This window comes from Dendrobium catenatum, unplaced genomic scaffold (assembly GCF_001605985.2).
Source record: "Dendrobium catenatum unplaced genomic scaffold, ASM160598v2 fragScaff_scaffold_1676, whole genome shotgun sequence".
Lineage (NCBI taxonomy): Eukaryota > Viridiplantae > Streptophyta > Magnoliopsida > Asparagales > Orchidaceae > Dendrobium > Dendrobium catenatum.
This window is the reverse complement of record NW_021320138.1, coordinates 1254824-1326912: the sequence shown is the minus strand read 5'-3', so window position 1 is coordinate 1326912 and position 72089 is coordinate 1254824. Positions and strand designations below refer to the sequence as shown.

Below are 72089 nucleotides of genomic sequence, written 5' to 3'. Positions count from 1 at the left end.
AAAATGGATATAGTAAAACACAGATTGATTATTTTCATACAAGAAAATTAGATCATTTAGATTGCAAAAATTGTAAAGTTATTCTGAATAAAAATTTAAATGCCCAACATCGATTATTAGTTTTAGACTTTAAGATAAATGGGCATATAATAAAAAATAAAGTAAAATAATTTTCTAGAATTAGATGGAGGCATTAAAATAATATTAACAAAAATATTTTTTAGAGTAGGATTTTAGATCTTAAGATTTTATCTGTGCATGAGAATGCTAATGTTATGTGAGAAAAGTGACTAGTGATATTAAGAACATTGTAAAAGATGTGCTTGGAGTTTTGAAGGAAAAAAAACTTATTATAGAAAAAATAGTTTGTGGTGGAATCCAAATGTGCAAGAAAAGATAAAAAATAAGAAAATTTGTTATTAAAATTAGTTTAGATGTAAAAATTCTGATAATTGAGAAAGCTATGAAGAGGCTTGTAAGGAATCTAAGAAAGATATTTGTGATACAAAGAGCTTAGTTTTGAATTATTTGTATAATATATTAGATATTAAGGAAGGAGAAAGATATATGTATAAATTAGTTAAACAAAGAGATATGAGAAGTAAGAATTTAGTTCAAGTGAAGTATATTAAGAATGAAGATCAAAAAGTACGTATTTTTCTTAGAAGATGATATTCAATAAAGGTGAATGAATTATTTTGCTAAACAATTAAATGAATAATGTGAAAAATACATGGATGTTCTCACTAGACATTTGCAAGAGGATGTACCTTGGTGTATGTTTTTTTTCTGATGATATTGTTCTAGCTTGTTGATTAGACTAGAGAGAGTAGAAGGTAAACTTGAATTATGGAGGTCAATCTTAGAGTCTAAAGGTTTTCGCTTGAACAGATCTAAAAAAATGAATATATGGAGTATAATTTTATTAGTGATATACCTAGTGAGGGTATGACTTTGGGTGATCAAGTCATTAATAAGAGTACATGTTTTAGATATATTGGATCTATTTTCAGAGTAATGATGAAATAGATGGGGATCTTATCTGCAAAATTCACGTTGGATGGTTGAAGTGGAGGAATGCATCGGTATTGTTGTGCGATAAAAAAGTCCCCCTCAAACTTAATAGAAAATTCTATAAGATGGTGGCGAGACCTGCAATGCTTTATGGTGCCTAATATTAACCATTAAAAGAGAAGCATAACACTAAGTTAAGAGTTGCAACAATGAGGATGCTTAGGTGGATGAGTGGCTTTACCCTCAGAGATAGGATAAGAAATGAGAATATACATGAAAAGGTTGGATTAGCTACAGTGGGAGATAAGATTAGAGAGAGTCTCCTTAGATGATTTGGTCACATTAAATGGAGGCCTTCCGATGACTGAGTTAGGAAAGTTGAGGTATTATATTTGATTTATGTTAAGAAAGGTAGAGGTAGACCTAAAAAGATTTGGTTAGAAAATATGAAAAATGATCTTTCTTTATTAGATTTAAATTAGAATTTGACTTTTAATAGGACACAATGGCGAAAAAGGATTCATGTAGCCGACCCCACGTAGTGGGACAAAGGCTTGATGTTGATGTTGTTGTCATAAGAAAATTAATGCTTAACACATATTTGCAAGAAAGTAAAACTGCAAGAAAATAAAATACATGATTAATGTTTTAAAATAAATGAAACAAGCTCATAATTTTTATAGTGCTTCAATCAACTTGAACTACGTCTAAAAATATATAGTCTCTCTCCTTTTACCCACATGATAAAGTGGAGAAGCCCTTAAAATAATAACTTACACTTTTTCCTAGTACGACAAAGTTGCCAAATTCCTTTCACCTTTTTTGATGCGGTGGAGTAGCTGGATCTCTGTCAACAATCCAGTGCAGTAGAGTAGCTAAATACCTTTAACCAACCCAATGCAACTTAGTAGTCGAATTCCTTTCACCAACCCAATGCGACAGAGGAATTGAGCCATTTTACCCCAAGAGGTTCTTATTGGAGTTTTCCATAAGTTCATCTTTGACTCATGGAGAAAGATTGTGGACACTGACTGGAGCCACTGTGTGTAGACTCTTTCTCACTTGCTTAATCTCGTAAGGCTCTTCTCCTTCTCATAACTTCACCTCTCTCTCCCTTGCCCAAAACTCTCTGACAAATCCTTGTTTACATAAGATTCATGCCCCTTGACTTACAAAGGCTCTCTCAAATGAATTAAGATATATTTAAATAGTACGCTTTAGAAAAAACTCCTAATTTTTAATTTAGCCATCACTGTTCATAAATATCCAATTTTTAATGCATTATTGTACAATAATATGTAAACAATCAAATCCGATTCAATTGCTTAATTAACTAACCTAATTAGACAATGATTTAAAAAATCGTACAACATGAAAATAGTCATACAATATAAATAATTCATATTTTAAAATTCAGATTACCCTACTTTAGGTAAGTTGTAATTTACGGCGGGGTTTCTAGTTATAATTGATCGTCCAGTTCAATTAGTTACATTTGAAATGAAATTTTTTTATTTAAATTAAATATTTTAATTAATTTTTGTTTGAGTTGATCATACTTTATTGTTGACATCATATAGTGTGGTTTAACAAAAAAAAATTAAAATATTTATTTTTCACTCTCCCCATACATGTATGCACAATTGTTAAGCTAACATATACCTTTTTATATTGATTGATTCAAGAAAAATAAAATTATAGACTCTTTAAAATAAATTAAACCTAAATTGCATAATCTTAAGCCCTTATTTTTTTACGGTGCTTGGTGTATGCTGAATCTAAAATATTAGTATATATATAAAAAATATGTAATAATAAAGATTATGCGAAACTAAATAGTCATTCAATAATATTTGTAATCATTAAAACATAAGCTCGAGCTCTCTCGGATTACAACAATCTCTCCATTTTTATGATGTCAAATATTATTTGTTAAATTTACAAATTAATTTGCATTTTCTCCTAAACTCTCTCTCTCTCTCTCTCTCTCTCTCTTACTGAATTATATCTTTTAAAAATTAAGGAGGTACTCTAATTTTTTTTATTATATATTTGTTTAAAATAATAGCACACCACAATCATAATAATCAATAATAATAAAGTAAGCAATTACTAAGAAATAGAAATAATCAATATTGACCAACAACATCCTACTCCCCCTATCAACATCTCCCAAAAGGAGAACTACAGACTTAACACTAATGCAAAGTAACACCATAAAATAAAAATGCATAAAAATATAAATAAACTGCAATAAGTAAAACTACACCACAAAACATACACTACTCATACTAAGGTCCCTAATCAAGTGGTAGTGGTGGAGGTGGGTGGAAGTAACGATGAAGTGAGGAACATTACTCACCAAACCATACATGATCGACCTTATATATGCTGCTATTGGATCTAGTATTGTTGCTGATATAAGTGGAATGGTATCTAATCCCAACAAGTAGTAGACTCATGAATGTGAGTCTCAAGGTGCATCTCTCATCATTCAAAGTGCTATATAAGAGAATCATTAGATTGTTACCGGCAAGATAGTGCCAGTGCTAGTGCTGGTGCCTTTGGTGTTGAAAGGCCTCCCCGTATCTCATTAAAACCCCACTTCTCTTATGTGGAATTTGTCATTAAAAAGGAGATGAAAGGAATTATCTAGTATAAAATAAGTAAGTGGTTGGCCTGTGCATGGTACATTAGGCTATACTTGGTATCTAATATTGAGACAATGATATGTCATAGTGCAAGGCTTTGCATATGCCAGACTCTCAGATTTTTTCTTGTAGTCAAGTTATCTGTTTATCTAATAATCATGTATGTTACATTAAATTTAGTTTTAGTCATATAAAATTGGTAAGAATAGATAATAATGGGGTGATGTTTACTCTATCTCCAGTCTGATAAATGATTGATGCTAAGAATATATTGGATAATAAAGGAATTTTGAACTAAGGATGTCACTATAATGTTGGTTAATTGGGGTGTTACTAATAATAAGGTTTATAATTATTCAATCATAGTCATCTGAGGTTTATAATTATTCAATCATAGTCTCTATGATGTCCCAAAATCAAATTTGAAAAATTATTCATTTATCCTTTAAATAGATAACAACTAAAGCTATCTAATATCATCTATAAGTAATAAATAATAAAACATATTCTATATTTCAAAACATCAATGTAGTCATTTGTATTCATTCACAAAAATCATATACACTACTTAGGATATATATAATGATATAATAATATTTTTTTCCTGAGTACAAAAGAATAATTAGAACAAAAAGAAAAAGAACCTGACTAGCCTCAAACTTCTACTCCCCTGCCCTGACCCAAAATAATTTAACCACATATAATGAGCTTAAAAAGTCCATCAGGTCACCAAAACCTATAACTAAATTTAAAGCATGATAAAGGAGCAACATACTTGTTAATAGTTAAATCATAGCAGTTGCATCCATATGATCATTGAATCGATATGAAAATAATAAAATTTACATATAATAATATTAAAATATATAAACAAGAAAATATTGTGGTATGAAAGCTAGTAAAGAAAGAAATTAGTATGAGTATCAAATCTATAAAGTAATTATCGTTTCAATAATATCAATCAATATAGAAATCGGATAAAGCATAAAATCAAAATATTAGTAAAGACCGTCGAAATCAAATCATATAGGAATACACATATACTATCCATGTATTCTATATCACGTGATCAGTACATCATATGCTTAATATTAATAAAGTGAATATGTTGCATTAAATAATATAATTATTTAAATTAGTAATAGTAATAATTCAGTGGCAAAAGCAGTATAATAATATAATAATAGTAAATCAGTACAATAATAATAAATCCATATAATAATAAGAATAATGATTCAAAACATGCATTTTAGTGGTCATACTAACCTATTGAACTTTGAAAGGAACACTGCCATGCAGAGATAGTGTAGAGGGTACAACCGTACCATCCCAAAGGATGAAATGATCACAGCCTTTGCATTCTTCACAAGCGGGCTAATGGAAGAGCAGATTATATCATATATATGATTAGCCATTGAGGATAATGGCTCTCACCCAAGCACGCACCTCAATGGATAATAATATGTATGACTTGATAGGAGTAATAAGGTTTCCCCCACCTAATACATAAGCTTGGGTGGGGTTTATTTAATGTGGGATTCTTTTTCCCATGGGCACAAGCTCTTGTGGTTAATTATATCTTAAGCAAGGGCCTAAGAAAGACTATTAATTAAGGATTTTATAATAATCTCTCTGAAAGTATTGACACATAAGGATGAAACTAGGAAGCTCCTACTAAAAAGGAAGGAAAGGTTCAACTTGGCTTAGTCAACATATACAGTTCATATCAATATTTAGAGGGACTAAGATAGTGGAAAGAAATTGGAGAAAAATAAAGCAATGCATTCAAAGCACACAAGAGAGAAGGATGATGGTGACATCATCCATATCATATGGATAGACAAGATTTATAACCTTTGAAGGATAGAGGACTTACCCATCAATGGGGCATACTACGAGACACCAATAGTAATAGTCTTGAACCCTAAATCTAGAGTGAGTTTATAGTTCTACACACACTATTAACACTCATATCCTAGCTAATACATTCTGGACTTATATCATATCAAAAAAGGAATGCTAGTTAACCACCTAATCGTATAAAATTTATGTGGTCCAATATTTATGAAAGATGGGTGGGTGGCTAAGTTTTGGAAGTTAAGGCCGATGTCTAGATAAGGGTAATATGCTCCTAGAAGCTAATGCAGTTAAAACTTTAATTTAATTAGTTTCTAATGCAATGCGTGCTAGTTAAATCTCCAAATCAAGAATTCATAAAATTTAAAAAAGGCTTATAAAATATTTTTTTAGAAAGACTAAACTTCCCTAGGTCTAGTACCTCTTCCTTATATATCAGATTATCTAAACTCTACCTGAAAGCTGAGAAGTGTCTTAAAGCAAGGAGAGAAAATATGCATTAATATGCATGCGACCCCGGACGATTTAGATTATTTCATAAGTTGTTAGCTTTCTATGTTATTTAATTTCTTAAAGTTTAGACCTTAAAAAAATTTATCACTAAAGAGCCTAATTAAATAAGGCATACACACATGCAATAAAAAAACTTAGGATCTATAGAGAAGTAATAGTGGCTAGGCCCCACCGATGATAACCTGGATTCTAATCCTATTGAAGCAAGTATTAAAAATAAGATATTTTGTCTTCATCTTTATCTTCTGGTTCTTCTCCGGATCATTTTTGTTTGATATTCTTATTGTTTATGCTTCAGAAGAGTACCGAAATGAAAAAAAAATTCCCTATAAAGGGACTTTCTTTTTTTCTTTGGATTCCTTATATATTTGAAATATCTTATTTTTTAAGAATTTCACAACTCGATACATCAAATACAAATTACATCATGAAAAAGAAAAAAAAATTAGACTTTCATGCATGGTTATTCTAAGTAGTTAAAATAAAAATATCCCAAGCAGTTATATATAAAAAGAAAAATACTCATGCCAACCACACTTGGCGAAAAAATTTGTCGTCGGAAATTATTTTTTCTATGTGTATTTTACCGGCACAAAATTTGTTGCCGGAAAGTCGCTGAAAATTTACAAAACTGCCAAAAAATGTCGCTAGTATTAATTGATTTTCCTGTAGTGAAGTAATATCAATATCTAAATCAATAACACTAATAATCCAGTGGTAGGAGCAGTAGACTAATATCAGTATTAGACCATCACGATGTTTTTCAGTATTAGAATCAGTGTTAGTAAATTATTTTCTTAATAAATAGAGTTATCACTCTTTGCCTATCGGTATAGTAATAATCTCCTTATAACTCCAATTTAATGTATCACATGAATTAGTAGAAGATAAAATCAAACTATAGTATTTAAAGGAAATCCCGTCGACCCATCATCATGTTTAGGCCAATTAGTCTCTAAATAACGGGTCAACCAATCTGCACTTATTTGTTTCACATACATATATTACTATCACAATACTATAATAATAATAGCAATCAGCTATTACTCAAGCACATATCCACATCTATTTTAAATACATACAACAAATAATGCATAATTGAGTTTAATTAAGAAAATGCTAAAATGTTATAACGATAAATAAAAAAAGAATCTTATTAGACAAAAATGCACAATTTCAAAAAAATTACATAAGTATCAGGAATTGTATAAAATAATGTTTTAAGACTTTTATTATACTACACCATTATTTTTAAAAGTCAAAATAAATTTATAGGTAGATAAAAATCACAGTATTTTCTTGCAAAGTAAAAAATCTCAAATAAATACTCAAAATGCTCAAAGTCATGATTTCTATAATATACAAAAAGTTATACGGTGAAAGTTTTACTAATACAAAATTATTCATAATTTTTTATAACAAAAATATAAATTTGATCAAAAAAATACTAAAAATATAAAATCTTTGAAATAAAAAATAGTATAAATATTCTTTACAATAAGATGAGCAAATCCCCTAACAGGCTCGACGGACAAAAAATGTATCGTGGCCTTCAAATCTCGATTTTCTTTTTCTCTCTCTTACCTTTTCTCTCTTATTTTCCTTAAATAATTATCTGTTAGCCAAATCAAATGGAAAAAGGATTAAAAAAGAAGTTAATTACTCTTAGTGACTTAGGATATTTATAATAAAAAATTAATTTAAAATTATATTATTTATTTAGTCAATTTATTTGGTATAAAATTCAAATAATTCACTTTATGACTTTAAAAATTAGAAAAAATATTCATAAAATAAATCATTAAATTTAAAAAATATTGATGAAATCGGTTTACAAATCGGACACAAGATGGTCCTGAATCCTCAATTATATTGATTGGTACCAAATTCTTAAAGATTTTCACTAGCGCCCAAAAAATATGAAAAAATTCATATAATTAAAACACTATGATGAAAATACTATGACGAAGACGGATTGCGATTTGGAGTTATAATAATTCTAAAAAAACTTGGCAAAGTCAAAATACAGGCTTTTACAGTCTCCTATATTACAAACATCATGAGGTTTAATGCTAGTTGTAGAAAGGTGTAGAAGTTCATGCAAGTCATGGTAGGAGATTTCTATAGGCCTTTTAGAAATATAGGATGTCATAGAAGTACATTTTGAATTAATTTTTAATTTGCAAAAAATTGAAAGAGTAATTCTGAATGAAAAGGAAAGGCTAGTGTCAAAATAAATTGAAGTGAGTTCATACAAAGAGATCTAATACCTGATAGTTTATATTTTCTTGGCTTATGAAACATGAGGGAGTAATCTAGGCAGCTCAATAGCGGTTGTGATTGGAATTGGTCGACCACTGTGTTCGAGAATAACTTTTAGGAAGTATTCTTGCTCGTGAAGGATTAGAAGAAGATTGTGTTATTGAAGTAGATTTTTTCCTCAATTTATAGAAAATAACCAAATCATACAATACAAATAGGCTTATACAGCACGATCTGAACAAGATAAGTCATCCCATCTAAACAACTTAGATAAATGTTAGTCAAATCGTATGGTACGATTAGATATCGTGCTGGATGATCTTAAACTTTATGGTTTATCTTGTGAGGTTAGCAATACGATTGCTAACTAAATCAATCATCTTCTATGAACATGTGTTCATATATATATATATATATCGATGGCTATTCATTAATAGTATCATCTAAATTTAAATTTTCAAATGGCATTTTCATGTAATTCATGTGGTATGAAATCATTTGTTTGAAAAGTAACTTTGCATTGGAAAAGGATGCAAATCAAATTAGAATTAAATTTCTTGGGAAAATTTTGATTTATGAAATTTTAGTTTTAAAGTCGAACACATCATCATGAATGATATATCTTCTCATGAGGTGAAAATATCATTCTTTAATGGGTTTAGATAATAAAATTATGAGTTAAAATTGATTATTATAGTCAAATTTTGGGAAGAAATATATAGGACCCTGAAGGGTCAAAATGACGTTTGATCGAGTATATTAACTATAATATTCTAGATGAAGTATCATTAATTTCGTATTTAAAGTCATGCCAATAATTGATATATGTTTTAGGTGATAAGATAATCACTTATTATCCATGGTTTGAATATGACAATAATGACCGTCGTTGATTTTGATTTTTTCAAAGAGAATTAATTAAATTTCAAAAATTGATCTAGTATCTTTAAATCCCTTGCAAGCGCAAACCCTCGTAGTTAATTACATCATAGAAAATTTGAATTTCCTAAAAATATTCTTGATAAAAATAACTATATAAATTTTATTTAGAATTCTCAAAAATTGATATCAAAGGAGTGATGTTTGAATTTCATCTTGTAAGGTCAGCAGTATGATTGCTGACCAAATTAATCATGTTCTATGAATAGGTGTTCAAACATATCGATGATTATTCATTTATAATTCCGACTGGATTTAAATTATCAAATGGCATTTCCACGTAATTTGTATGGTATGAAATTGTTTATTTGATAAGTAGCTTTACTTTGGAAAAGGATGCAAAGCAAATTAGAATTTAATTTCATTGAGAAAATTTGATTTTTGGGATTTCAATTTTGAAGTTGAACACGTTATCATAAATGATATATCATATCGAGAGGTGAAATATCATTCTCTAATGGGTTCAGATAAAAAAATTGTGAGTTCAACCTATTTTTTATAGTCAAATTTTGGGAAGAACAACATCTGACCTCGGTTGATTTTGATTTTTTCAAAGAGAATTAATTAAATTTCAAAAATTGATCTAGTATCTTTAAATCCCTTGCAAGCGCAAACCCTCGTAGTTAATTATATCATAGAAAACTTGAATTTCCTAAAAATTTTGGGAAGATCTGACCTCGAAGGGTCAAAATGACATTCAACAAATTATTTAATCATGATAGTCTAGATGAAGTATCATTAATTTCATATTTAAAGACATGTCAATTAATGATATATCTTTCCGGTGAAAAGAATATCACTTATTATCCATGGTTTGAATATGACAATAATGTTCATCATTGATTTTGATTTTTTAAGAAAGAATTATTTGAATTTCAAAAATTGATCGTCTTTAAATCTACTATAAGTGCAAGCCTTAATAGTTAATTGCATCATAGAAAACTTGAGTTTCTTATAAAAACTTATGATTAAAATAATAATATAAATTTTATTTATAATTCTCAAGAACTGATATCAAATAGTTGATATTTGAATTTCAACTAGGATTGGATGAAATTTGAGCACTTACTTTAGAAGCTAAATTATGAAAGATAGGAGTTATTTTGAGATTCTGAAATATTTCAAAAACACTGATATTTATCCTATGTATTTGGCTTTAAATTTTGGTTTGAAGAGAAATTTTGATTCAAGTTGATAAATTATTATAATGGTGGTATTATATTCTCGAAGATTGAGTTTTATGATTTTGGATCTGCCCCGAATTTTAAGTCTATATTGGGTACTAAATGATAGTGGACCAAACCTAACTAATGTAGTGCTAATATGGATTTAACTATGCATGTGGGGTGCCAGCTAACCATATTGGAGCTTTAAATACATGTATCTAGTCTTTTATGAAAGATGGTGGGTTCTTAATTAAGTTTTAAGGATTTGGGGTCAATGTCTAGAGACTGTCCTAAGTGGCCCCTTGACTTATGTAAGGTGACTATGCTTTGAAATGTAATTAAAATTTTATTAACTCTTTAATTGGTTTTTAATGCAATACATATTGATTAATCTTGATTGTATAAATGGTATGAAGCAATTTTAAGAAGACTTAAAAATAGATTTTTTTTCTAGAGATTGCACATCATTCCCTTGACAGAACTACACTCTAATTTTCCATGTAGTTTGTTAGAACTCGTAGACAGGGAGGTGCCTAATAAGATAGAGAAGGTTTAAAACGAATGCATGCAAACTCTCAGGTCATTCCCGGGCTTACTTCTTAAAATTGATTAGGTTTCTATATGAGCATGATATTTTTTATTAAGTTTGAGTATAAAAAGTTTTTAACATAGCCTCACAAGCATTTGAAGATTTTCAGACTAAATCAAATGTGGCATACAAGAAAAAACACAAGAGAGTAAGCGATTTCTAAAGCACAATCAATATAAACAAATCAACATCAATCAATCATTAAATAAATTTAGAGTACATATGACAAGTACCACTTAATTATAACCCAGGGTCTACAAAAATTAAAATGGATGGGTACCACTGATAACAACCTAGATTCTAGTCCTAGGAATGACACAAGTAATTTTGAGAGTGGGATATCTTCTAAGCCTTCACTTCTTCGTCTTCCTTCCTTCTGCGATCTCCTTGGATTCATCTAGTCTAAATATCCAAATGAAAAAAAAAAATCCTCCTCGAAGGCATGTTTCTTTCCTCTTTGAATTTTCAAATCATCCTTGCTTGAATCTTCAAATGAAGAGGAAATCTCCCTTAAGGGATGTTTCGTTCTTATTGGATTTCAAGTAGGATGGTCAATATCCCACCTCAAAACTCAACTTTCATAACATGACTCAATTAAAGTATGTTACATCTCAAAAATGTAAAAGACTATAAAGAACCTATATAGTTATCTTAGGAAATTATAATTAAAATATATCCTAAGAAATTATATATTTGCTCAAATTAAACATACAGTTACACTTGGTCAAACTCTTTCAATTTCAAGGAGGATTTAGTATTTTTAGCACCTGCAAAAAATTTATCACTGTAAATTTAATTTGGCACCCTTGACTTAGCCCTATATGAACATGATTACCTGTAAAAAAATTTTGTGATCAACTAGAACATTTATATCCTAGGAGTAATCTAACGCACATCACATCAATTCATAGATTACATAAGATTAGCACATAAATAAATAATCATATTAATCAATTATACAGCCAACATGTTATGAAAACCATAAAAAAATTTGGCACTCATCAACAAGAAAGTAAACACCGGTCTAGCTTAAAACTAGAATTGGTTGTCATAACAAAGTATTTAAAGTGTGTGCATCAAGCTATGTGGTTTGGATGTATTCTATGTTGGGTTGATAGTTGAAGTTGTATATTGTTTTAATTTATTGAAGGTCAAAGGAAATTTTTAATTTAAGTTTAAGTATAGTTGCTTTAATGTTGATTTTAAAATTGACTTTTAATTGTTAAATTATTACTACATTTGTTAGCACGAGAGCCACGAAGTTAATAGACTTATAGACCCAGGTTATCTAATAGTAACCAGTATAAATTAATTGATTTAATTGGTTGTGAATTAACGGTTAAAATTTTTAATTAAATTGGTTGATTACTACTTTTAATAATTAGGTTGATATTTTCTGGAATTTTACTTAATTATTGAATTTTGAATTTTCTTTAAATTATTTAATTCATTAAATTAAGGTGTCAAAGTTTAAATTTTTAAATTAAATTAAAATATGAAATTTTGATATTTTAACTAAATACTAGATCCTAAAGTGAGTAATTAGACACTAAGTCATCTAAATTTGAATTTTTCTAGATTAAGTTTTGATTTTTTTTTAAGTTTATGTTCAATTTTGAACTACAATTGACCAAAAAATTGAATTTTTTTATTTTGACTTATTTTTAGTAGTTTAACATTTTTAATAAAGACTAAACCCTAAATGGAGTCTAATATCATAGAGTTTGGTCAATTTGAAATTTTCAAATATGAATTTTTTATTTTTGAATATTTGATTGAATTATTAAATTGGTTAATTAAGAAGATTTTAATGGTTTTGCTCCAAACTCATTCCAAATTTCTTGAAATCACTCCCAAAGGTTAGGGATGACCCATGTGAGTTTTCAAGTGTTTGAAATTTATTTCAAATTTTAAATATTTAATTTAAATAAATATTATTTTTCTTAAAAATTATATTAAACTCAAATTAAGGGTCTAGTCATGGGGCTTTTAATTTTCTTAAGTAGAGGGTTAAATTTTAGAGAGTTTGATATATTATTTGCATTTTTTGTTTTAAATTGAATTAATTGTGATTTTTTAAAATTTTTAGGCTTAATAAAGGGTTAATTTTGACTTAATTAAATTTTTTTGATTTAATGAGCTTTAAAATCAGTGAAATCCTAACCTAATTAAGGTAGGTAATTTCACTAAGTTTAATGTTCCAAAGTTTTGTCCTTACTGGATGCATAACAAATTTTCTATAATTTTTTTTAAAGTCCTAACCCTTGCCCTTAATTTTTGTCTTTAGTTGTCACTAAGTTATGTAGGATTGCAATTAGAGTTTGTTAACCCTCAATATTCACATAAGCAATCATACCAGGCAAACCACTAAAGCTAAGTGCATTAGAATGGATGAATTCTCAAATGCTTGGGTAACCCAAACATTTGAAAACTCGCCCATAGAACACTTCCCTATATCATTAAGATTGAAATGTTATTATAAGGAAGACACTCACCATAGCATTTCATAATCAAGTTCAAATGCAAGTCATTGTGCCTAAAAGATGAATGTGCAAGCTAAAGTAAGGGTTACATGCAAATGCCTAAACACTTACATTTGATTTGAGTAATTCACTTCATCTACAACCAAGCTTTTTTTAGTACTCTCAATGAGAAGTTTGATTAAATGGAACTAAGCCAAAATCAAATCACAAGAGATTTTCAAATATTAAATTCAAATATGACTCATGTTAAAGCAAAATCAATTAACATTAAAAATACAAGTAAAAAAATCTCAAAAATTCACTATAGACAGGGTATGACATGGCCAATTATACTGCCTAGTTTCAAGGTGGTTTAATGTGTATTAAGACATTAATTAATAAAATTAACAAAACACTATAAGTGGAATTGCTCTTTGGATATTCATCATCGTATATTGAAATCAATTTTAAAGGAAATGTTACAAAATTATGAGAAATTTGAGTTGTTGCACATAATTGTTCCCCAAATATTCAATTTTTTATAACTTTTGAAAAATTCTATGATGAAAATGCATTTAAAAACATTTTTGTTGATTTAAAATTTGTGGAAAAGGCTAGGAGGCCACGTAACACCCTATGATTAGCTGGCTCAAACCTCACTGAGGTGTAATCACTGCAAATGATTGAATGACAACACGACTGTTCACTTATTTGAGTCAGCAATGCGCCATGCCATTCGATCCTCCGTAATTTGAATCAGTGACTCAGATCGAGCAGAACGAAAAACAAAACTACAAGAATAACCACACAGTCTGTATGAGTAGCATGATGATGAGTGTTGAGCCATTGTTCATGCAATCAATGGCTCAAAAAATGTCCCATTGTATGGATAGCATGATTAACCCCTATGATTAGAAAATGATCTCATTCTCTCAAATTGCTTGATCAATTTCAATAAAGTTGTAAATAGAGCTTTCGTTAGTGATGTGCATCAATAGGGATGTGTTTATTCGGCTTAAAATTAACTTATTGAAAAGTTATTTAAACTTAGGTGTGTAGATCTAGGGTTTGAGTTTTAATATGATTTATTCATTGGTTTTAAACATTCTTGTGCTTGTAGACTGTATATGTATATCTTCATAGAAGAAATGCACGATTAAAAATGTTTGGATCGACAACTATTTGAGTTGCATGGACTTGGTTGTTGCTCTTGTCGTCATCTAATAATCAACAGCCTTTGATCGGTAGATTTGAGCTAGGGGAATAAAGAGGTTGCTGGGGAGTCAAAACAAAATGAGCTTTCTCTTTTAGGAGGCTTTGGTGGCTGAGATTAATTGGAATGAAGAGTTTTAGCCCCTTTGAGTATTTTTATCCTTAGGGTTTTACTTAAAAGGCCTAGATTAATTAGAGTCGTTGCCCTGATGAAGGGAAAGTGTCCCAAACAGTTAGATGATAGAGGGAATGATTGGCTAAGTCCTTATGCTGTTGGATCGCTCTTGACAAGGGGCACCATTCTTTCTTCTTTGGGTTAGATTTCCAGTTAGGTGCTGTATCCACAAGTTAGGTATTATTTGCTCTCATTGGATCTCTTGTCAGAGCACACCTACATATTTAAATTAAATATTAGTTTTGGAAACCCAAGTGGGTTTTGGTCCTGCCTTATGCTTAAATGTATTCATACTATGTTGTGATGCTAATGCTTTGGACCTCAAAACTAGGTGTAATTTAAAGTTTAAAGTGCAAGTTCGTGCAATGTATCCTAACATGCCATTAGAGTAACACCTAACCCCTAGAAATGTGTTCACTAATCTATGTGATGGATAATACCTCTTCCCAAGAATATATGATATATGCTATGTCTTAGGGTGTAGCTTTTGTGAATGTGTAGGCCAATGTGTATTCTGTTAAAGTGCACTTATTTTCTTCAATATATATTCATTTTCACTCCTTTTAATTTCTAATTAAACTAATGTTTTATGTTCTTTGCTATCCATTTTTACTGCAAGTTTTTCTAATTCCTTAAATTTTGCTTCTAATTCAATATTTATAGTTTTCAAAGAATCATATGATTTTATTAGTTCAATGCTTTTTTATTTAAATTATTAAAGTCATATAGTGCATACTCTTTGTCTAGTGAAACATGTTCAATTTTAAGATTAATATGCTATTTAACTAACGTGTCATGCTCATTTTTTAAATCAGAAAATTCTTTTTCTAAAACATGCAAGCTATTTCTTAATTTTCTTATATTAGTCATGAATTTTCTAAAAAATTATAAACATCTTATTAAAGGATAGCTCACATACATCTTTTTGATCGAAGTTAACAATTGAATAATTTTTCATTAAGCACAAATTTATTATCTTCTCTTCTAGTTGTATTTTAGAGGAGTTTGAAGCTAAGTCCGCCTAGAGCACTTTTTGTCTCCCCTTTTTATTTTAGGCTTATCATCATCCTTTTCATTTGTAGGGTAGCTCTTAAGATTGGGGTAGTCAGACCTTAGATGTCTAGGCTTCATGCCCTCAAAGCAAACAACGCCAGTAGAACTATATTAAATTTACCCAATTTACCTTTATTCCTTTCATTATGAAACTTTTATTTTCAATTTAGGAAGCTTTTGAACTTTCGAGTCATCAAGGTTATATCTTTGCTTTCATTAGCTTCAGAGTTATTTCTATCTATGTAATCAGCCTTCAGTGCCATGATATTTTCTTTTCTCTTTTCACTTGCATCTAACAATCATTGGCTCACATTTTGCTCATAAGCAATGAGAGAGTCCAATAAATTATCACTTGAATAGATATTTAAATATTTAGATTCAATAATAGTAGTGGCTTTAGCATCAAAATTATCAAGCAAATAATGTAGTATCTTGTTAACTTTTATAGAGTTATATAGTTCTCTTTCTAAAGCATGCAAATATGTCACTATTTTAGTGAATCTAGCATATATATTAGATATAATTTTGCTAGGTTTCATGTAAAAAAGTTTGTATTCATGCAGCAATAAATTTAATCAAGATTATTAACCTCATTTGTACCTTCATAAGTAATGTATAGTTTATCCTGTATATTTTTACCACTAGTGCAAGTAGAAACTCTCATATTATCTTCAAATTTAAGTGCATAGAAAATCAATTTAAACATTTGATATTTAATTGCGCTAAATCTCTATCATTCATGCTCCATTGAGTAAATGAAATTTCTAATTTAATACCATTAACATTTTGTGAAGGAACATAATAATCAACTTGTATCATATGCAACATTCTAAAATCAATCAATTACAAAAATGTAGACAAACAAATTTTCAAAAAAGTAAATTGGATATTATCAAATAGTTGTGGACGAGTTATTGAATAATCCACAATAGTGTTTCTATTTCCAAAGTGTGCCATTTGATCTTTTCTCTAGGTTTTTAAACCAATATTCAAAGAACCTGTTCTAATCCAATTGAAAGTTCAATTTATGGTAGTTAAATCAGTTGAACTATAAAGACATATTAGGGGTGGAGGGTGAATTGGTATTTTTTTTTTCAAAAATCCTTTTTAGAAATTAAACCAATTTATAACTTCAATTCAAAATTAGATTTGTAATACAAAAGTGAATAATAAATAACTACAAATTTTTTATTTTTGATTTTATAGAAAAACAATTTTTTATGTTTTTTTTTTAAAATTTTTCCTAATAGAAGCTAAATCCAAAGAAATCTCTATATTTTCATATCACAAGAATATCAATGCTCAACATATATTTGCAATAAAGTAAAAGTGTAAGAAAATAAAAATGCAGAAATTAAAGTATAAAGATAAAAGAAATGAGCACACCAAAAATTTTGTAATGGTTAGGTCAACTTAACCTACGTCCACTCTCCGGAGTCCTCCTCTCCATGTATTATACTAAAAACTCTTTAGTGTCTCTTATTTCCCCCCACAAAAAGGTAGATAAGCCCTTATAAAAATCCCCTTCACCTATTTCCTGGTATGCCATAGTAGTCAAATCCTTTTCACATTCTCTAGTGCAGTGGAGTAGCCGAATCTCTTTCACCAACCTGGTGCGACGGAGTTGCAGAATCCCTTTGACCAACCTGATGTAGTGGAGCAGTCAAATCCCTTTCATCAACTTGGTGTGATAGAGTAGTGGATCCTTTGAATAGGTTCTTCTCAGAGTTTCCTTTAATATAAGTTTACTTATGGATGAAGAAGGTGGATGTTGATTGGAGCAATAATGTGTAGACTTTTTCTCATACTCCCTTGATCCCATAAGGCACTTCTCCCTCTCATAACTTCACCTCTCCCTCCCTTGCCCAAAACTCTCTCTTCAAACTCTTGCTTACAGAAGCCTCAATCCCTTGATTGCTGAAAACTCTCTCAAATGACTTAAGAGATGCTTAAATAATTGGCTTCAGAAAAATCCTAATTTTCAATTTAGCTGTCAATGTTCGTACAATACAATCAATGGATCGTGCGGTACGCCTAATTTAAATATCATTTGTAGTACTATATGATGAATATTAAACATGATAATCAGTTCAATTTCTTAACTAATCTACTGTCCAAAAGAATAGTAATACAGTACGATTAGAACAAATCATGATCAGATCGTAGAGGACAAATTAAAGATCTTTCCAGAGAGCTCTTAAGTGATTTGTGTAGTACAATTTTGTGATCGTAGTGGACAAACCAAACTTTGATATGTATGGATATGATTAATCATCTTTATAATTGAACCAATAAAAATAAGTAGTTAGTTTATATTTTCATGTGATTCAATATATGATAGTTTCACATTGTTCAAATAATAAATATACGATGTTAAAATATTGAAGGGTATTGTTGCCATTGCTTTTAAATGGCATACCAAACTTAATATTGCATGCCATACCAAATAATACCAAAATATTCAGAATACACTGTTTTACTTTACTCTATATATACATAACAAATAAAAATTTCCTTATATTTACTTTGAAGACAACTAAATAGCCTCAAGGTAGTCAGAATATACTGCACTTATTTTACATTGTATTTCAGAATACATTACTTCCTATTTTAGTCAATCAAGCAAACCCTTATAAAGATTTTCTCCAAAAAAAAAACCAATTATAAAATTCTATTTTTTATTTTCTATGCCGTTAAACTTACCAATCATATTTGTAGAAAGAGATGAAAATTGATTTAGCTTGACATTCAATGCTTGTCACTCCGAATTAGGGGTGCAATAAATGAACTGTAATGTCAATTCGATTCAGGCTTGAACCAAAAAATCATTATTTTGATTGACCTATTTAATAAATGAAGTAGATTCATGTTCTCCGGCAAACACAATTTTGACCTTAAAATAACCCATTTGATATATTTTTTCTTAAATTCTTTTATTTTTTGCTATCATCTTCTTATTTTTTAATTAATGATAAATTTATGATTAATATGTTAATACAAATAATTTTTTAATTAAAAAGATTATGGAATTAGTTTCGAGTTGCAGCGGCTCAAGTTTGGATTCATCTTTCGGGTCAGATAATATTGGGTTAGATTCGAATCCAATCCGTTGACCTCACTTGACACTACAATCTAATTTGTTGACTTATTTTGACAATAAAATCCAAACTACTAACCAATTTTGGCACTTAATCCAATCCGTTTAATCTTTAATCTTTAACTGAATAAGTCATGAAATTGACCTTTTTCTCCCGGTCTGATGCCTCCGAAGAAGGGCAAAGTTGTCTATAATCAATCTGAACAGCTAACTCATACAAATCATTCGTCCGATATAACATCTCTCAACTCGGTATTGTCTATTAATCGCGAACTCACTATCCGCAAATAGTAGGCAATCAATTAAAAAAGTCCCTTTCCATTGTACATATCGGGGACAGAGAACTTCATCTTCACCGTTCATTAGAACATCCTTCTACATGTGTTCAACATCTGCTCCATTGCGGCAATTTATCGCGTTCCATTTTTGTTCATTTTTTTGTTGAGTTAAAGGCTAAATCTAATTAAAATTTCCTTTAACAACGAGACGAAGAAGAAGGGGGATGCTCCGGAAAACCCTAAGCGACGAGATCTCGCGCGAGTGAAGGCTGTCCGGCGGTGAAATTCGCGCCGGTGATAAATAAGAACTCGCTTTACAGGTTTCTCTCTCTTTGGCTCGTATTTCTCTCTCTAGCAACTTTTTTACTGCTCTCTGTTTCTCCCAAGTGTTTTCTCTAGTTCGCTGTTGTGCTAGCTTCTTCATTATGCTTATGCTGAGCTTTCAAGTTTTTGCTTTGTTGGGTTCCTTGAGCGTTGGCTGTCGAGATGCCGAAAGACGAGTGCTTCTAAAATTTGAATTTTTTTGTTGATTGTTGTTTGGCCTTTTTATATTTAAACATTTGGGGTTGCTCTTTCGGTCTGTAGTGTATAAATTCGGCAATGATACAAGATTGATTTGATTTTTACTGTATTTGTTTCCTAATTGTCTGCGCTAGTTTTTGTTTCGTTGGTTTATTAGAAGTGATCGCTTGATTTCGCTCTTGAACACAAAGCTGCCAATACGAATTATGAATGTAGCTTTATTGGGTGATAGGTTCTTATTTTCCGCACTGTTTGTTATTGTAGTTCTTTTACCAAAATTTACTTAGTTTTTTCGATGATAGGCTCGAGTTAACGAGCTGTTCGAATTCATTAGAGTCAATAAGATCTTAGTAGTAAATAATACCTGCTGCTTTTAACTTGCCATCGGAAATTTGCATCTAACTTCATATAGTTTTTCATTATTGTGTAAACGGACGATTTTTTGGATTTAGGGGCTGTTTGGTGGATTTGAGCAGGATTAAAACGGTATGTAACCTATATCCTGACAAACAGCAAAATTGGCAACTTCAAAGCTAGGCATTGGACAGATTTAACCTAAATCCGCCAGTCTCTCAGGAACTCTTCTCCTTCACACTCCTTCACATACTGTTAGTGTCGTCTATGCTACACCAGTTTGTTCCCGTGCTGACTCCCTCGTTTCTTTTTCATCAATGGGAATTTGAGGGACGCGAATCTGACGGCTAAAGACAAGGTTTTTTGTATTTAATTGATAATTCTTTAAAGTTAATAAAATTATTTAATGTTAATTGAATGAGATATATTATGCCTTAATTGACTTAAATATCCCCAAAAAAATTATTTAAAATAATAATTATTAATGAGCTAAAAAGATATTAATTTATACATATTAATATCCTTTGTTATTCAGTTTCACTAAATAAGTATTATTATATTTATCTTTATAAGTTACTATTTAATAATTAGTCAAGATAGTAATTATGATAATTATAGTTTAATTAGAATAATTATATTGAAAAATATTATTAAGATGAAAGAAGGTTTTGGGTAGTCACGATAATGGGATGGGAGATAAAGATGATGGTTATGATTAATTTAATTTAGGTCACTCTAACTTGATTAAGGCTTCATTTAGGACAATTTGTTTGTTGCTTTATAAAATAACTTTCCAGTACAAAAATTTCTTGAATTAGAAGTTTTTGTGCTAAAAAGCCGTTTTAAAAATCAATAAGAAAACTGTCCCAAACGAAGCCTAAATAAAAAAGTTTGTTTAATGAACTTAGTAAAGTGCTAAGTAATAATTAATTGAGATATTATTCTATGCTAATTTTTATTCAATTAATTATATTATTGTATTCAAATATGTATGTGGGTGATACCTGACCTTACTAATAAGCGAGCTCTACGAGTTTTGTTTTAGAAACATATGAGAATGGAGAGAGAGAGAGAGAGAGAGAGAGAGAGAGAGAGAGAGAGAGAGAGAGAGTACATGTTTTGCTTAGGAAAAATAGGCACGGAACTCGCTCCCACAAGTTAAGGTCCTTATTTTTTCGACCAGATTTTTCCTGAGAATAGTATTATGATTTATTTAGATATGAGTTCTACTTCCTATGAGCGCAACCTCTCATAGTTAATTACCCCTTCTAACATGTAGAAGAATACTCTAGATAAATGATGAAATTATACTTAGTCCGTGCATGAAGTATAGATGTGTGTGCAATAGTGTGTTAATGTCCTAAACCTACGTTGTGGGGGATGAAGGTAGGGCTGCAAGCGAACCAAGCGTTCGACAAGCTACTCAATGCTCGGTTCGATTAAAGCTCGTTTGTGATCGTTTAACTAACTAAACAAACAAACTTGAACAATATTTTAAATACTCAAGTTGCATCATTTTCTTATCTTCCCGAGACTTGAGCCCTAATTTTTCTTCCGAAACATGCGGGCTAACGAAGGCAGAAGTATTTTTATTATAAATGTGTTTTTTCATAGATATGTTCATGAACATAGTTAAAAAAAAATCGTTAAATATGTTCGCAAACATGCTCGATGTAGTCGTTTGTTTAAGTTAATGAATATCTAAAAGTAGAGCTCGTTTATAGCTCATTTATGTTTGTTTGGTTAAAGCTCGATAAGCACTAAACGAACAAACATGAACTGAACATAAACCGAACATGAACACTCATTAATTTAAATGAACCAAACATGAACGCAAACAATAAAGCTCGAATAAATATGAACCAAACTTGAACAACCTGATATTAAATGAACACAAACATGAACACTCACATACCCGGCTCAGCTCGGTTCGTTTGCAGCCCTAGATGAAGGTAGACAAGATCAATATTACATGGTTCCGTCATCCCAAAAATAGCATTTTTCAATCTACCAATACTAGCGATCATTGATCGTAGTGTCCAGGGAATCTGATTAGCAGCCATGGATTGCCTTCTCTCAGGATCCTGAGTAAACTGAACTGGATATATATATAGTTTGGGTGGTAACTTATGGCTCTATTTAGAAGTTGCCCATAGTTTAAATTTGAATTAGGTCATACGGCTCTATTTAGGAGTTGCCCGTATGATTTCATTTGGGGTAAGGACTTACAACTTTACTTGTCCTTACGAATTTCATTTGAAAGTAGTCATAATGATGAGTCTTACGGTCTATATTGGAGGTGATCCAAATTGTGGGTATTACAACTTAGTCCTATAGACTAAGATGCCCAATGGTTTTGGTTCGGATAGATAGTACCTCTAATGACTTCAGTTTAGGTTAGGATTAATAGCCTGTCACTTGGCTAATGGGAACATCTTGGCGCTGATTTTGGAAGCCCCAATATTAGGCTCTCCATTGTGAACAATAGATTTGTTAACTTTACGAATCAAAATCATTGGGCATCTTAGTTTATAGGGCTAAGTTGTAAGACCCATTATTTTGGTTACCTCTAATAGAGATTGTAAGACCTGTCATTAGGGCTATTTTCAAATGAAAGCCGTAAGCCCCTATCCAAAATCCAATCACACAGGTATGGTTTAAAATTGCGTAATAAGAGGCGCGCTTCAGCGCAATTTTAAACTTTTAAGCTTTTAAGCCTCAAAGCCTATGCAATGAGAGCTGGCATTGAGGCGTACACCTCAAGTTCACGCCTCGCCTCATGTTTTAGAGGCGTCTGCTTCTTAAAATAAAAAAACCTAACATAATATATATCTATTCAGTTCGGCCCCCCACCCCCGTGTGTCTTCGGTCATTTTCGAACAAAAACTAGGTTTATTCTCCCTTCTTTGAGCGACATTTTCCCTTCTTCTTGAGCTCCTTCCATACGACTAGCGTCGGCTTTCTTCCACCGTGAGTTGCTCTTCGCCTATTGCTTGGAGTTCTCATCTGCCGCGAGTTGGGCTGGAGTCTCCTTCGACCGACCGTTGAAAGCTCATCTTCTTCGTAGTTCCATCTATCACCTTATTATGAAATACAAGATCGATCCATTCTGCCATAAGGACCTCCATATTTGCGGAGTAAGATTCCACAATTGTTCTGTCTGCTCGGTATTATTAGGTACATGCTCGGTATTACTCGGTACCAATCGATACAACAATGCTTGGTACCACTAGGTACATGCTCGGTACTGCTCGGTACATGCTCGATACCGCTAGGTACACGCTCGGTATCTTTCCATACAATTGACTTACGAACTTTAAAAATAAGCAAAACTTCAAATTACTTTTACAATAAAAATTTGTTCTGGGGCAGCGCCCTTGTTATTAGTGTTAGTCTGCTTCTTCATAAGTACATGCTTTATATAAATTTTCTTAATGTAGAATAAGTAAAACATTATGTTTAGGGGTTTAATATATTGCACTAATATATTCTTCTCATAAAGGATGGTCAGAAGTAAGGATAAATCTGCATCAGGTTATAGAAAAAATCCAGCATGGAAACATAACACTCAAGTGGATGTAGGTGGAAGTGATAAAACGTATATCTATCTAAAATGCAATTACTATGATAAAGTTGTGAAAGGTGGTGTGACTAGGATGAATGATCACCTTTCAAAATCTCACAAAAATGTTGCTCCATGCTCCAAACTCCAAAGTTCATGATACTGTAAGGGAGGAGATAAATTCATACATGAATAAGTCTACCACATCAAAACATCTTGCATTGAAGCAATTTGAGGACATATTTGATATTGGCTCTTACTACTTGAGTGAGCGCAGTATTAGGGATTCATCTTCTTCGATGAAGCTCATTTCATCTAGGGGTGCTAGAGGGTCTATGGATCATTATATGGTGGACACATCAGATGATAGACCTCCTAGTATACAGAAGATGACCCTAGAAAATGCAAAGGAGGCATAGAAAAGAGTGTGTAAGGATATAGGCAGATTCTTCAATGAAAATACAATTTCATTTAATGTTGCAACATCACCTGCATATTACAATATGATTCATTCAGTTGGAGCATTTGGGAGAGGGTTTAAACCTCCAACCATGTATGATTTGAGAACATGGATTCTGAAGGAGTTGGAAAGCACTGGTAAAAGTATCGAAGAAATTAAGAGAACTTGGGTCCAAACATGAGTAATAATTATGTTAGATAGGTGGTCTGATATCAAACATAGAAGTCTGTTCAACATCCTCATTAATAATTCTTTTGGTACTGTGTTTTTAATGTCAGTTGAAGCATCTAACCAGATCAAAGATGCTGAGTTCATATTTGAATTATTAAATAGCATTGTTGAAGAGGTTGGAGAATATTTGGCTGTACAAGTTGTGACAGATAATGCAAGTGCTTACAAGACTGCAGATAACAAACTTATGGAGAATAGAAAATATTTGTACTAGATTCCATGTGTTACACATTGCATAGTTCTGATTCTTGAGAAACTTGAGAAGCTATCTCAACATAAGAATGCACTTACTAAAGCAAAAAAAAATCAAGTTTATTTACAACCACTCTTGGTTTCTAACTCTTATGAGAAAATTCTCAAATAAAGAAATTCTAGGGCCAGCAACAACAAGATTTGCCACCGCTTACTTGACCTTAGAAAGCATGCTTGATGCTAGACAGGCTTTAAAGGCTATGTTTACATCTACATAGTGGTTAAGTTGTGCTTGGGCGAAGAAGATTGAGAGAAGAGATTAGAAACATTATTTTAAATGATAGATTTTGCAAATTATCTTATATACCATTACAACCACTAGACATTTGATTCAAGTTTTAATGATGGTCTATGATGCACCGACACTTCTCCTCAAAGAGGCGTGCAGTGTCCGACACCGTGTCCGATACGACACTCGTCCGACACTCCTCCGACACGTGTTAGACACGCCGAAAACGTGTTCGATTAAAAAATATTAAAAAAAAAATTGGACACGCATGTCCGACACGCGTATCTTAAATATTTTCTAATTTTTTTAAAATAAAATTTCTTATATATGACGAGATTTAAACTAAATTTCTTATTTCATATCCATAACACCAAATCAACGTCTGCATTTAATACCTATTCATCGAATATTCTCATTTTCATTTCTCTTTGATAGTGAAGGTATTTTCATCTCCTCTCTTTTTGCACAATTACAAATCTTTCTCTTATTGAACCAGAGTTGAAAGTAGTGATATTCAATGATGATGATATTGAAGGCTAAAAACAAACCTCTAAAGCTAATCATAGTAGTTGAAGCTTGAATGCTTAATGTTGTAGTAAGTGATTATTTGCTTATATTTTTGTGATTGTACTAGATATTTTGTACTAAATATTTTATATTATAAGCTAGACAAGTTATCATGTCATTCATTTATTATTGTTTGTCATTTTTAATATGATATTACATTAATATATATACACTATATAAAAAAATGTATTGCCATGTCCGCGTCGTACCCGTGTCCTATATTTTCAAAAAAAGCCGTGTCTCGTGTCCGTGCCGCCGTGTTCGTGCATCATAGATGATGGTGGATGCTGAGAAGAAGCCTGCAATGGGTTTCATCTACAATGCCATAGATGAAGCCAAAAAAATGATTGCCTCCAACTTAGGAGGCGAAGAGGGTAGCTTTAGAGAAATTTGGAATATTATTGATGATAGGTGGGAGCTACAGCTTCACCGGCACTTGCATGCAGTTGGCTATTACCTAAACCCTCAGTATCAATATGTAGAGAACAAGTCTACAAACCTTGAAATAAAGTTGAGATTGTATCATTGTATGGATCAGCTAATAAGTGATGCAACTGAAAGATCAAATACTGACATGCAATTGATACCTTTTAGGAATAAAGAAGATTTTTTTTGTATTATAACAAGTAAATCATACAATTGTTAAACGATCTCTTGTAATTTTTTTAATGTTTTAAACATTGATTTAAAAGTTATTTTTTTCGTACTAATTAAACTGTCTTATATAAATATTAGTTGAGTGGTGGATTTAATTTGACGATGGGATTCCAGAATTACAGCATTTTGCTATGAAAGTTTTGAGTTTGACATGCTCTTCTTCTGACTGTGAAAGAAATTGGAGTACCTACAATCAAGTATATATAAAGAGGAGAAATCGCTTGTCGACATTGAGGATGAATTCACTGGTGTACATTATGTACAATAGGAGACTTAGAGATAAGAATTTAAAGAAAAAAGGATTAATGGAGACAATGAAGATCCTTTGATTTGCGAGGATGTGGCATTTGATGATGAGTGGTTTGTAGATGATGCAGTTGAAGTGATGCCGTTTGAATTATAAGATTAAGATTTAAATGTTGATTTCTTTGATGGTCTTGAAAACATCTATATCCACCACAACTCAAGAACAAATAAAAAAATGTATATAAATAATATAGTTTTCTTAGACTTTTATTAATGTATTACACTATTATTTATTTTGATATTGTTAAAAAATATTTAGGGAAGAGGAAGATAACTGATATTGAGGAAGGACTTGATTGAGAGACATTGAACTCTATAGGAGAGGAGGAAGGGGACAGAGTAGTTCATCATAATGATGATTCAAATGAAGGCCCCCTTAGTGATGATAGTGCTGATGACTTATGAGTTCTTATGTGATATGTCATTGCTATTTATTTTTAGAATTATATGTTAATAAAAAGAATACATGATTTAGGAAAGATGGAGTCTGAGTTGAACTATATTTCATGTTGACTTATTATTGAGATATTTTGATTTCACTTCATATATTGTGCATTTTTTATATTTTATATATTATTTACTCATTAGTATATACAAAATTTATCATTTTGTGTTTACGCAATCTTTTTATTTTGAGCCTTACGCCTCAAAATGCCTTGAGGCTTACGCCTTGCCTCACGAACGAAAAACCCCTCAATATCCGATTACGCAATTTTAAACATTGCTCCCAGGTAACTCTTAAACGGGGCCATAATACCTAATTCAAATTTAAATTATGGACAACTTCTAAATGGAGCCATAAGTTCCTATCCAAACTAAATAACGAATGTATATCAACTTGAGTTTACTCGGGATTCATGAGAGGAGGGAACTCATTGCTGTTAATCAGATTTTTCGGACACTGTGATCAATGGTCGCTAGTGCTAGTAGACTAAACCCTACAATATTTCCTGGATGACAGAACCATGAGATCTTGATTGGGTTCATTCCCCACAACTAGGATTTAGAACATTCACACATTATTGCACACACATCTAAACTTCATTCATAAACTTAGTATAATTTCATCTTTTTTCGAGAGTGCTCTTCTACATATTAGAAGGGGTAATTAATTATGAGGGCTTACACTCATATGAAGTAGGATCCAGATCTAAATAAACCCTGACACTACTCTCAAGGAAAATTTAATTAATGTAAAATTTAATTTACCTTGGGAAAATAAGGACCTTAAGCTTATGAGAGCGAGGTTCACGCCTAGTTTTCATGAGCTAAGTATATTTCTAACGACTCCATTGGGGATTGCTTCTCTCTCCATCTCTGGATGAAATACATCTAATATGAAACATTTAAAATATATACATATGCAAATGTTTATTCATCATAAAATCATATTTTCATGTGCAACAAAAGTCATGCTGACTATATTCCCTACATGTTCTATTGCAGGTTGCTGAATGATGTCACCTGTCAAAAGTATAATGACCATTAAACTCGGGAAAGATTTGCGAGTCTAATTTCCCCAGACTGTGATTAACATCGGTCGTACTATTACCATGGTACAATTCATAACTATTTTTGAAGTATTCGAGTTACTTCCTAGTGAAGCTGCATCAACCAGGAAGATGGTGACTGAGAACGCCATAATAACATGACCTTCTGTGTTCTTAAAACTGTCGGTTGCATCTAGGGGTACAACCGAGTCAAGCCGGCTCGAGCTCGACTCGGTATGAGTTGAGCTTATCGAGCCGAGCTTGAACAAGATTTCTAATTCGATCACTAACAATCCATTGCTCAACTTGCGAGCTCGTCGAGCAGCTTGCATCGCCAATAAGCAAAATGAAATCACGTGCAGGAACTTGAAATCATGCACGAGAAACTACTCAAACTCGCGAGCTTGGTTACCTGAAAGTTGGGGGTGAGTCGCGACCCATAAACTGCCGATAGACACGAACACTGGTGATAGAAGCGACATTGATGACGGACGCGAATATTGGCGACAAAGAGGGAAGTTAGCGACGAACACAATGCTGGCGGCGGACCAAACGTTGGCGATAAATGCGACACTGACAACTGATGTGGATGTTGGTGGCGACGAGGGAAGCTGGCGAGAGAAGCGACACTGGCGACGAATAAATTGAGCTTGAACTACTGCTCGAGCAGCTCGAGGACTTTTTTTTCTTCTGTCGAGTCGAGCTCTCGCTCTCGCTTTCGGTATTTGACAGTCGAGCTCGGGTCGAACACCCCCTAACTCGAGCTTGACTTGATTCGTTTGCACCCTAGTTGCATTTGCTACATTCCCTCTGGCCAATAAGAGGGCTTATAAGCCTAGCCAAAGCCAACCACTGCTGACTATACCGGTCAAAACGTGAACAAATATGTTGTTCACTATGGGAAGCTTAATACTCGGGCTTCCAACTTTTGCACTAAGATAGCCCAGTTGTGCGAAATGCTCCTGAGCCCAAACTGTGGGCATCCTAGTCTATAGGGTTTGATTGTAAGCCCCACTAATAGGCCACTTAGCCTACATGGCTTGGTCGTAAGATCGTCATTAGCCAATTTTCTAAATTTAGGCGCCATAAGACCTATCTCTCTAAGTCAAACCCTTGAGCATCTTAGCCAATAGGGCTAAGTTATAAGACCCGTTATAAGGGCCACCTTTAATAGAGCCCGTAAGACCCGCAATTAAGGCTACTTTCTAATAAAAGCCATAAGCCTATACCCAAATCCAATCACACGGGCTACTTTCAGATGACAATTGTAAGCCCGACCCAAATCCAAACTACTGGCAATTCCTAAACGAGTCCGTAATACGTAATTCAAATTTAAACTGTGGGCAACTTCTAAATAGAGCCATAAGTTTCTACCCAAACTAAATAACTAATATATATTCACTTTAGTTTACTCGAGATCCCTGAGAGGAGACAACCCAAGATTGTTAATCAGATTCTCTGGATACTATGGTCAATGGTCGCTAGTGTTGGTAGGCTGAGCCCTACAGTATTCCCGGGATGACGGAACCATAGAATGGGTCTACCTTCATCCCCCACAATCCGAGTTTAAGAATATTCACACAATGTTGCACACACATTTGTAGTTCATGCACATATTAAGTATAATTTCATCCTTTATCGAGTGCTCTTCTACATATTAGAAGGGGTAATTAATTATGTGGGCTTGCACTCATAAGAAGTAGGACCCAAATCTAAATAAACCCTGACACTACTCTCAGGGGAAATCTGTTTAATTTAAAATTCAATCAACCTCGAGAAAATAAGGACCTTAAGCTTATGAGAGCGAGGCTCGCGCCTATTTTTCCTAATAGTAGCTCTAATATCTGTAATATAAGTAGCACTGAGTAAAAAAAATATCAAAGGATCTAAAAAGTTCTTCATCTTTATTTAAAAGGATTAGAGGGCCATAGAAAATACTACATGAGTAAAATAAATAAAAAAATAAAAGGTTTCAATGACTCTATAGATTGCCTTATGCATGTGCCATCCTTTGGCTGATTGCGATGGAGTATAACTTTCCTTGAGCTCAACTCATCTACTTTTAAGCGAGCTCTATCGTGCAGAGTATGCATAGGAAGGCTGGTGTGGGCAAGTTCGTAGGCGGCCCTGAAAACAGGAGGCTGAAGCTAGTGGGTGCCTATAAGTCATCAATGGTCTGTACTGGGGCTTTGGTTTGCATTGCAAAAGGAGAGGTAAGCTTGCTTTTGTTGCAGGGGGACAAGCTTTATAATCCGTAGACCGAGGAAAGATGAGTTGAGAGCCTCTTGAATAGGCCCTGTACTTGAGGTGACGAGTTAGATCAATGACATTCCCCCTACTATGATATAGGGTGAGCACGTTGATGGTGAGTTCTTCACTAGGGTGGAGTGGCGAGTTCAATGACCTGTGAGGACCTCAGACAATTTCATGTTGGAGGCGACTCCCCATTGAATCCTTTGTAAAGGCAGATTTAATGCCCTTTGGATGAGTTTTTATGTAGGCCTATAGCATGCGAGTTCTCTTGCCAGAACTCACTGACTAATTGTGAAATATTTTCAAAGGCTCATGCGAGTGTACATATTTGATGAGTTAATATAATAAAATATCATAATTATTTAAATTTATAAATTTTGAGATAAGTAACTAAACTATTTTCTTGGATTTAATCGGATTTAACATCTATTATGTCAAATAGTTTATATTATTTAACTGCCTCCGGATTCGCTAAATCCGGATTTACTAAATTGTTTAAATCCTACTTGCAAACAAATAGTTACGTAGTGGTGAGAAACTGAAGTTTCTGATTTTTTATATTATTGTGAAAAATGATGGTTTTTAGATTTATTGGTTAAAAGTTTCTAACTTTTTGAAGTAAGAACACTTCAAAAATCTAATGCTTAATTAATTTTACATGTTTGTCATGCTTCCACACTCACTCAGTCCTCTTCCCAAATTCGTGAATTTGTCGTTGCCTGTGTAGGTTTGGTGCAGGTGGGCAAATTATTGCATCGAGTCATCGGACACGGAGATAGGTCCGGATATTAAGAAAGTATTATTTTAAATTAAGCGCTTCAAAAGCGCAGTCAAAGTGCACCTAAAGCGCAGTCAAAACGCACATAAAGCACAGTCAAAGCGCAGTCAAAAGCGCAGGTGATGTGGCATATTTTTATTGGATGTCCGAACCTATTCTACGCGTCCGGTGACCGGATGCAATAATTTGCCGTGCAGGTGAGGGATCATATTAATGGGATGTTTTAATGGAGTGCTTAGTGGAGCCCATGACTGAATGCGGAAATGGCTTTTGGAGCAGGAAACATACTACTCCCCATTTCCCTTGTATTATGCACAAAAAAGAGGTCTAAGCATGCAGAAAGATCACTAAGATTTATGTTGTTATGCTTAAGCTAAGTTTACATCTACGAAATAAAAATGTCGAACAATCCCTCACAAATATATTTATATAAAAAAAGATGATGACAAATTGATTCAGGGAATCAGGAGAACAATCTTTTTCTAGTTGTATGTCGCCAAGCAAGAGAGACCTTTTTCTTTTCGAATTCACTTTAAGACCCCCTATTTGAGAAAAAAAATTCTGTGCGGGCCCTGGATGGCGTCCAAAGACAAACCAAAACTCGCCACGTCACTTTTTTGCTCGGTACCACTGTGTACTAGGTGATGTGGCGTGTTCTGGTTGGTCTCTGGACCGTCTGGTGTCCGCACAAAATAATTTCTTCTATTTGAGAAGGTATGTTGAAGTTAAATGGAGGCCTAACCAAGTCAGATGTTTGCTCAATTGACACTATATTAGTTCATGCATGATAGATATCATGAAGTAGAAAGTTGTAAATTGTTTGCGAATAGAGATCACAATATGTAAATGATACTACCATCACATGCTTGCATCAAAGCTTGGGAAAAATTGATTTTTGTTTAACCTTCACATGGTTTGAGACAACTTGGTGTGTTTCCTTGAATTATTTCTAGTGAGCTAGATGCCCTTAGGAATTACACCATACAAAATAATTCTATGTAAAAAAAAAAAAGGTGAGAAATATATTGTTCCACATAGTAAACACTTAAAAAGATATCATACACAATAAAACATTTATGATTTATGTTGTTCGGCTTAAACCAAGTCTACATTGAGTGGAGGGGGAATCTAATTTATTATTAAAGAAGCTACAAACTAGTGTATAATATAATGAAACTCAGAAGCCCTTCCAAAAATCTAAATACACAACAAAGAAGAAGCTCAAATATATTTTACATCATAATAAGAGGGTAAATTTATGTAGCTAGTCTAGATAATTGTACTTTTGCAATCGTATGTCACCATGTAGGAACAATCTTCTCACATGTTATCTAAATAGTCTCATTGAGTGGGTATGTCAAAGTGTTACGGTTCAACCCAAACCGGCCCAGGAGGGGCCGGTTCAGACTTATAGTAGGCGGGCTAAGCCGCCTCCTCTAAATCCCACCGCCTAAGCATGTGGGCCCCACCTCCTTGGGCTGCAATAGGAGAGAGAGAGGGCGGGTTAAGCATGAGGAGGAAAATTTGTAATTAATTTATATTAGTAAGCTTTTTATTAGGAAGAATTGTATTTAAAGAACATGAGAGGCTAGGGTTAGGGGATGCATGATTTGGAGTTGTTCTCTTGGAGTCTTCTTGGTGTCTTGGGCTCTAGATCCACAATCTAGAGATCGGGAGAGACGATCCTCCTCTCGAATTGAGGATCAATTGTTTCTTGCTTGGAGTTTGCTTTGCTTTGATTCTACTATTGCAATCTATTGTTTTTAGATTGACTTCTTCCATATTTTTCTTGTTTTTCTCACTTGTTTGGCCAATTGCTAGGGTTGCTTGCGAACTTAAGTATTTACCCTTGGATTACTTGCGAACTCAAGTATTTCCTATCACAAAGTTGCCTAGTAAGAGATATTAGCTTAATTGCTCTTAGCCTAATATACACCTTGAGGATATCATAAATCCCAAGGTTGTATGATGAAAGTGAGTTAAGGGCAAGAAATTGAGACTAAAGTCCCATCGAACAATTATGCTCATACATTCTTCACATAAGCTAAAGTAACATAAATTAATTTTTAATCCCATTTGGTTCTCGATCATGTGGAAAAAATTAATTTTGCAAATTGATTTTGCTTATAGTTCTGTAATCAAATTTGCATAGTTAACAACATATCATCTCAGAAGAAAGACTAATGAATTACTATCAATTCGATAATAAAAATATAATTTATTTTTATAATTAAATTTAACATAGAGAATATACTATTCATCCTAGAAGATAAAATGATACCCACCTATCGTTTTGAAAATAAAATTAACAATGATAAAATTTTAATCTATGTCCAGAGATTTTTCCCCTATTATAGCGAACTAAGCATGAATTATTTTATACTAGGTTCTAGATCTCCTATTGAGGGAAGCCTTTATAGTTAATTACATTTAAAATAAGACTGAGAAAACCCTCGATGAAGTTGGTGAATAGATTTTTTTAGATTTATAATAGTTTAATCAATGATTTGAATTTAGACCTATCTATCCATTGGAAAAGTTCAAAGCCTGAACACTTCCTTACAAATCAAAGGAAGAAGGATAAAGAGTGGTTAAAATTTCAAAAAATTCAAAAATACTCTAACTTATACTAAAGTTTGGCTTTATAGATTTAGATTAAGATTGAACTTACATTTACATTGACAATTTATTAGAAGATTGAATAATGCTCCCGAGGAGGAAGTAGAGGAAGTGTATGAAAATCTGGACATATGTCTCTTTGGAGAGGATAACTAGCTAACCACCAAAACACTTTAAAATAATACTTTCAAGTCTAATGTATGCAATGTAGATAGCTCTTGTTTAATTGGATTCAAAATTAAGTTTAGATAATCAGAAATTTTTAATATTGTCATGCACATAACTAATACACTTTAAAATAATTTTAACTTAAACTCTAAAATCTCTAAAACGCACTTAACGCAATCTACACTACACAACTAATATAATATATATATGACCACTTTTCTAAGAAAAATTTGACAGCATAACAACTTTAAACCTATAGAAAATAGTAGGCTTAGCCTCGTTGCTTAGGCCGCTCCTTGGTTGTCGTTGGCTTGTGTGTGTTGGTTTTTATATGTTGCACGACAATAAATATGCATGCATGTATGCATGAATAGGTAAAGGAGTTGGGGGCTGCAGAATACATACTGCAACGTCTTAAGGTTATTGTATGTATCCAAGTAGGGCACATATGTCGCAAAGAAACTAAGAAAACATACTATTCCTAAATGCAGTTCGTCTACAAATCATGCATGAATGAATATGTATGAATGAAGTAATATATAAAGAAAGTAGCAAATACCACTATAACTGCAACTCAGGATGACATAGCTCCACCAACAACATGCTTGGGTTTTTAAACCTATACACTGACGCAAATTTTTATAAATGTGGTTGCTTTTTAATCTTCATCTTTTCTGACTCCGGGTCTTCTATAGAATTCCACAAGATAATGTCCTTTAAAGAAAAATGATAATTTCTTTTGGAGTCATATAATTGTATATAATAACTAATAAGCAAACATATTTAAAATTTTCATAACTCTTATACATTTAAAACTTGATTTACCTGTACATTTATCCTATAATTTACATTTATATTGACACTTTACATTTTTGCATTCACATTTTATAAAAGAAAATTGACTTTGACTATACTGGTGTTAGCTTAATAGGCTAGAAAAATACGATGCAATGCAGGTAAATAAATGTGAAGAATGCATGCATAACATCCTAGAGTACAAGAAAAGTAAAAAATAATAACATTAGACATCCTCTAAGTAAGATATTCAATCACACCAAAGTGCAAGAAAGTACAAAACGGCATATCATAGATTAGATTTGGTTGTTCTAGCAAGCAAATTTAAAGTGTATGCTAAGCTGTGTGGTTTGGATATGTCTTATGTTGAATAATGATTGATGTTGTTTACATTAAATCTATTTATTTAAATGTGAAAGGGATTTAGTTTAAGCTTTAATTTTAATGTTTTATTAATATGTTTTAATTGTTTAAGCTATTTAGTTTAGATTTTAAAGATACTTGGTATTCAACAACGTCAAAATGATTGAAGTCATTAATCAATAAGTCTTATTAAATGGGTGCATAGAACATTCTATAAATAAAAAACGTTACAACAAGAACTACTAGAAAAGCAAAGCTAAATACCAGTGCTTTCTTTACAAAGGAAAGAGAGAAGATGGTTTATTTAAAAAGAAACTATAATAAAAAGAAATTTTGTCACAAACATTGACCAATAACATATCTTGGAAAGAAATTGATGTAGACTTGCTCCCACTCTAGTGATTGTCCAATAGAACTTCAAGTGACATCTAATATTGTCTTCAACTCCCTTTTGAATTGGTGAAACTGTAACACCGTCGCTTGAGAAGTCTTCGGCATCTTCAATAATTACGACTTTTGTTTTTGTCCAAACATTATTCGTTTTCAAAATAGCTGCTACTTTGACGGTTTGACCCAAGAATATGCATAACGTCATTATCCCGAATTTCATGCTGAAATATCCAATTGCATTTCAACAGATGTTTTAGAAGAACAAATTTTGAGATGATTCAATTGATGATCGGCAGGAACATTATTAATCGTTCCTTGATTAACCGTACCTGCATTGCTGCTAATTAGAATACCACTTGATGCTCCAGGTCTTGACATAGATCGCGTAGTACGAATTATGGACGAGTTTCCCTTGCCACTTTTGACCGATTTTAAATCTTCAATCTTTTTCTCACTAACAATTTTCCCTTGATGATCTTTCATTACTCCAATTATCCTGTGCTGTTCACAGACTTCCGATCCACCACCATTCTTGAAATTCCCTTCGGCACCAACAGATTTGGTAGGAGGTGGTGACCGACAATCACACCCAATCCCAGGAACAATTATTACGTCCTCTGACCGGACGTAGAGCTACGTTCGGCCTCCAATAACATGTCGCCATGTGCTCTTACTCTCTACCTCGCGGCCCGACGACTTGATCCGGATCGGAACCCGGGAATGCTATGTTCGCGTATTGCGAGGTATTACTCGGTATTTGCTCGGTATTGCTCGGTATTGCTAGGTATTGCATGGCAATAACGAGAAATACCGCTCTGTGAAGAGCAATCTAAACCATTTGATTTTTTTTTTTATTTTAATTAATTAATATTAATTATTAAAATTTTTCTGATTTTAAATTAATTTTATTTTTATGTTTTCTGAGAGGGATTTTATTTTACATAAAATGGTTGATTCATTTAGAGTTGAATACAATTTACTTTAGATTTTTAAGATTTATTTTTAATTTTAATGATTTAATGAAAATCCTGTTTTTTCTTTTTTTTTTTATTTTTTTTATTAAACCCACCAAAGGAGTATACGCATTAAAATCAAATAAAATTAAAAGTCCTTAAAGAAACAAAAGCTCTTTAAAAATACAACCTTTGAAGAAAAACATATGAGCCATTGATTCTACCTGTTACAATAGAAAATCAAAAGAAAAACCAAAAACAATAAACAACATCTTTATAAGCAGATAAAGCTGAGCGGGACAAACATGGAGTCAAATACAACTCAAGGAAGCAGGATAGTAGTCAATCCACACGGGAAGAATCCATAGGAGCCACGAACTAGTACCTGCAAGAGAAAAAGACCAGCAACATCCCAACACAAAGCAAAAGGCCACAACAAGAAAAGCAACCCCCCCAACGCCAAACACAACCCCAAAAGCAACCAAACCCCATCCAGGCCAAAAGACCAACCTACAAGAAAGGAAAACTGGCCCAAAACACCAAATCCCCTAAACAGACAATGGCAAGCAAAAGCCTAAACAAGCAGGAGGGATAACGACCAACTAGCCCCAACTCTAACAGCAAAAAACAACACTAATACAATCAAAATAGAGAGGAAAAGGAGCCAAAAAACATAGCAGGAAGAAAAGGACCAAAAGGTCATTTCTTTTTAGATTTTCTCCTTCTAGGTTTAGCAACATTCTTGAGAAAACCTTCATTAGCAATATGAATAAGATTTAAGCTATATTTTTCTAGATAATCATCCCTTTGCCCATCAATTTTCTCCTCACCTTCCAAATAAGCAGAGGAATCACAATCAGCTAACCAGTCCCGATAATGCACAACATTTTCCATGGATTTAATAGCCAATTGTGCTATTAAAGCATTATTAGAAACAAGTGAAAGAAGAACATCTATAAGAGGCACATCCTCATTCAAATCCATAAGCATAAAGACGATGAAATAGGCGCATTATCATTATCAGAAGAGTGATCGACCATATTCACCTAATTGAATTCACAATCCATAGGAGTTTGCATATCAGTAATAGGAACCAAAGTAACCAAACCATTACCGGCATCCACATTGTTAAGTACACCATCAACCACACCACTATTCATGATAGGATAGTAACATCAACATGAGAAAGACAAATAGTCTTAGAATTATTATGGTTTTCAACAACATACTCATAATGTAAGTCTAAAGCCACCAAAACCGAAGTGAAACCATTCTTAATAGCCATAGCCGAGCCCAACTCCTTCATAAGGCTACTAACTTGACCCATCCTAGGTTCCACTATGTTGGCAACCCCATCACTATTATTACACAAGGACTTCACAGTCGCCAACTACACATCATCCACAATGTTAACATTTTCAATGGAATTATCCCCATTAAAGCAGGAATTAAGGTAGTGGTAACTAAATTATCGGCAGATTTTCATAACACCAGTTGCATTCCCATCAGATGAAATAAGATTAGTAGTAATAGTAGAAACATTCACCGGGACAGACGATTGGGGGCGACAATCCATCCCCACATGCCTAATACATTTATAGTAAACACAAAAAAGAGGTAAATCCTTCATCTCGATAAGCTGAATGTACCCAAACTTTTCAGGACCAAGCTACACTTTATCAGGATATTTTTTTGTAATGCCAAGCTTAACCAAAACTCTCGCAACAGAGGGTCATTAGAGGTGTCATTATCGACCTCTGACGGATGACCAAATGGTGAGCCCAGAGCATGAAGAATAAAGGGAGAAAAGAGATGTGGCCTTAAGTTCGGAAATGAAACCCAAATGTGAATAACAGCATACTCAACATCAATATCAAGAGAAGGAGATCATTTTGTTGATTTCATGTAACAATTGTAAACAAAGTAAGATCTGTGATAAAATACTTTGCTATACTCTATATCATTATCTACTTAATCAGAACATGCGACATATTCAACAAGGTCACCAAAAATTCTTCATTGAGCTTAAGGTTGAATAAGAAATTACAGATAGACTCAAGCCTAGGATGGTGGGAAGAAAAAAAATCTACCAAAGCAAATTGGACAAGAGCCGCAAGCGCAAGGATCTCCTTTTTCGAGATCCACAAAGAGGGTAAACCACGGAGCGTAGACGATTTGAGCTTAGGAAAAAAAACATTAGAGGGAGAACTGGAAAGGGCATCTAAGAAAGAGCGCGATTTCTTTGACCCATCCAAAAAACCAGAATAAAAAAACCAATTCACCGCCATTCTGGCCTTGCATGGTCGGAGGTGGACGAATCAGAAAAAACAAACGAAAAACCAATCGAAAAAACACAAAAGTCTAACAAAGGAGAAGAGGGAAAGAGAAGATTCCTTGAGATAACAAAAACTAGCGAAAGAAACCCTAGTGGAGCTCGCACTCCAAATTTAATAAAATTCCTTTTTTTTTGCTTTTTATTTTTAACTTAATAAAATTCCTATTTTTTAATATAATAAAATTCTTTTTTTATTTTTTATTTTTTTTTAATTTAATAAAATTCCTATTTTTTAATTAACTCTAAAAAATTATTTAATTTAATAAATTTCTTTTTTTTATTTAATAAAATTCCTTTTTTTTTAATTTAATAAAATTCCTAGGTCATTTATGTAGTGCAAATTAGGGTTCACTAAATGACAAATCAAATGAATTCCAATTAACTTGAAATTTAAACCAGGAGCCAATGACAACTCATAGAATAAATCATAGGAAATTGAGCTCATCAAATTCTTTCTAGGTTTTATGGTGAATTTCTAAAATAAATGTATCTATATTTTGAAAAATTCATAATGGGTGTTCTAGACCAAGGATTGGTATTAAATCAGTGGCTAACTAACCTTTGTACACATATCTAGCAATCCATAAAAGCAAATCCCTAAATGGTCCATGAATTTATAATTATTTGAATTGAGTTCCTAGGTCCAAATCTGACATAGGGATTTAAATTTACAATTAAGTCTTTGATTGGATTCAAATTGCCTTGAATATTTTTGGACATGTGTATAACATGTCCAAGAATCATCACTGTCAATTTGAACTCAATTGGATTTAACTAAACTAAATAATTTCATAAATACACTGGATAGTATTTATGAAATTACTTTTTATTAAGCCTTCAAACCATAGGGGCCTTTTATAGTACTACTAATGCTGAATCCATAGAGCTATTAAACTCCTAATTTGGTCAAGTGATTGAGGAGTTATAATTTATGAAGTTTTGGATCATTTCTGAATTAATTTGCCTAAATCCATGGATTACACAGTCAGTTGGGTTGATTATGCATGCGCTTTATAGATGGCCAGTTTTGATTGGACCTTTAATAAGTGTCGAGCCCCCATTGACAGCGCGATAATCATCTCAGCCATTCGATTAGAGATCGAATGACTGGATGATAACAACTCGAAACCACGGGTGGACAGAAGGAAATATATTCGACTAAATTAGTACCATCTATTTAATTTGAATTAAATTGGTGGTAGTGATTTCCTCTTCTACTTCCCGCTTGATTTCTCAGCCATGAACGTTTCTATGCAAGATCCATGGAATCTAGATGGTGGAATCTCACTCAAAATTAATCCAGAACATCATCTGGACGTAACATTCTAATCCAAAGGCTGATTTGTTGTGGATTGGAAGTATACTTCATACTTGACCAAACCTATGTGAATGAAGGATTATGTTTGAATTTTACCTCAATACAAAGGGAAATTGATGGGGATTTATGTTGCTTTCCACTCGATTGATCCTAAGGAATATTTGTCCTTCAGGTAGCAGAGGTAGAGGAGTATTGTATGCAAACTTGATTGTTGGACGGAAGGGATGGCTGGAGCTTTGTCACCTTTGCATAGGAAGGAGTCTTAAACTCGGGGGAAACTAGGGAATTGATCAGAGATTTCCAAGGAGTCTTTTAGTGGAATATAACATAATCTCTCTTCTTTGAAATCATAGTATTTATAGGATCTTTGCTTCAGGTTTAAGTTTGAAATCCGGCCAGCTGAGGTTGCACTAAGCTGCAATTACAATTTTGGATGGTCTAATGAAGTATTTACGGCTCACTGGAGGGAGCAGTCCAATGTGGGTAGTTGAGTTGGAAGTTTGAAGTGAACCAATGGTTTGTAAGGGTTATTTCATTGTTTTCCGGCCACCTTAGTCTGCCACCTGGACTGAGATGAAGTGGGTAGGTGTTTGGAATGTTCTCAAGACAAAATGCATGGGTTGGATTGGTCCGGTTCAACCTAGGTTGCAAAATGGCTCATGCAATGTTTAAATTGGAGACTTTGGCTAACCCAGGTCAACCCATGGGATGGGACTGCTAGGGTTGGTGCATGGGGTCCCTAGGCACCTAATGCATGCATTTGATTGATTTAATTTTACAAGGGCTGAGTTTTGGCTCAATGAACAATATTTGGGTTCACTTGGGTCAACCCATGTGGCTAAACCAAGTGGGCCCAAGGGCTGGGCTTGCTTGGGCACCAAATGAATAGTTCCAATGGATTTTGGGGCCTTGAATTCATCTAAATCACTTGAATTTCAAGAGGGTAACCCTTATACCAAGTTTGGTCAACCTATGTCGACTTCGTCAACCATGTTGACCAAGCTTTGACATTGGGTCCAATGTGTTCCAAATGGAATTTATAACTTGTTGTAAGTGATTGTAGGCCAGTCCATAGTCTCCTTTCATTGAATTGCATTTATGTTTCATTTAGATCAAGTTTAGGTTTAAGGTGGATTTGGTCAACCATGGTCAACTATAGTCTACCAAGGGTTCAATTGAGTTTAGGCATGCATGATTTAATGTTTAAAAGGTTTTTAGCAAAGTTTAATTGAACATATATACATGATTGAATGCTTACGTTCAAAGTGTACTTTAATAGTCAAAATGGCTAATCATGTTCAATCAAGCTTGACCATGGCTCACTTTGGGTTATGTATTATCAATGATGATTGAAAGCTTCCTAGGGGTCTAATATAGGTCTTAAATTTAGATTTACATTATGCTTCATGCATATCAAAGGATTTTTAGGGTTTAAGGTTTTATTTGGTCAAACTAGGTTAAACTAGGTCAACCAAGGTCACTCATGAACCTAAATGGGTTCAAATCATTACAAGGACGATTATGAACATGTTTAAATGATTTCCCTAGGTTTCCAAAGCTTTTGAATCATGATGCCATGTAGTATGGTATGAATGGTAAATATTTGAAGGTTTTGGAACTAGGAAAGAGGCTTTGAGTTTTAGAGTTTGAAAGGGTATGAAAGCTTCCAAAATGATTAGGTAAACTCTAGGGGTATGTCTAATCAATATTTGAATGATCAAATGCAATTGCAAGGGCTTTACCTTGGGTTTTGATCTAATGAAAAATCCCCTTGAAAAAGGGAAAAATTCAAAGGCTTTAGGGTTTTAGGTTTGAACTTGGATTTTGAACTTTGAATTTTAAAATTGACTTTGATTAAATGATTGAACTTGATTGAGAGATTTAAGTTTTCTAAATGATTTAAGGATGATTGAAGGTTTAATGATTGAACCAATGACAATTTTTACATTATTGTCAATGGTTGAAGAATTGAACATTTAAAATGATTGAAGATCATTGAAGTGATTCTAAATTTAAATGATTAAACACCATGCCAAAACATAGTAATTGAATTGAAATTACAAGATTGGATAAAATTCAAATTATTGAACACCATGATTTGAGTTTAATGAAGATAACTGAACATTTAACTTTGGATAATTTACCTCATATAGAAATGAGGTTAACATAAGTCACACATTATAAGTGCTGTGATATGATCTAGCTTATCTCTCAATTTTCATAAATATTGTTCCATACATAATAGATTCTATGCAATCTGACTTTGATTCTATGCAACACATTGCAACAATTACTAGAAGGTTGAGTTAATATTAATAATTCTCACGTTTGACTTAATATTATAACAAAAATCAGATCTTCTCTGCGGCTCTTCTCCCAAATTCCAAAGCCTTGAAAGGGCTAAGCTTCACGCAATCTCTTAAAGCCCAAATGACACCTGAGCTGAATACTCATGTAAGTACTCTGAAGCATAACTGTTGCACAATAAGCTAGATCTATCAATATTGAATGTGTTATTAGTGTTGAACTCAAGTATCCTTGAAGTGGATCTATCCTCGTTATGAATTCTATGATAACGCAACTTTGCATTGGGGTATATTATGAAATACAAGGCTGGCATGCCTGATGCTCTCTTGAAGCCTTCCCATAAACTTGCCCCTTACTTTGTTTGCAACTAAGAAGCTAGCATTTTTCTACTTCCTAAAAACATGATGCTCCAATTCTTATGAAGACAAAATATGATAGTTTGACCACACATCTCTTAAAGTTTTGGAGAGGCCTTTGATTATATGCATTTATAGCAGAATAGATAGTATTCATCTCTTCCTTATCTTCTTTACTCATTGCTAGCATATTTGAATCCCATAAATTTTCCTCACAAGTTCCTGTGGATAAGATGACCACATTAGATTCTTAAAACTCCAAAATTCTTTGAGCTATCAAACTTTTTCACAATAGACTATTACCTTTGTTTGTAATAAACGGATGTCTAATTTGGTACAAAAGCATCCTTAAGGAATAGTCTACTGAGAAGGTAATGGGAAAAGAGTTGTAAAACTTAAATAAATGGTTGCATATTAATAATAAAATTTTAAGCAATCCCAAACGAAGTTTAAATAATTGGTAATTACTTTTAAAAATACATAAGTTATAATGAAAAAAAAATAATATTACAAATGCATTGTTTTTACTTTACTCTGATATATCTAACCAAACAAGGGAAACATTTCTCGTGCGTTTACTTTGCAGACAACCAAACAGCCTCAAAGTATTTGAAATGCACTACATTTACTTTACACTGCATTTACTTTACATCGCGTTTACTTTGCAGGCAACCAAACAACCCCTAAGTCTAGAATTCCAAAATCATCAAGAGGGTTCTTTCATTTTGTTTGGAATCTAAAAATCTGGAACAATGTAGAAAGACTTTTTGCGGTTAATAACTTAATAAGAAAAGACAAGTTGGGACCTTTTATCCACTAAATCAGATAAGCTTCTAATAGGATCATGAGATTGGACTAAACTTGAATAATTAACAACCTTCAAATCAAAATAATCAAATGTAGCATTTATGAATATAATTATAGTATTACTAGGAGAAGAAGTAAAATGAGTAACAAAACGACCCTCAATAGGGCCGGAGTTAATACATTTGGCTTGGAGTACAACAAATCTAGAAGAAGGAGATAGACTCTTTTATTATTATCTCAATGAGAAAACATTAATTGGAACCTTTTATTTAGTTAACCAGCTAAACTTCCGATAGAATCATGAGATTGGACAGAGCTTGAATCATCAACAACTTCCACATCAGAACAATCAACCATAGTATCTGTGAACACAGTTGTAATACTGTAAGGAGAAGAAGCATTATGAGTAATTAAAGGACCCTGAATGGCATATATCAAACACAAGCATAGCCTGAGGGATTAGAAGTTCTAACATCCAAAGTTGGTGATATTAGAAATGTAGGAGCAGTATGGATACTGTCTTCTAACAAACTATCAACATCAAATGAATACACTAACTTAGAAGAAGATTGTAGAGTAATATCTAGAGCTTAAGAACTATCTTGGTGGACCAAGGATAAGGAAGAATGATCCATTTGATCATAAACATTTACAACACAAATAATGTGTGTCCCTGTTCATATTGTGATATAAAAGCCAACCCCACCATTTAGGAACCCAAAGGATGATTTACTTAATTTCAAAGGGCCTTGAACCGATCAACAAAATTATATCCAAAATTTAACAAAATTCACAATTTCATCTATTGTTAATGACCAAGTGAGGGGATGTCAATTAATATTTTTTTGAGTCAAAGGGTAGCAATGTTTTCCTGAACAAGAACACGATCTACGATTGAGAAAATCTAGCAGTAAAAACATCCACTTGTATTGGATTGTGAAAAATTCCCATTGCGTATACGGTGGATTGATTGAAGTAGTGGATCAAGAGGTGAGAGAAAACAATACAAACAATGGTAATTAGGAGCTTCTCAGAAGTATTAAAGTAAGTAGACCACTTTAGTTTACATATTTGAAGAGCAATCACATAATAAGAACATCGAGAGAAAAATTGAGAATAATATGCTTCCATATAAAGTTTGATGAGCACATAACAATGATTAATAAGTCCAAAAACGTAATCATCTAAGAAACAAAGATTAACCATGAAGGTATGAATGATCTCCAAGGTCTTGCGGTCAACGACAAATTTACCAATCCAGTATTAGGAAAATGGAGATGTTAGATCAAAAACGCTACAAGAACAACAAAAAACATCAAGCCTTTATCCCACTACGTGAGGTCGGCTACATGAATCCTTTTTCTCCATTGTGTCCTATTAAAGGTCAAATTCTCGTTTAAATCTAATAAAGAAAGGTCATTCCTAATATATTCTAACCAAGTCTTTTTAGGTCTGCCTCTACCTTTTTTAACATAAGTCAAATCTAATACCTCTACTCTCCTAACCGGGTCATTGGAAGGTCGCCGTTTTATGTGACCAAACCATCTAAGGCGACTCTCTCTAATCTTATCTTCTACTAGAGCTACTCCAACCTTTTCACGTATATGCTCATTTCGTATCCTTACTCTAAGGGTAAAGCCACTCATCCACCTGAGCATTTTCATCTCTGTCAAACTTAACTTAGTACTATGCTTCTCTTTTAATGGCCAACATTCAGCACCATAAAGCATTGCAGGCCTCATTACCATCTTATAGAATTTTCCCTTAAGTTTGAGGCTTCCATTTCTATCACATACCAAGCCCGATGCATTCCTCCATTTCAACCATCCAACTTGAATTCTGCTGATAATATCCCCATCTATTTCACCATCACTCTGAACAATAGATCCAAGATACCTAAAACGTGTACTCTTATTAATGACTTGATCGCCCAAAGTCACAATCCCCTCACTAGGTCTATTACTACTAAAATTACACTCCATATATTCCGTTTTAGATCTACTCAAGCGAAAACCTTTAGCCTTTAATGTTGACCTCCATAATTCACCTACCCAGCATGAATCCAAATTGATTTTGAGAAACATTAGTATCACGCTGCAACCTATGCTCCATAACTCGCTCCCATAGTTTTAAAGTATGACACATTAACTTAATTCCTCTATAATTCGCACAATCTTGTGCATCACCTTTATTCTTAAAAATGCTGCTTTTAAAAAAACGCTGTTTTAAAAAAAATTAGAACGGGTTTATCATATAATGTAGTGTCTTACTTATGCTTAATAGACTATGAACCAAATTAGAATAATCGATAGACAATTTGAATTGTGAGGAACTTTGCCCCATAATGGCATTAGTAAAGGGAAAAATGGGAGTAAAAAAACTGTGGGGTTGAATAAGATATGGCATGAAGGATCATAAAGTTCATCATTAACTATAGAATCATCCACAAACGATAGGCGATGAGAATTGATGATTGCATAACACGATGCGATTTTGTCATCGGGAAGTATATATGGACAAAAGAGGCAAAGAAGCTATGGGAAGCAAAATGGAGAACGAGCTCCATGGACGAAGGTGGAGGCGGGTCACCATCAAAATCACAAATTGTGCATGAGCAGGTAAGGGACTATGTGCGAAAAAATTGCTCGAGAATGAAGCGGTGAACCTCAAGAAGCAACACACGAGAATCTCAGGTGTCGAGGCTAGTGCGAGATGCCCAAACAGTAGCGAGCTCCAAAGTTGTAGCAATAGCGGGTAAGTTGCACAACGATTGACTGCATATATAATTAAGCACATTTAGCCAGTAGTCGTGTGAAGGGCTTTCATATGTGAAAAAGTGAAAATGCCTCGTTGAGAGCTAAGGCGTGTTGAGGGTACATGAGCACTAATGAGATGGCCATCGAATAGAAAGTTTCATTGAAGAGGGATAAGGAGAGAAACTCAATGTCAAAGGTTTGGAATGTTATGGAGCTAAAGATTGTATTTTATTGGTTTTTAACCAATGATTAAGAAATTGTGTTAGTTTTTATCTAATAGCTTACAACATAAAATTTTCTATTTATATTGGTCTTTTGGCTAGTGTATATCTTAGAGTTATTGGGGAATTGAGGCATTGGAAGATTATGAGGGACATGGGGGAATATTTAGGAGAGTTTTGAGGAGGTTGGATATATTTTTGGGTTGAGGGAAGCTAGACTTGAGGTCATGTAGAGGAGATGAGAATTATGTTGGGAAAGTGTAGGAAGCTAGACTTGAGCTTATTCACGTCCTCTTTGGTCATCTAAGTGTTCTTAGAAGGAGTTTATTTTTTTCCCATTTGACTAAGATTTTGAGTGACGTGCTTGTTTGTGCTGAGAGTTATTCTAAAATAATGCCATTAATATCTAAGAACTATAGGACATGAGGAACTCATGAAATTGGACTTTTGTAGCCTTTAATAGGGTATTCTTATAAATCAAGAGGCTTATTAATTTCTGATAAGTCAGTATCCTAAATATTAAAAAATGTCTTACGTACATGTCTGAAGGCACTTCAATGAGATAAGTATTTGATTTAAATTTCTTAAGAAATTTAAATGGGATGCTAGCTCGAGCATGAGCTTACTTTATTTGGTGGGATGATGCTCATGGTTAATTAGAATTAAGACATGATCATATAAATTATTTGTTCTTTTTTAAGTTTGTTTTAAAAAGTTATCCTTTTAAGTAAACACTAAGCTTGCCTTTTGTCATGGTAGGACAAATAAACATCAAATTATTTACAAATTTCCTTTTATTTATATTCAAATTGTTACCGTGGGGTGTTGATGTAAGAAAGTAAAGCTCTTCAATCGTCTTTTGGCAAACCTATTAATTTGCTGCCTGGGAGTTTGAATCTCTTCACAAAGCGCTTGCAACTTCAATCTTTTCAATGGCAGTACCATTTCCTTGAATCAATTTGCTTTCTTCCCTGTTTGGTTGTTAAAGATGACGGGATGCTAACCCAAGAGCTTGCTTTCTTCATTAAACACTAATATTAGGACAGGCAGCATTATATATATATATATATATATATATATATAATCTTCCTTAGGAAATTTTGTATTCTAAACTCGAATTCTTGTCTGCCCTTTGGCTTTGAAAGGTAGGTAGCCCAGTCCTTAGGTAGCACACCCTTTAACTACTTTTCTTCTTCATGTGACTTTTGTGGATGCTGTTTGAAAAAAAGCTTTATCAATTGTGCTATCCTAAAGGAAAAAAAACCTTTTCTTTTGCATATTGTGGAAAGTTCAGTGCGCCACTTGTCCTTACTGGGCTCTAAATCATTCACCTTTTCTTCATCAAGTTATTTGCTAGCCAGGAAGTAGGCAAGCAAGATGCTGGTAATGTTTGAGAACCAAAGAGGTTCAGTCTGGTTACTTGTGTCCCAATGCATTTTATGCTCTCAGCTCTACATGGTAATTTCAAATGTCTAATATGCAACAGTTCCTTAACTGGAAGTTCTGCATCTTCATTTAGCAATCTAGAATTTCTGATTTGTTAGTCCTAGTTTCTGCTTATCTATAATTTCTAGTGTTCATATCTTAGCACTTTAGTTTCACCTAATATTTCTTATAGAGACCAATGCCTCACCAAGTAATATACACTGATGCCTCACCAAAAGTATTGATAAGCATTAGACAATTAAGCATTTGGGCATTCTTGCTATTTTTCATCTGAATGTTATTATGTCGAACATTCATATAATCCTTTAACGGTGATCTCCTCCTCCCACCCACCACACACATTCCAGTGGCTTCCTCTATACACAGCACACAATAATGCTTGAACTTTACTTCATAGAAGGTATGGAATTTTCTCACACAACTTGTTAATTACACTAGCTTTTACTGTAAAGAATAGCGGTTATGATGTTTCAAGACCATTGTGTACTTGTTAATCATTCAAATCACGGGGAGATACTTATTCATTTTGACTGTAAGACAATATCTGTATTTGCGGATTGGATGAGCTTCGGTTACCTCAGCTCTGCCTAAAACTTGATGCTTTAACAAAATGTCTTCCACCAAAAATGTTGAACAGATACCTTTGGAACCATATTTTTCTGATAACAACTTTCACCTTGTGGAACTGTTGGATTATAGTCTCACAGGAACGTTAAAGTCATTGGAGCTACCCATGTCCTTCTCAAGGAGTGAGATTATTTCATCCCTACCAATTTTTCGCAAATCGAGCTATGTTTTACTGGCATGATTTACATTACTGAGTTGGTTTATATTTGATTCCATAGTTGAAGCCTCTTTTCATCTTCATTACTGGGGTCAACAATAAATAGAAGAATCCTCCTTGGGACTTGAGCCTCCATAGTGTAATTCTTGAGGAAGCAACAGCTTGACGTTATTAAATGTTCGATTTCATCTTTATCAGCTAAAGAATGACACATTGGTCGTTCATTTCCTTCACATTTCCTTATGTTCTAAGCCTGAGAATGTTGACTTTAATCAGTTTGGCCAAGTTTATTACCTCCAAGAATAGTCTGATTTTACACTTCTCACAGAAAAAAGAAGAAAGAATCGTCTGATTTTAATTATGCTTTGCTGATATCCATCTAGATCATCTAGCGTATTCAAGGTTTTCTAGAATTTGCTCGTCAACACGATGTCAAATATATACTTTTTTTTTCTAGTTTTTATTTTTGGCTTGGACTTTTTTTTCCACTTTGGTGTTCCCCACGTTACCTTGCTAGATTCACGTTGTCCACTTCATTGTGAAATGAGATTCTGCACAAGTTTGTCAGTTGGGTATGCTCGTTGCAAGTCATGCTCCCGATGGCTTCTTGATAGCATCATCTACTTTTACTTGATTGTTTTTTTTTTTGTTGCACGCATCTCTAATTTATGTCATGGTGCACCTATTTAAATGTTGTCAATTCTTAGATTCCATGTGGAATCCGGTGGGAATTTATCCCAATTCTGGGTGGACAATGGAATCATCTAGTCTACATCTTTTATATTTGTCAACTATTAAAATTTATCTTACATTATAGGGAATGGACTACTGTTTCATATCTAGATTTCTCACTCAATATATTGTACTCTGCCATATTCTTCTTTATATTACATGCTTTGATAGATTCATATTGTATTTACTTGGATTATTGCGCATTATATTTTTTTTGGTTCAAATTGTGTTTAAAAATGGTCCGGGGAGGTATAATTCATTACCTTGTTTCTACCACATTAAAAAATGGCAGCTTATCTGACTACATATATTGGAATTCAATTATTTTGATTATATCTCATTTCTTCTGGGTTAGATTTTAGATGTGTCTTCTGACAATGCCTTGTCAAACTTTCTTGTAGGCCACAAGTTCAAAGGTGGAAAGAACCATAAGCTAGTGAGTATTCTTCTGCTCTTTTTTTTAAAAATAAAAATTTACTAGTGTTACGTGATAATATAAGATATATTGATCAGATATCAATTGATAGTTTAAGGTATATTATCTTATATCAATTGATAGATGAGAGCACATGAAGGGGTACAATGGGAGATTTTAGATTTTCTTTTGAAATTTATTCGCAATTCAATACCCTTACATTATAATACTGAAGCTACAATAATTGAACAATTATAAATTTAGTAGTTACGATAGTATTGTGAACTAGTGTAGGTGATTACCGATAGGATATGATATAATTAGAAGTTAAAGTTGAGTGATCGAGATTGAGCACAATATAATTGAACACTTAATCACAAGCTTTAATCACAAGCTTGTAATTTGTTGAATCAACTAAACACCAAGACACTACTAGTCACTGCACAATTAATTATTGTAAGAAGTGATCTTGGTGTTTAGTGATCACAAGCTTCCTCTATTACAATACTAGTACAACTTTTTCATAATATGCAAGTGATTTATCTTTGAGCTCTTAAGCTATTGGGAGGATGTTTACATCCTTTGGGAATCATTGTAAGAAGTTTTGCAAGAGGATACGCATTAGGCTATAATCATAAGGTTTTAACTATATGTAAGCCTTTGTAATTCCTAAGAAGCTTAACAAAAATATCCCAAAAATTGTTTTAGAAGGCTTCATGGGGATAACAAACAGAGTTATAGCCATTGGTGTGAGTTTGCCTGTGATTCGGCTTCCTCATCTTGCCAAGATCCCAACAAGGAGTCCCTAGAGTTGGTTCGGCACACTAGAAGTGTCCGTGCATAGGAGCAGCGATGGATAACAGATTTTGTAAATAAGGTGAAGTTTGATATGTTACAATTAAATGAATATATATATATATAGGGATAAAAGCTGGGTGTTGTTGTGTTGTTGATGTGAACTATGTTTAATGACTTAAAATATGATTAAATATAATTTTTACTAAAGCTTATTTAACTAATTTATAAGATATATATAATATTAAAAAAATAATTTGTGTCTTTTAAGATATTTACTAATTAGGTTTCCTGTTAAAAAGCTTGAGCCAAAGGTGTAATAAAAAAGCAAGTTACATAACTGAGGAACCTAATGGCTCAAATGACAGAAACAAGACTTCTTTAGCTACAATTGATGTACTCTTGATATCCTTGAACTTGTCCTTAGTTTTCTTTAATCTCTAAATAATATTGCATTTTGAATCAAAATTCATGAGAACTCCCAATTCTGAAATCAATTTGTATAAATATTAATATTTTCAAAAATACATTTATTATCATCAAAATTAAGCTCACATATTCCTTTAGCTCATGGGTCAACATTCTTCACAATTTTCATGATGATAAACTTATGTTGGCTAATGCCAATTGATGAAGACGAAGGTGCAAAATGATTTATGATCCAATATATAATTCTGATTACAAAATTCTAATTGTGAAATTATTAACTACAGAGCACCCCCTAAATTATGAAACTAATCCTCCATCTTAATGTATGCATCCAAGTGATCCAACATACCAATTTCTCCTTCTTTTTATATCATCTTAAAATTACTAAAATGAAGATTGTAAACATATAACAATTTAAAATAAATAAGCTTTCATATGATCAAACAATTTAATCATTAGGGTCTAGCGTTAATATTTTTTTTAAATAAAAAATCATTCTTTAATACCAAATAATAATTAAATTCTAAAGACATAAACCATGATATCAAATGAAAAATAAAAATGTTCAATGGTCATGATATATTGTGATGTGGGGTGTAACATAAAATTTGCATGAAATAAAAACAAAAATAAATAAACATAATTCTTGCAAGTACATGAGGATTCAAAAGAAAAAACTTTACACACGACAAGAATTTTAAAGCACCTAAATTCAAATCATACATTGAATCATGATGCCTACTTTTCAATAAATTTCAATTTTGAACACGGGCAATTATGAAATCTAAAATTCATCCTTTGAACTAAGCATCCTAAGATAGATCAATATCTAACAATAAATGTCCACAATAAGTTACATAAGCTAGTGATCATGTAGTATGCCTCTCAATAATTTAATAAAGATATTCTTATCAATATTAGCAGAAGCTATTAGAGAAGGGTACAAGACTCATGAGATTAAACCAAGTTGCATAGCCATGATTGCATCAATTTTGTGAATTACTTGGTCCCTAAAACTAAATAAAGTTATTCCATTCTCTCAAAATGGATTAATCAGAGTACACGTGCAAATTAAGCAATAATCAAAACTATTAAAAATACTAGAATAGTAAAACATGTGATATGTAGTTGAATGCTATTAAAAAATTTTATTTATCATGAAATATAATTGAATTTTTAAATTAAAACTAAATTATGATTGAACAACAAACCTAGATTTATTTTAACATTTATTATAAAAAGTTAACATCTAAACTGTAAATCATGTTAAAACAAACAATTTTTCTGAACCATGAATTTAAAAGATTTATAAAATTAATACCTAATCACGTTTTAGAACAAAAATTATTGCATTTTAAAGATATGACATGAATTGCATGAAAATGGATTAGTTTCAACTTATATGAGAATTACACTAATCTAAAAACCATAAATTTAAGGACGTTGTTATAATAGTCATCAAATGCATATTTCATGCCACGTCTTTCATACTTTGTATGATAGTTACACCCTATGATGATACATTTTAAACTTGTTTACTCCTCTCTTTCACTATAATTTCCTCGCTAGTCTTATGTACAATATGAAGCTATTTTTTTAGATTTTTGGTATCCTAACTTATTTGGGTTCACTATCATAAGAATATATTGAAGATGGTGCATGTGTAGGTGGTAAATGCGAAGTAGTGTCTTTAGGAACCCATGCCTGTAAAGCTCATAGATCTTAGCATAAATATATGCAACATTCCCATATCTACTACAATATATTCATCGAGTATTTGGTAAGATATGGATGAGAGATTTTTAATATTTTACTTTTCTTTGAAAAAAACTAGCATACATATGATATTTTACAACAAACAAACACGTGTGCTTGTGAGCTAGAACGAGTTTTGAAGTGATAGTAGAGGAAATAAATAGATCATTAATTCTGCTCTTTAAACTTACATTTTCATTCTCCTAAATATCAATCTTAATATTTATAGAATCTAAATCGTGATTACAAGAATTAGAAGTGCTACAACAACAAAAAAAAACAATAACAACAACAACAACAACAACAAACTTTTATCGTACTATGTGCGGTCGGCTATATGAATCCTTTTTCTCCATTGTGATATGTTAAAAGTCAAATTTTCATTTAAATCTAATAAAGAATGGTCATTTCTAATATTTTCCAACCAAGTCTTTTTAGTTCTACCTCTACCTTTCTTAACAAAAGTCAAATCTAATACATCTACTTTCCTAACCAGGTCATCAGAACTCAGAAGGCCTCCATTTTATGTGACAAAATCATCTAAGACAACTCTTTTTAATCTTATCTTCCAGTAGAGCTACTCCAACCTTCTCACGTGCCAGGTCTACCTCTACCTTTCTTAACATAAGCCATTGACAGGTCCCAAGTCCTGGATGAGAAAAGTGGAGTGTTGTGTTAGATAGTCGACAACCAACGTAAAACTTGTGGAATAATCATGAAATGAATCGTTTGATACATTATGTTTCTTTTCTCCTAGATAAATAATTTTCTTTTAATTTAATCATTTGTTGAAAGTAATTGAAAGTTCTTCATAAGAAATATCATTTACTTTATCATTCACTTTTGATTAATTGGGTATTTGACATTGTTGTAAGGGTTGCCCTTCTTTCATTTTCATCTTCATTTATACGTTCAACAAAGTTTCCTTCATTGTTTTCTTGCCTTAAGCAAGTTTCTTCTTCTTTTGTCAATGTAAAGCTTTATTGAGCGCTTTGACATCCTCCTTCAACACTTATTTTTCTTTCTCACCTATGTTATACTTAAAATTAAACAAATGGGTGAGAACATTTTGAATTTCCTCGTTGTTTTTTGAATTAAAAAGGATTCAGTTTTTTAAATAAGAAATGGAAATTGCATAAAAAAATTAATTCAATTTCATTATAAAAATTTAAAATCATCATTCAAAAGCATATACCAAAGGTTAGAATGAATTTCTCTTATAAATCTTTAAATTTCAAATATAAAAATTTAATCTATCGAACAAAGGTGGAGTGCCACAAGAATTTTCACAAAACAAATTAACAAAGTGTGCTATGGTAATCTTTGATTTAAGGTTATTAATCTTTCATATCAAGAGTAGTCGCTCTGATACTAATGATACTAATTATTATTATTTGAGGATGCACCAAATGGAGGAACACTTGGGGATGGGGTTTGGGGTGGTTAGGAGAACTTCAGAGTTTCTTTTGATAATCTTTTCTATTTAAAACTCTCATAATTTAATATGGAAGCTAAATGCATAAAATAATATTGTGTACAAGTGCATGTGATAAGCTATAAACATATGCTAAACTAGAAGTTGAGTAATCATGATAAAGTACAACATAAATAAGGTGATATGCAACCACATGTTTGCAATTAACAAATGTATCAACATGAACATGCAATGATATTAGGTAAATTATTAAATTAATTATGATGATATACATAATTCCATGCTATTTAAAAATAAAATGAAAATGAAACAATTTTACAAAAATTCCTTGATTGCTTCAACGCTTTCTTAGCTTGTAAGTGATTTATCTTTGAGCTCTCAAGCATTTGGGAGGATGTCTATAACCCTTAAGAATGATTGAAATCTTTGTAAGAGAGGACTTAGAGAACTGTAGGGCTTCTTAGATTTTAGCATGATAAGCATTAGGTTCTAATCCCACAACATTTTCTTTAAATATACATTTTTAGATATCTTCATTAAAAAGTTTTAAATTGAAAAAAATATTCAGAAAATCTTTTTGGATGTTTGTAGAGTAACAAATATATTTCTAGTTATTGGAACGAGTTTTGCTTGTGATTGGGCTTCCCTGTCATGTGGGGACCCTAATAGTCAGCCACCGAAGAGGTTTCAACATGATATTGGATGTGCGCATGCCTGAGAGTAGCTATGGATAGCATATTTCATAAATAAGGTGAAGTTTTGATATATTTTGTAATTTGATGAATATATGCAATATAAAACGTGATATATCTTATTATCTATGTAAAAAAAAAAGAAATATAATTTTGCATTTATAAAATAGTTATATATTTAATGATTTAATAAATAAGATTAACATAAGATTGGAAATATTAAGTAATAGGTTAATAAAATTTGCATAGGAATTTTTTACTTGAGCTGATTTGAGTAATTTATAAGATGTATATGGAGTATTAAAAGCAATTTTTTAGTGTATTAGGATATTTGCTAATTAGGGTTTCTCATCAAGAGCTTGATCCAAAGGTATAATCAAATAAAAGTTAGATAACTAAGCAACCTAATGACTCAAATGACCTAAACAGGACTTCTTGAGCTCCAATTAATGTGCTTTGAATAGCCTTGAGCTTTTCCTTGGATTTCTTTAATGTCCTAGTAATCAAGCATCTTGCCTAAATTCATGCATAATCTCAATACTAAAATCACTAATGTAGACATTAGTATTTCTAATTATATGTTTATTATCATAAAAAATGAGCTCACATACCTGGGCTTATTTAGTCAACAATTATGAAGGTCTGAGTGATTTTGTTGGTGTTTTAGCATTATGAGCTTGTTTTAGTTATTAAAGTATTTGCTTATTATTAATTTTAAATGATAATTCAGTTTTTTAACATTTGGGCATCTGTTTGTGCCTAAAATGAATTTATAATTTCATATTATTGTTTCAGTGGTTAGGGAGAAAGATGTATGTTGGGAATATTGTGAGAGGTTAGAAGGAAATAAGGTTAGATGCAAATTCTGCCTTAAAATTTTAAACGGTGGCATTAGTAGATTGAAGTTCCATTTGTCTCGGCTTCCTAGTAAAGGTGTTCATCCCTGTAGCAAGGTGAGAGATGAGGTCACGGATAGGGTGAAAGCTATCATAGCAATGAAAGAGGAGGGAAGAGAAGCTGCTACTGCTAAAAAGCAACGACTTGGTGAAGCCAAGTCATCTGGAATGTTATCCAGTTCAAAGATTCTTATGCAAATGGATACCACAAACCCTATGGGAAAACTTTTTCCTTCTGGCATAATAGCTAGGCCACAGTCCCCTATCGATATTGAGCGATGCATAGCTGAGTTCTTTTTTGAAAATAAGCTAGATTTCAGTGTCGTTCATTCATCTTCATATCACCTTATGCTTGAGGCTCTTGGTGGCCCAGGTTTTAGAGGCCCAACGGTCGATGCTTTGAGAACCACCTGGTTGCCGAAGCTCAAATCTGAAATAACCTTGCAAATAAAAGAGATAGAAAAAGATTGGGCCAGTACTGGTTGTACAATCATAGCTGATACATGGACAGATAACAAATCGAAAGCATTGATAAATTTCTATGTGTCATATCCGCTGGGAACATTCTTCCATAAATCAGTTGATGCCTCCACGTACTTCAAGAATACCAGATGCCTCTGTGATCTATTCGATTCCATTATTCAGGATTTTGGCCATGAAAATGTTGTTCAAGTGATCATGGACAATTCTTTGAATTGCGTTGCTGTAGGAAATCACATCATGCAATCTTACGGTTCAATATTCTGGTCTCCTTGTGCTTCCCACTGCTTGAATCTTATCTTGGAAGACTTCTCTAGGATTGATTGGGTCAACAGATGCATTCTACAGGCACAAACTGTAACTAGATTTATTTATAACAACACTTGGGTTCTTGAATTAATGAGAAAGTTCACTGGAAGTCAGGAGCTTGTTCGCAGTGGCATCACAAAGTCCACATCTAACTTTCTTACTTTACAATCAATGCTGAGACAGAAATCAAGATTAAAGCACATGTTCAGTAGCCCAGAGTACTCGACCTCATCATATTCAAATAGATCTCCTAGTTTGTCTTGCATTGATATTCTTGAAGACATTGAATTCTGGAGAGCAGTAGAAGAGATTGCAAGTGTGTCTGAACCTCTCTTGAAAGTTTTAAGGGATGTTTCCGGTGGGAAGCCTGCAGTTGGATCTATATATGAATCAATGACGAGGGCCAAGGAATCCATTAGGACTTACTACATAATGGATGAAGTTAAATGCAAGACGTTCCTTGACATAGTTGACAGAAGGTGGCAGAGTCAGCTCCATTCACCACTTCATGCCGCTGCTGCATTTTTAAATCCTAGCATCCAATACAATCCCGAAGTTAAATTTCTCGGGATCATTAAAGAAGATTTTTTTGCCGTACTGGAGAAGCTACTTCCAACCTCTGATATGCGACAAGATCTCACTGCACAGATCTGTATGTTTAGGAAAGCACAAGGGATGTTTGGATCCAATCTAGCAAAAGAGGCTCGCAATAACAGCGCACCTGGTATGTTACCATAATTTGAACAAACAAACTCTGGTTTTGATTTTTTATTTGCTGCAAACTTGATTTTGTCAGGGACGACTTTCTTTCTGCTTCTTAAAGCAGTTTTCTAGTAAATGTTTTGTACTAAAAAGCTGCTTTATGAAGCAGTAAGAAAGCCGTCTCAAACGAAGCCTTAACACGATAAAGTTTTATCATGCCCAGGGATGTGGTGGGAACAATATGGTGATTCTGCACCAAGTTTACAAAGAGTTGCAGTCAGAATACTTAACCAAGTTTGCAGTGCTTTAATCTTTGATAGAAACTGGACCAACATTCAACAGTTTCACTCTGAGAAGCGCAATAAACTTGACAAAGAGACACTTAATGATCTTTTATATGTTCACTACAATCTGAAGCTGAAGACAAAAGCTAGATCTTCAGAAGTTGATCCAATTATGCTTGATGACATTGATATGACTTCAGAGTGGGTGGAAGAAATAGAGAACCCGGCCCCAACCCAATGGCTCGATCGGTTTAGTTCTCCTCTTGATGGTGGTGATTTGAATACAAGACAGTTCAGTAATTCTATTTTTGGTCCAAATGATCACTTATTTAATTTGTGATGGTAAGCTAGTAGAACTTCTATCTTTAGATTAATTGATAAGTCTACAAGCTTGCAGCCTTGCAATGTCCAGTTGTAAATATTTTGTTATCCCTACAGTATAGAAAGTGCTCAAGAATATTTTATTTATATGTTCTGGAGGAAGTGCTCAAGAATGTTTTCGAGGGAATCTTAGCTCTCAAATTATAGTTTGAACTTGAATTTAGTTGACAATTTTTTTTGTAAGAAAAAATATTCATAACGTGTTGCACAAAAATATAGTCTATAACTAAATAAATATAATAATAAAAAAAACAAAAACAAAAATAAAAACATCAAGGTTTTATCAAACTATATGGGGTCAATTATGTGAATTTTTTTATTATGTTTTATTAAAACTCAAATTCTTATTCAAATTTAACAAAAAAATGTTATTTTTAATAATTTTTTAATAAAGTCTTTTTAGATTTACATCTACCGGCTATAAAATATAGCTAATTTAATACATTTAATTTCCTAATCGAGTTATCAGACAGCTGACATTTTATGTGGCCAAATCATTTAAGGTAACTCTCTATAATTTTATTTGTCAATGAAGATATTCCAGCCTTTTCACTTACATACTCATTTAACATTTTGTGTTTAATTAGAAAGCTACTTATTCTTATTGCATCTCATCTTTGCAACACTTCTAACTTAATTTTATGCTTCTTTTTTAATGACAAACATTTTGCGCCCATAAATTATTACAGGTCTTAACATCATCTTATAGAATTTTCTTTAAAAAGTTTGAGGGGTTCTTTTCTATCATACAATAGGATTGAAGCATTCATCTAGCCCAACCTTCCAATCTGATTTCTATTAATAATATCTTGATCTATTTCACCATCGTTTTGAGCAATAAACTAGCTCGATGTAAAAACCCAAAGAATTTAAAATGAATTTATCTAAAATATATAAAAATTTGGGTTGCAGCAATGTGGTAGAAAGTGTAGTGGAGTAGGTGTGTTGCAGTACTAGAAGACACTGCCATGACATCGCAGTCTCTATTCTTTAGTAACTCTGAGTTCAGCATGTAGCACAACAGTATTAGATAGTTGGGCGTGTGACGCTTGACACTAAATCAGCTTTTAAAAATATTTTATATTAAATATCCCTCACTATCACCTCCATACCCTCATTCCATTTGGTTTGCTGAGGAAGAAAGCGAGGAAAGAGAGAAGTGCTGAGATAGAAAGTTTGTGTTAGAGAATTTTCATCCATCAGTTTTGTTCTGAGTTTTTCTTCTGATAGTGATAGATAACTCGAATCCTATTTCTATTTTCAATGATTTTGATTTTTAAAAATTACTCCTAAAATTGATAAAATATTCTTGATTTGTCAAACTTTTATAGCATAAATTTTTTATATGTGATAGATATCGTCATCCTGAGCATTTTGATTGTAATATTATAGAGTTTCAATAGATAAATTAATAGTAATAATTTTATGATGTTAATGAATAGTATAAATTTCTCTGCATTTCATAGAGTATTGTATTTCATATATGATATTGATTTGTATAGAGAAAATGATATGATTGATTTAAGTTAAATATGACATTAGTATATAATTAAGAAAGACTATATGTAAATATTATAATTAATACATGTTGGCTATTAAAATAATAATATCTTGAATAGGAGGGTGGACCGATGTGCTTTCTGTAAAATAAATATTTTTGCTGTAATCCTGGATATTACCATGTAACTGCTTGATTTATTACACTGATAGGTAGAGAATGACAATTCTTTATTGAGGTATTAAAAATCACATGTTAAAGTAAATGATTAATAGAAATAATTAAAAGAAGTGATTGATAGATAATGATGGATTGATATGACAGATGAAAGAAAGAAAACACCATCTTAAAGTTGGATGTCATGTATTGCTATTCATAATTGTATCCATGTTTGCATTAACATGGTAACATATATATGACTTATAAAAGTATTGAGACTGATATAACATGACATAATATATGACTGACATATTATTAAACATTAATGATTGTGTTGATATAACATTTTGATAAACATATTGATATAGCATAATGATTTTGCATATTGATATACAACTATACATGACATAATGATTGAGAGGAAGAATATTTGAGCGAAGTATATAATAAAACCATCAGCATGAATATAACTGATAGATAATTGATACATATTAATGTACAATAACTTTTATTGATTTATAGATTTTTATCAATTTTCTTGTAGATTGATATACTTCTTCTACTTATTGAGATATTCTAGTTTTGCTGATCATATGAGTTTTTTTTATTATTGATTGATATTGATTGCACATATTATTTAACATTCCTACTGTTAGTTTATTGTTTTATATTGATTGGAATTGGGTATGCATATTGATTCTTTCATCTTACATTGAATGCAATGGTAGGGTATTGGTAATCTACTAGGTTTTGTAAGCTCATTATATGATTTTTATTGATTTAAAGTCTAGAAAGGGGTCAAGACTATTTGAAGTGAGACTGATTCATATTTTTAAGCTTTCTTTTATTTTTGTGTTTTGTCATATTCTTTTGTGGTCATGAGCTTTAGAAATGATAGATTGATATTGTTGAAATGTCCTCACTATTGTAAATAAAATTTTGAAGGAATAAATATATAAATATTTTGTTGAATATGATTATAATTACTTTCATTGTATTTATTTTTATTAATAGATATTTAGTGACTTTGATAAATTGATTAAGAGATGAAAATTGATAATTCTTTCGAATTTAGTTATTAGGGTGTTGCACCTGAGATATTAAAAATGTGTACTCTAGAATATTCGAGTCAAGCATTGTAGCATTGTGGGTTAGAGTGTCATGGTGCTGATTACTTGAACATCTTTTTATTTATAAAAATCTAAATATATTTCCCTAATTTCCCCTCACCCTAAGCTTGCCGAAAAAGTAAGAGGTGAAGATGAAGAGAAGAAGAAGAAAGAGGTGAAGAAAGAGAAAGATATGTCTGCTTAACTAGTTAAAAGATTCATCTTGCTTGAGGTAAGCTCCCAATGCCCTATTTGTTATTTTAATTTTGATATTCTTATGAGAAGTTATAGAGTAAAATATATTTTTAATGAGTATAACAAAGGTTTCATGATGCAATTTTTGGTGTACTATAGAATGTCTTATTCAGGTCATTTTATTAATTATAATAAATTATTATTTCACTAGATGATTTTATCTATATGAATTTGTAAGTATTTTTTTTTTATTAAAAATGGCATTTTGAACATTGACTATAATTTATTAAAAGTCTTAAAATGATTTTTTAGAGGTTCATTATAAATAAATTTTTATTAAAATATATTAAGCATATATGAAAATTATATATGTATCATCTCTTGAAATATCGTACACATATCAGTACATATATATACTTATTTATGTTTAAAATCATATATACTTGTTAAATCTAAAAGTGTATTATAAGTTTTGTTATACGAGATCAAATTTATGTTTTGTTTGGCTTCTGATTCTGGCCCAATCTGTATTGTATGAATGTGGAAGGTTATTTTTAGCTCCATCTTCTTTATGTAGGTGTGGGAAGCTGAAGAGAGTTATAAGTGGAAGTGAAATTATAAGGGAAATCATGTTAGTCTCTTTAACCTAGTGACAATTGACCTTGGGAGACATAAGTGAAAATATAGTTATATACAAGTATTATGATATTCATATCAAGATTCATGTGTTTTTTCTTTGCTTTGGAAAGGTGCAAGACAATTGAAATTTTATTTTCTTTGGAAAAAAATTGAATGTTGGCTCTTGAATTTTAATTCTGAAATCAAACGTACAATTAGAAATGATATACCTCCTCAGATGGTGGGATAAATTTTCTTAATGGGTTCAAATTTAGAATTATAAATTTCATCATGAATATCATAGCCAAATTTAGCAGGGAACTACATATGACCCCGAAGGGTCAAAACGATGTTCGATCGAATATTTAGCTACAATAATCTAGATGTGTTGTCATTAATTTCATATTCAAAATCATGATAATAAATGATATATCTCCCCAAGCAACAAAAATATCATTTATCATCAATCATTTGAATATAATGATAATGTCCGTCTTTAATTCCGATTTTATCAAAGAGAATTAATTGATTCTTTTTAAATCAATCTTTGGTCATTAAATATCCTATGAAGGTAAGCCTTTATAGTTAATGAAATCGTAGGAAACTTGAGTTTCCTACCAATACTCTTTATTGAAATAATAGTAGAAATTTTATTTAGAATTCTTAATGAGTGATATCAAAGGAATGAGGTTGGAATTCCAATAGGGCTTGGATCAAATTTTGAACACTTATTTATGGAAGCCATTAAAGGAGTAGGAGATATTTTGGGATCTTTAAATAATTCAAAAATGTCTCAGTCTATCATATGTGTTGGTCTTTACATTTTGATTTAGAGAGAATTTTAATTCAAGTTATCATTTTATTAGAAAGCTGGGACTACATTCCTAAAATTGGAGACTTACAATTTTTAGTCTTCCCTAGATCTTAAATCTATTTTGGGTATCAAACTATAGTGACTTGAACCTACCTAATGACATGTAAACCTAGACTTATCCTAGCCTAAATTAGGGAGCTAGCTAACCACCTAGGAACTTTAAAATCATGAGTTTGATCATTTATAAAATATGGGTAAAACTATTGTTTAAGTTTTGAGGAATTGGGTGCTGATGTATAGAGAATGCCATAATTGGCCCTTTTACTTATATTGGGTGATTATACTTGAATATAAATAGTTTCTAATGCAATGCATGCTGATTGATCTTATATACATAATTGATAGGAAAAATTTTAAAAATTTGATTTAAAAAATAAATGTTTTTCTAGAGATTGCACAATATCCCCAAGATAGAGTTGCATCCTAATATGTGAAGTGATTTGCCATAAGATGCAGGTGGGGAGGTGCCTAACAAGAAGATTTAATATAAATTTGTGAGACCCTCAGTGAGCCTAAGCTCAATTCTTAAAATTATTTACTAAATAATTTATATAATTACAAGTAGAAAAATTTTAGTCCTTAAGAAGCCTAAACGCATCCAGGCTAAAACAAAAAATAACATGCAAAAGTAAGAAACCTAAAAAGACTACGAAACTTATACTACACATAATTAAACATATCAATCAAATCACATAATTAAAGTAAACAAATAAGTATAAAAGTCTATATGGCAAGTGCAACTTAATTACAATCTAGGATCTGCCAAAAATAAAATTGGTCGAGACCGATAACAGCTTAGATTCTAATCCTAAGAATGATGCAAGTAATTTTAAAATGGGATATTTCTTAAGTCTTCATTTTTTCATCTTTCTTTCTTCTACGAGATCCTTAGATTCATCTGGTCCAAGCATTTAAATGAAAATAACTTTTCCCCAAAGGAGTGTGTCTTTCCTCTTTAGATTTCTAAATCATCAAAATTTGAACTACCAAATCAAAGAAATTTTCCCCTAAGGGATGTTTCCCCTATCTTTAAATTTCAAATTGGATGGTTAATATCCCATCTTAAAATTATAATAAATTTAAAAAAAGACTCTAAAATAACATGTAAGGTTATCTTAAGCAGTTATAATTAAAATGATCAAAAATCTCAAGCAGTTATATCATCAAATTTCTTAAATTAGAGCATAATTACACTTGTCCTTGCTCTTTTAATTTGAAGGGGGGCTTAACTTATTTAGCATATGCAAAAAATTGGTTAATTAAATTTAATTAGCCCCATTTATTTTAGTTGTGCATGAGCATGGACACCTGCAAAAAATCCTATGAGCACCTAAATTGTTCATAATGTAGAAGTAACCTAACACTCATTACATCAATTCATAGATACTATAATAAAATTAACACATCAATGTACATAACATCAATTAATTATAACAACCAACATGTAATGAAATCCATAGAAAACCTCGGTATACAAGCATCAAGAAAAGAAAGAATATTGGCCTAGCCTAAAACTAGAATTTGTTGCCCTAACAAATCATTTAAAGTGTGTGCATCAAGCTGTATAGCTTAGATGTTTCTTATGTTGGGTGGTTCTTAAAGTTTTCTAGTGTTTTAATTTGTTTATTTAGGTTGAAGGGATTTTAGTTTTAATTTAAGTGTTAATATTTTAATGTTTATTTTAGAATGTATTTTAAGTATTGAGTGATTACTATCTTTATTTATACTAGGATAGTGAAGTTTATTTCATACTCCTTGGGGCTAAGTTAATAGCCTCGTTAGCCGGGTTATCCAGTAGTAAATAATATTATTTGATTAATTTAATTGGTTAAAATTAAGGGTTGATTATTTTTAATTTAATTGGTTCTGAGTTGACTTATTAGATTAATTATGTTTTCCATCAACTAGTTCGTGACATTATTACAATAGGGCTTAAGGGATTAGGCCTCCTTAGGATACGTAGCCCCGTACCTCGAGGTAGTCCATCCTAAATACCAGGTTAATGTAGTTGTATTAAAGATTTAATTTTAGTCAAGTAATCAATGATTAGTTTATTTTATGATTTTGCACTCTATTGAATCTGTTAATGTCATTGTTATAGTATGCTCGAGGATCAAAGCCTTCTTAAAACACGTCGTGGTCCCATAGCTCAAGGTAGTCCATACAAAAAACTTCATCATTAGAGTATTTGTTATGTATTTTGGGTTGGTTGTTTGATTTTAATTATTGGATTAATGTTTGCTAGAGTTTTGATCATTTGTTTAATTAGCAGAATTTGTGAATTATTTAATTCATTAAATAAATTGGTCTAATTTTGACTTTTTAATTTAGATTGAATTCTGGAGTTTTTTTTATTATTTATTAATACTAGACCCTAAGATGAGTAACAGGACACTAAGTTTTTTGGATTTGGATTTTTCTAGATTAAGTTATTATTTTTCAAAATTTTAATTAATTTTTGAACTAAAGTTGATCAAAGAGTTGACTTTTTAATTTTGTATAAATTCTAATAGCTTGATATTTTTAATAAATATTAATGAGTTTGTTCAATTTAAAATTTTTTGGAATTAATTATAAAATTTTGAAGTTATGGTATTTAATTATGAAGGTTTTGTTGATTTTGCACCGAACTCACTCCAAACTTCTTGAAATCACTCCCAAAGATCAAAGATGACTCGCCTGAGTGTTTTCAAGGGTTTGAAATTTATTTTATTATATTTAATAATTTGAAATTATTTAATTTAATTAATTATTGATTTTTCTTAAATATTAAATTAAGGTCAAAATTGAAGTCGAGTGATGAGGTTTTTAATTTTCTTATGTAGAGGGTTCAATTATGAGCAATTTGACATATTATTTATATTTTTTAAAATTAAGTTAAATTTATTATAATTTTTTTAAGTTGAAGGCCCCTTGAAAGAGGCTAATTTTTAATTTTATTAATATTTTGATTTAATGGGCTCTAAATCCAATAAAATTTGCACCTAAGGTATATGATGTCACTAAGTTCACATATCTTTAGCTTCACCCCTATTGGGTATATATTTAATTTTGTATAATTTTCTTCAATTGCTAAACATTATCCTTACTTTTTGTCCTTAAGTTACACTGGTGTTTGAATAAGCTTGAAAGTTAGTTCATCTAACCCTTAGACATGCATATATAAGTAATCACACACCATATCAATTATGTGACTTAATCTTAAGTGCATTAGAAAAAATGAATTCCCAACACTACAGGAAAACCCCTTATTACCGGCGGACGAAATCCGCCGGAAAACATAGATATTCCGACGGAACTACAAGTTTCCGACGCACGTTTCAGCGGAAAATCATACGCCAGTTTTGGACGCGTCGATAAATTATTTCCGGCGTGAATTTTGCGTCGGAAATATCTCCGACGCACTTTCCGACGAACTACCGGCGAAAAAACGTATCGTTTTCGACGTCGAAAAACGTCCCAATTCCGGCGCCATATGCGCCGGTAATTATCGTCGGAGTATGCGCCGGTCATTACCGGCATATAAAATGCCGCAAAGTATATGTAGAAACCCACGAACTCGCTTGCGACGCAAATTAGACGCCGGTAATTACCACGACCACCAACGCAATATGAGCATTGTCACCCTCAAGATGACTAGAAAGGATATTTTTCTAGACTTAAGCTCAAACTCAATCATCACATAAATCAAAATAAAGCTAATTAATTAGATCCATCTATGGATCATCTTGTATGATGCCAAAAAAAATTGAGAACAAACCTTCGGTTATCTCCTCGGCGGCGCGCGACTAGGGAGAGAGGCAGCGGCGCGCGACTAGGAAGGAGGCTCGGCGAAGTCCGGTGACCGTCGATGGCGAAGTCCGGTGACCGTCGGCGACGTCTAACCACGGCGAGCGACGAACGGCTACGGAGGGCGACGGGCGAAGCAGTCGAAGTGAGAGAATGGAAGGAAACGAATGACGGCCAGAGGGTTTCGGTTTCGGGAAATAGGGCTTTTACCGGCGGACGTTCCGCCGGTATTGACATTAGTGACGTCGGTATAGGTTCCGACGTCTGATCCGTCGGATATATTTCGTTGAGTTTAAATACGCCGGCGCAATGTCCGTCTGTAACGTACGCCGGAATTTTTCCGCCGTAATGTGCGACGGGAATTGTTCAGGCAACCCTATACCGTCGAATTTTCCGGCGGCACCGAGGTCGATAACTTTACGACGTCTTTTGCGTCAGAAAGGTTGACGCAAATTTTCCGTCGAGCAAATCCGCTGGTGACCACGCCGTTTATTACCATCGAGAATTTTTTGCCGGAAAATCCGACGGTATTCGCGTGTTTTCCCGTAGTGCAAGCCTTCGGGTTAACCCATAACCCATACATTGGAGAATTCTCCAAAGGAATGATTCCCCACATCATTATTTTGAAATGTTATGGAAAGTAAGACACATGCCATAACATTTATTTACCAAATTTAAATGCAAGTAAAGAAATCCCTAGGAGATGATTATTCAACATAGAGGAGAAAAATCACAGACAATTATCCTAAACACTTGCATCAAACTAGATCAATTTCACTTCACTCATGGTTAAGTTATGTTTAATGACTCCATAGAGTGTTTGATTGTTGAAAATGGATTTAAAGTACATCATAATGAATTTAAAAAAAAGTAAAAACATGAGCAAGCTTCTTGTAGATTCAAATATGACCTGAGCTTGTACCAAATGGCCTTGGAAAAATAAGGGGACGTGGAGGAGAGGCCACTATACACCTCTGCCAAATTCCGGGGCAGGATGGTTGATAAATTTTAATTTAAAATTAAAATAAGGTTTAATGTTATTGAAATAACTAAAATAATATTTATCAAATTGTCTCAAACTTAATTTTAAAATAAAGAATTCTTCATCTAGGATACATAGAGTCAATAACTTTAAAAATGGATTAGAAATAATTTTTCTATAATTTTTAATTTTTTTTTGCAATTAAAAAGCATTTAAAAACTATTTTTATTAAAGAAAACTTGGCGGTGACATGGGCGGGCCACATTTCGCTCTCTAATTCACTAATTAAAAATATGTGGTGATGACCAATTAGTGGAATGATTTTGCGTCGATGTGTAATCATTAAGGAGGCTGTCAGCCATGCGTCAGGCGTTGTCCACTTTATGCGGTTTCACTAAACCACGTAAGTATGGATCAACGTCATTGATTTTGGACAGTTTGGAATCAACAACCCTGATTAAGGTTGGACATGAAACAAAGCGATCAGTTGCTTATACGGTTTAGTGGATGGCAGAATGGAAAGAGCTAGATTGTTGATAAAGAGATCAATGGTTTAGATCTTGTACATGTGCATGGGCTAACTAATTGAACCCTATAAAAAGTAATCGGCTCGTTCTCTTAAAATATCTAACCAAATGTCATGAAATTTTAGACAGAGCTTAAGGGAGTGAAGAGCAATGATGGGGAAGTGATTTTATGGTGTGAAACATGCTGGTTTAATAGCTATTTATCCACATCTATTACAAGCTAGGGTTAGAGTTTTATCATAATTTACTTGATGATTTTGAATGTTCAATGACTTGTTTACCTTGTAGACTGTCTCAATTTAATCTCCTAGAAGAACTTGGCTGCAAAAATGATTTGGAATGTGCGCTAGAAGGCTTGGATAAACCTCAAGGTGGTGGTGGCTAGAAGCTCATCCGCAGCGGCCTTTGACTGGTGGATTTGAGCTAGGGAAAAGTAGAGGAACTCTTTAAGAGCCTAAGAAAATGGCCCAAAAATGCGAGAGAGGCTTTGAGGAATGAGTTTGCTTAGAATGAGGCATTTCATGCCTTTTAATTATCTTAAGGGGTTAGGGTTTTAACAGATAGTTAGGATACATCAGAGATATCCCTTGGATGCCCTACACCTATCCAAGGTGTTTAGAAAGCTGAGCTAAAGGCTATTAGAGCTGAGATGCCATTGGATGGTTTAGAATTTTAGATTTGAATGCAGTTTTGAATTTGATTCATCCATAATAATGAAAATCAATTAAGTGACTATTGATGATTAGATAAAGGGAAATCAAGTGGTGGTAACTAGGTAACCACTATTTGAAAGGAATTTGATTTGACTTGAATTTGAGCTATATCAACCTCATGACACGAATGAGGTCAACAAATGGACAACTAGCCAACTAGGGCAATATCAGCTCTTGGGCTGGGTAGAACTCTCAGCATAATAAAGGGGATTTTGCCACCCCCTTCGGTATCATAACACTTTTTTGGGACCTATGGCATCAAAGAAGATGGATGTATTAGAAGTTAAAGTAGAGCAAATCAAATCTTGGTTGGTGGAGAAGTTCTCAAATATTGAAGAAAAACTTTCCTCCATGGAAGGAAGACTCATATACATACATAATCGCTTTGAAAACTTGGAATATATGATGAACACAATGATCAAGATGTAGTCAAAAGCTTCACCAATAATTCTTAGGGTTGAACCAAAGAGAAAGGAAGTTTTTGAGGAGATGATGAGAAAGCTTCTGGAGATGCAATACAAAACCCCACCAACAGTTTTAATTGTTAACCATAACAAAGATTTGTATAGGATTCTCTTGGCTGAATCAAAGGGAAATGAGATCAGAAGGAAGGGGTTCGATGAGGAGAGTTTCTTTCATCAAGAGATACCTCATATTTTTATTTTTACTTTATTTAATTATTAATATTTTTTTTAATGGTTGGATTTGACACCTATCATAGATACCTCCTAGTGCTTTGATAAAGGGTGGATTAGGGTTTCTGGAAGGGGGAAAATAAGGAGGGAATTATGTGTTGGAGGTGATGGGGTGGCTGACCATTATGGGAGGTATTTTGAGCATGTAGTGTAGGTGATCAAAGATGTAGGAGTTCGGTTTGAACCATGGGATCATGTCATGCAAGAATGGATGGAAGAAAGGTGGGAGTCCCACCCTTGATACACGAGGGAAATAAGGAGGGATCACATTGACCGCCACACTAAAGGAGGAAGAAGCTATTGGGGTGTTGGTAATCCTAGGGTGAGAAAGTTGATGATGCTAATATTTGAACGGGAGGATGCCTATGGGTGGATGTACTGAGTGGAGATATATTTCATGGTAAATGGGTTGAATGATGAGGAAAAGGGGAGCAGCGAGGCCAAATCAATTGATTTATATCCAATATTTTCCAATAGAGATGTTGGGAAGGGCACAATTATTAACATTAACATGAAGATTAAATAAGAAAGAGAAAGTCAAATTGCCTAAGAAAAGCTTGGGATTCAATAGATTTGCATTCAATAATTAATGAATTTTATTCTAAAAAAGAATGATGATCCTATCTTAATTCATATTGATGCCTTAATGCTTGCAATTATTTCTTTCTTGTGAAAGAAACTAGAAACCAATTATAGGAATGAAAGTAATAATATCCCCTTTGGGTTTATTGAAAAACCAATGTTGTAATAAAAAAAAGAAATAATTATAATTAGATTTCATTCTTAAATTCAAATAACTCTCCAAAATACTCCAAACTTTGGAAGCAATAGGACCATTCAAAAGACAAAAACAAAACAAAACATGAGTGATAATTTCCAGTTGATAGTAACGTTAACATTTAGATGTAATGTAGAGGCCTTTGGATTATAACTTCTCATGTTTTTAGGGTTTCTTTTGAAGCCTCCTTATAAACACTTAATCTTTAAGAATCCCTAAGAAGGGGGTTGAGAGTTATCTAGAGTCAAAGGAGCCCTTTCATATTTTTGAGAGGTTCTTAGATCTCTAATACCTGCAGAGAGTTCTTAAGATCTTGGAGAGATGGGGTTTCATAGAATTGTAAAAAGCTTTAAAGGGGATTAAGAGATTATAGATTTGGTAAGGGTGCCTGGAGTTCTTGAGATGTTCATTATATGATTATAATCAACATGATATAACCAAGTCTCATATGATTACTTTAAAGATCTAAATAAAGTTTGGTTGTTAACCTAACATTATTTCAAAACAAAAAGCACTTAGACAATATGCGGGGTCAGTGCTTTTAAACTTAATTTGAAAAATCTAATTTAAAAATAATGTATATACTAATGTAATCATTAAAAATATTTTCAAATTGTTAAAAACAATTTTAAAATGTATACATCTTAAGATCTATTAAGTTAAGATGTTAGACCATATTTTAATTAGCTATATAAAGCAGGAATAGTTTTGGTGGTTTAGTCCCAATCATTTGAGTTGAACCCTACAACATCACTAAAATTGCTTACACTAGGTGCTATGATAAACATAACTATACATTTTGATAGCTTACAATAGAATGAAATTTAGTTCTTTGCTTTATTGTAATGCAGCATAGCAACATGATTGGCTATAGACTTTGTAATGGTTTATACTTTTATGCGCTATTATAAATATATAGATAAATATTCTACATGTACTATTAAAAATGTAATGCTCATAAATGGATTATAATAACTTAGACATGAGTTGTGTTAGGAAAACAAAACATTTAAAGGAAATTTGAAAATGTTTGTGATTCTTGTATGCACTTTCATTTCTTACTCATGTAATAAAAGATTAAAGCATTGTTAAAGAGTTAAGATATAAAGATGAACATAAAAAATAGCTATTTATATAAAATACTAAAAAGTTAAGGGCCAAAGTAATAGAAGTTCTTGGCTCGTTCTTTAATTTATTAACCTTCTTTGTTCGTTCATATTTATGTACTGTAGACTTGTATCAAGATATTTTTGTATATATTATTCATTTGAGATAATTGTTTACTTGCACATAACTGATTTTTATATTATTAATAATGTATTTGTATAAAAAAGAAGTAATCATGAGTCTCTTGGACAAAGTTTTTTTTTTATTGACAAAGTTAATCAAATTTATTAAGCATATCTAAAATTAAATAGAAATTTAATGTGGAAATCCTCATATAGATAAGATTAAAAGGCTAGTTGGATTGCTTTACTTCATTAGCAAAGCTATTTCTATAGGCATCTCCCTACTTTAGAAGATTAAGGCTAATATTCTTTCCTTTTAATATTAAGGAATTACTCCAAAACTGGATAAAGTTTAGGAAATCTATGTCACTTAAATTACTCCAAAATTTTTAGGGAATATTTAGATGATGTAATTCATAGTTATTGAATATAAAAAACTAGGTCAAGTTATGCTAACAATCATCTTGACTTAGTAGCTTTAGAGTCTATGACCATGTATGATGGAATCATGAAATCCTGAATGGATTATGTCTACCTTTTATAGTTTCTTATCTATACCCATAAAAGCCCTTTGAGCATATTTTTTCATATAGAATACACTCTAGGGTCAAAATATTTGAAGATGTAGTTGAAACAACTAGAATAAAAGCTTAGGTCTTTCATTAATAGTGAAAATATAAGGAATTGACTCTAGTTAAAAACCTCGAAGGTTTCGCAAGTATTTTTCATTTGTTTGGATATATATTTAGGCTTGATAAAATTTGATGTTAATTTCTCAACATTTCTAAAGTATTCTACACATAATATAATCTTATCTTATGAAGTCTACAAAAGTGGCAGTAAAAGATTCTAGGAAATTTGTAATAAATATAGTATACTCTAGAGAAGTGTAGGTAGAAGGATATAGGATATTTGACTCTAGAATTGCTATGTTATAAAAGTCTCAAGATTTAGTTATCATATCTTTAATAGGTAATGCCATGATATTGTAAGGCAAGTTGTTAACCACTACGCTAAAACTTAGTAATAAAATTTTTCTTCTAGTCTTCCATTCAAAATGTCCATAACCTA

The 72089-nt window shown here is 32.4% G+C and overlaps 1 protein-coding gene across 14 annotated transcripts; it reads left to right on the top strand.

The window, feature by feature from the left end:
• Positions 1 to 19434: 19434 nt before the first annotated feature.
• LOC110096813 lies at positions 19435 to 57979 on the top strand. 14 transcript variants are annotated; one of them, XM_028701333.1, is made up of 7 exons: positions 19448 to 19588; positions 20243 to 20276; positions 20367 to 20502; positions 42226 to 42324; positions 49681 to 49715; positions 55596 to 57209; positions 57411 to 57979. In XM_028701333.1, coding segments are annotated over exons 5-7 (2016 nt in total). In that variant the 5' UTR covers positions 19448 to 19588; positions 20243 to 20276; positions 20367 to 20502; positions 42226 to 42324; positions 49681 to 49714; the 3' UTR covers positions 57812 to 57979. The 14 variants fall into 14 exon arrangements, with proteins under 14 accessions (XP_028557171.1, XP_028557169.1, XP_028557165.1 ...); XM_028701339.1 differs by lacking the exon at positions 42226 to 42324 and having other exon boundaries at positions 19449 to 19588; positions 55596 to 55651; positions 55750 to 57209; XM_028701338.1 differs by lacking the exons at positions 20243 to 20276; positions 20367 to 20502 and having other exon boundaries at positions 19435 to 19588; positions 55603 to 55651; positions 55750 to 57209.
• Positions 57980 to 72089: the final 14110 nt, after the last annotated feature.

What these genes read in the sequence shown, in the direction of transcription:
- LOC110096813 (XM_028701332.1), top strand. An exon ending in TCGCAATAACAGCGCACCTG is followed by an intron (nt 57,210 to 57,410) that starts GTATGTTACCAT and finishes TATCATGCCCAG; the next exon opens with GGATGTGGTGGGAACAATAT.